The sequence below is a fragment of the Ceratotherium simum genome, chromosome 18, assembly GCF_057802395.1.
Source record: "Ceratotherium simum simum isolate JZ-2026a chromosome 18, ASM5780239v1, whole genome shotgun sequence".
NCBI classification, from domain to species: Eukaryota; Metazoa; Chordata; class Mammalia; order Perissodactyla; family Rhinocerotidae; genus Ceratotherium; species Ceratotherium simum.
This window is the reverse complement of record NC_141917.1, coordinates 46,231,712-46,303,800: the sequence shown is the minus strand read 5'-3', so window position 1 is coordinate 46,303,800 and position 72,089 is coordinate 46,231,712.

Genomic DNA, 72,089 nt, shown 5'->3' with positions numbered 1-72,089 from the left:
ATAGTCAAAGACAAATGTGCTTAAGTGCATCATTTCTTAATTTAACATTTATCACATATTGCTGTTTGTTTCATACTAGGGAAAAAAACTACTGAAAAATAATATAATATTGGAAACAGTGGGATAAAAACTTTAGTACTAGTATTTATAGTGGTAATAGTGACAACACTATCTAATATCTATACATAGACTTTTACAATGTTAAGAGCCCTTTATATATTTCAAGGAAATACCTTAAGCCTGTTTTTTAAAAAAGTTGAAAACCTGGATGAAATCTAAGACTTTGAATGCATCTTTTGTATATTTCTAAATAGGCAGCAGTTTGGTCTTGTGTAAGACAATATCTGATGATGAAAATTTCCAACTTTATGATGACCGTTTGGTCATCCTAACAAGTTGATGCATCCTAACAAATAAAATAATACATGTGCATTCAAGTATACAAAGGATATATGCAAAAATAAAGTTTCATTTAAATCTTCCTCCCATCACCAACTTAGAAATGGACCCTTAGTTGTCATAACTCACCATTTAAATCTCTTCTGGATAGAAATGGTGCTTGCTCTCTCCTAGCTTTTAATTGACACCATTTCTGCCAGAACTCTCCATCGTTATTGACAGGAATGTTCTCCCTGGTTAATTGCCCAGCAGCACACTGAGCAATTGATTGGATCACTCAGGCAGATTTGAAATGCACTGGCAGAAAAGGGTGAAGGTGTATAATCTCTGTCTCATGGTAATGGTACCAACTATCTTCTTATTTAGGTTTTTTCAGGAAAAATACACTGATCATTTACCTGAATTTTTCACTTTTATACAGATGTGCTCATGGTTAGTAGTGAAAGCTTTCAAGAATGCCCCATATTTTTTGTGTGTGTGTGTGAGGAAGATCAGCCCTGAGCTAACATTCATGCTAATCCTCCTCTTTTTGCTGAGGAAGACAGGCTCTGAGCTAACATCTATTGCCAATCCTCCTCCTTTTTTCTCCCCAAAGCCCCAGTAGATAGTTGTATGTCATAGTTGCACATCCTTCTAGTTGCTGTATGTGGGACGTGGCCTCAGCATGGCCAGAGAAGCGGTGCGTCGGTGCGCGCCCGGGATCTGAACCCAGGCCGCCAGCAGCGGAGCGCGCGCACTTAACCGATAAGCTACGGGGCTGGCCCAAAAATGCCCCATATTAAGCCAATAGTTTGTAAAGACCCTCTCAGACTGTGCCCATAAAACTGGGAATGGGAATCAATGGGAAAAATGGATAATTTATTTGACATATAAGCATGGAAAACCAATGGATCAATTAAGTATTTCCATTTTTTTTTTTGGTCATTTTAAATATGAGTAAGCAACCCCTAGATTAATGAAGAGTTTTTAAATGGAAGACTGGGAATGCTCAATTGTTAACAGTATAAGATTTTCTTTTAACATAGAGTCAAGTAGAGTAATAGTTAAAGTATATATTTTCATGAGGTTTGAGCTCTCAAGCTAGTTTTACCAGAAAGTATTTGAGTCACATGGGCAAGTCAACCAAGAGTACCTAGAGTGTTTTTGCAACCATCTAAGGAGAGAGTAGGTCTGGATCAGTAGTTATTGACATATTGAAATCATCTAAGGAGTATTTTTAAATGCTGTTGCCTGGGTCCTCCCCCCAGAAATACTGATTTCACTTATCTAGGCACAGCAATGGTTTTCAAACTTTAGTCTGAATCAGAATCACCTGGCAAACTTGGTAAACATATGAAGCCCAAGCCCTATTCTGCTTCAAGGGGCCTGGACCTCTGTGCGCTTGATTTGCTCTCCAGGTAATTTTGATAACACCACAGTTTGAAATCACTGTCTAGGGTTCAACATCAGAAGTTTTTAAAGCTCTCTAGGTGATACTCCCTAGGTGCACCCAAGGTTGGGAACCACTGATTAAAATGATATTTAGGATTCTTCCAGATCTGGCAGGAATAATCAAAATCGCTAGTTTTTATTAAACATTTATCGTGTATAAGGCATTGTGCTAAGTATTGTATCATTAAATAATCACAAGACTCTGCTAGATAGGTAATAATAGAACTACCTTGCATATAAGAGACATGGAGGGTAAGAAATTTAGCTAAGGTCACATGGATAGGAACTGATGGATTGGAATCCAAGCTGTCTGACGTCAGAGGTTACACAATAAACTACTACCATCAATAATCTTTTGGAATTATAAGAGAAATGGAAAACTCTCAAAGTTGGACACGTTACAAGTTACTTAAATGATTTTCTTATATTTAAAAATGTACCTGACTTAATTATATAATAAAGACAAAGGAATAATTTTTTTTAAATAAATGGAAAATATAGGAAAAATAAAGTGTTCATGAATTAAAAGGAAGTAGAAAACTGAGAATGAGAAGCAGGTTATATTTGAATTATTTTATTTATTCTGGAAAGATCATAAACTGCTTGTATTGTTAGTATTTGAGAAGTAAGAATAAGAGTTTCAGATAGAGGTATTTTGCCATAGTTAAATGGAAGGGAAAGGTGGTAAACATTTAAGAGGAAAGAAGAAATTTGTATACTTCTTTGAGATGGTTCCAAATATTAATAATGCAATGAATTGGAAGAAAAAAGCAATTTATACTGCATAACACTTCCTTTTCTCTCCTTTCATATTTGGAAAGATCCCAGCTCGATGCCTTCCTAGGCATGGAAAATGCTTTGGCCACTGCCATTAGTCATACTTGTGTCTGTAAAGGGGAGAAGAGTCCCTTGGTCAAGTATGTTTTCAATCCTACACAGAGGGAAGTGGTGCTTGGGAGACGGCCTTGTTCCTTTTGAGACACAGCCTGTCTCAGGTTTTGTGCATGGGCCGCATATGGGCAGAGTACCAACACTGAAATGTTAGAATAAGGGACATTTCCTACCATAGAAAAAAAAGAAAGAAAAGAAACACACGAAGAGATGTCAAGGGTCTTTTTGTACAATATTAAATTGAATAGAAGGGGACACTTGCACATTTCTTGGACTTTTCTTACTAATGAGCAAAGTGAGCATTCTATTTTCATAGATGTTACTTCCCCAATGGCATCTATACTGAGCATTCACTGTATGGCAAGCATTGGATTTCCAGCACTCTGGAGAGTCTGAGAGTTGGTTCTCGATTCTGATACTTTAGTATTCATTATACGATATGCATAAAATATACATAATCAATTATGTTAAGATTGAGTGTGTGCAGAGACTAGAATAATTACCTATCAACAAGCTATTGTGAGTTCTAAGTACGTTTATGTTTCAAATAATGGATGGTACAGTGGTAACTCCCACAAAGTCTAATTCTAGACATTTTAATAGTGAGTAAATGACATTTGATCTTTAAGTAATATGGTACTATGCTTAAAAATATGTGTCTATGTACTGCTCTGAAATTTTCTTGGTTTCTCAAAAACATTCAACATTGCAGGAAATACTAATTAAAGGAAGACATAAAAATTGAATTTGGATTTTAGTGTCGAATATGACTCTAATTTCTTTGGAATAATAATGATACAACATGTTTTAAAACACTTTGGTCATAGAGCTATGTTCTTCTGCTGGAAGTGGCAGAAAGGCAAATTGCAGGCAGCACTGATGGTACAGACCACTGAAGATAACCAGAGGTTTGTAATAGAAAAGGTGCCCGACCTTAACTGTGGCCAGCTAGCTCAGCTGTGGCAACAGCTCGTCTTGATTTCCAGCTAGGACCACTCCCTGGGATCTTAATCACAGAAGCAGCAGCAACATGAGATACCAGCTGGAGGAAGATCTTCAAGAGGAAACATTGGGTATTCTCCCTACTATGGGAGAGATTCACTCAATATTTAATTCTATGTCAGGGAAAGAGACTGAATTAATTCTAATACTATTGGATCATCACTCAGATCCAATTTTTCAGCGACGCGCACACACACCATTCCGGGCAACTTTGCCAGGTCATATTCCTTATCTTTGGAAGCCCCAGGATGGGGCTCATCGTCAACAAGCTCTAAGAATCAGCCAGGAATCACCAAACTCCTTTCTCGAAGAGGACTGAAGCAAGCGGAGGTGAAGAGGAAACCTCAGGGGCAGTGGGGGGCAGAGGGAGGAGGGAGGCGGGGGCACTGGGAGGGGAAGGATCAGGAGGACAAGTCTGACTCCTGACTGGCTGGAGTGGTTGTGGAGAAAGTCACAGCTTGGGCTCACCAGTCGGGAGCTGTCCAACTTTTCAGCAGCTCCGGGATCAGGGTTCGGGTGCCCTGAGCAGAGGAGGCGGCAACCGCTGCCGCTGCTGCTGCTTCTGCAGCTCAAGCTGCTAACAATTCCTGCTCTCGCCGCCGGCGCCCAAAGGAAGGAAAGGAAGAAGAAAGGGAGGAAGGAGGCACCGACCGTTGGCGAAGCCGCGCTCCGCGCGCCCTAGTTTTGGTGACTTGGGGAGCCCAGGAGCGTGTCTCTGCCACAACCACTGTGGAGGGAGCCCTGTAGCTTTCTGTGACCCCTCCTGCTGGCAGAGCCCCCTCTCGGTCGCCTCGAGCCTCTGGTGGCTTCAAGTGGGAAGCTGAGCTCAGCCTCTGCTTGGCTCCAGAAGCGGCGGCGGCGGCGGCGGCAGCAGCATCGCGAAGGCGCGCGGGCCAGCGCGGTGAACCCGGGTGGGCAGCAGGGCGCGGAGCCGCGAGCCAGGATGGAGGCAGAGGGCAGCAGCGTGCCGACCCGGGCGGGCAGCGGCGAGGGCAGCGACGGCGCCGGCGGGGCCACGCTCAAAGCCCCCAAGCACCTCTGGAGGCACGAGCAGCACCACCAGTACCCGCTCCGGCAGCCCCAGGTCCGCCTCCTGCACCCCCATCACCACCTGCCCCCGCCGCCGCCGCCCTCGCCCCAGCCCCAGCCCCAGTGCCCGCTGCAGCCCCCGCCGCCGCCCCCCCTGCCGCCCCCGCCGCCGCCCGGGGCCACTCGCGGCCGCTACGCCTCGAGCGGGACCACCGGCCGCGTCCGACATCGCGGCTACTCGGACACCGAGCGCTACCTGTACTGCCGCGCCATGGACCGCACCTCCTACGCCGTGGAGACTGGTCACCGGCCCGGCCTGAAGAAATCCAGGATGTCCTGGCCCTCGTCGTTCCAGGGACTCAGGCGGTGAGTGGAGAGTGCCCCCTCCCCCATTCAGACAAGGGGTCGCCTCCCCAGTTCTCAAATTCTCCTCGTTGATCTATTTATCACCAGCAATCCTGGACCCAGGGCCAAATTCTATTCTGGGAATTGGGGGAGGGCGAACAGGGGCGTGTCTGTCCTTCCTTGAGCGGTTACGATTCAGGTGCGTGCAAGAGACCCTGAAAGTACGGCATAAATGTTAATTGAGTGTGTGTGTGTGTGTGTGAGAGAGAGAGAGAGAGAGAGAGAGAGAGATTGATTCCCAGTTGTCTAACCTCCCACACCCCCCACCCCACCCACCCCGACAAGTGGGACTAAACAGGCGAATTCAGTTTGCTCGGTGTGGGAGGAGAAGGAAGGGTGAAGGAAGGAGGGGTGGGGGTTCCAAGGGAAACACCCAGTAATCTGTCCACTCCTCCCAGAGTGAGTGGTGCTGGCGGGGCAGATATGACAGGGGTGAGGGGATGGAGGGGAATGGGTGAGACAGCTTGGTCCCGGGATTGCAGCTAAAAGCCTGAGAACAACTCCAGTTTCTCTTTGTCAAGTAGGGGAGTAAATTGAACAGCGACAGGGGAGAACAAACACGTGGGTGACTTGGAGAGTTTGGAGCAAAATGTTCAGCAATCCTTACTAGAGGGAAGGAGGGAGGGATGGAAGGAGGGAGCGAGGGAGCGAGGACGCTGTGGGAGTTACATTGTGTCGGTGTGTGGTGTGTGTGAGTGTATGCGTACCGAGTCGTCTCTGCAAAATCCCAGGAAGAAAACACGTCGTTTTAGCAGCAGGCAAAACGGAGAGATTTGATTATAGTGATTTCCTCTTAATGTAAAGTGCTCCGGAAGACGGGGCAAGGAAGCGGCATGTCACCCAGAGTTTTAATGGACGCCGACCACTCCTTTTCCAAGGAAATGAGTAGTGTAAAGGACCAATTACAGCTGTCCTGATTCTTAACTCAGGCATGGAGGTGAAAAGTTGGGCCCGCATTCGGTCCCTTTCCTGGCAACCCAGATACAGCTCCTTTCTTCCCTGTCCCAGGCCATCCAAGCCACAGATCCCCTCCCCCACACAAACGCGCACGAAAATCAGGTTTCAGGAACTGCTGATCCTTGGCACACCTAATGGCAAAGTAGAGCTGTCATCTTCTAACCTTAGATGTGGGCAGGCACTGATGGGCTACACGTCCAAGCCACATATCTAGATAATGAGTAATTGTAAATTGTAAATCAGGGCTGGAAACAGGAAACCCTGGGGCTGGGATTGTTTGTCCAGCTCTGACAGTAGGCTGGATTTATCAGAAAATCTTAATAGTCTTCAAATGCGTGTTTTTCTGAGTTTCTTTCTTTCTTCCTTCCTTTCTTTCTTTTTCTCTCTCTCCTCTCTTTCTCTTTCTTTCTTTTCCTCCTTCCTTCCTTCTTTCCTTTCTTTCTCTCTCTCTCTCTCTCTTTCTGAGCATGTTTCTCTGTGTGTTATTTACACATTGGTCAAAGGGAATCCAGCCAAATAGAATATCTCAACCCTGATGTGCACACATGCTCCTCGCACCCTTTGCCTTCCTCACACCCCTAGGTACCGGACGTTGTTCATGGTGACATCATTGTACCTGTTAGATACAAAGAATGAGAACTGTAGTTAATAATGTCAATTCGGATCAATTTAAACTTTGAAGATGGTGTGACTTGCAGACATTCATAAGTTAATATGCAGGTTTCATTTTTACAGCCTAGATTGTTAGCATTTTACCCTTTATTTGAAGAGGCGGATGTCCTCTACTTGGGTTGAGCATTATGTCTGTGGGTCCCCAACGGTAGAATAAAGGCAAGCATGGCACTTTGTATATTTGACCTATTAATAGACAAATTTTGTGAGACTGAGCCCTTAATAAACATTAAATAAGAACAAGAGTTCTAGCTAAATATGTGGGTTGATTGACTTTGTAGAGTCTCTTAATTAACTTAATTTTTTAATAAAATAGAATATGCCTGAGAGAGTGGAGGGCGAAAATATGCTAGCTGGAATAGAGGTATTGCATCGTTGATTTGGATTTATATTTTGCTGTGCTCCCTACATTGATTAATTGTTCTATTTGATGTTCATTAGTTGAATGGTTCACAGAAAATGAAGATGTATAATATTTATGTATAGCTTCCATTGTGGCTCATATGATAAATCATTATCATTCTATTTAAGGATCCTTGGACTTGAAATTCTTTACATCATTTATGTATTTCCCAAATACTCGTACATTGCATGTCAAGTTTTTTTTTACATTGCATGTCAAGCAAGAGTTGCTTTTGCAAATAAATGTATTTTTCAAGGAGGGCATGGATATTACCTTCATTTTTTAAAGAGAACAGTAGCAATGCTTTAAAATTATCAAAAAAATCACATGTATTAACTTATTTGAACCTATTAACAACACTGAGATGAAATGGTATTATCTCCATTTTATAGAGAAGAACACTGAGTCCTAGAGGATGTGAGTAGCTTGTTCAGTAGCACATTGACTATGAGTGCCACAGCTAAGACTGAAACTCAGGTCTCCTGCCTCAACAAAGGCAATTCGTGCTCCTAAAATAAATGTGCCCAGAACCTGGGCATGTTGACAGCATCAAGAAATATATAAAACTGAACATGAAGTTTATATTGATTGATACCACAGGACCAAATGAACCAAAAATGAGATATGGTTTAAATCCACTTAAAAAAAATGACAGATAGCATAGGCTCTGGAAGCAATGAGAAATTTTAACTTTATTCTAACTTTTGAAATCCTGGCTGTTATACTGGTGTTAATCACAACAGAGGCAAACCAGTGTATTTGCTGACTTTGTACAATGTATATAATATAATAATAAACATGAAACAATATTCAGAGAATTACAGATAATCAGAACACTTCATGTGGTTTTCAATAATCTTCTGAAAGGGAACAAAAGTGTGAGATGAGTGCAAAGTGTGTGTGTGTGTGTGTACATGTGTGTGTGTGCCATCATCCAAATGGAGCACTTAAATTGTCTGTCACGTTAATGTCTCTGAAATAGCCTCATGGATGGATGCATGAATGATTCCCTATGGATTATCAAGAAAAATATGCCTTTTAGAAGGCTATTTTTAGCACATATAGCTATTGTTATTATCTTGACTGAAATTTTGAGAATTAGCTATAGTGTGTGAAGTAATGGGAAAGAGGTATAGTTGGCTTAATGAAGAAATTTGTATAAACAGGAGGGAGGCAATCCTCAGACATTTCATGGTCAGTTCTTTTGATTCCATGAAAGATGTTAGGTATATTAAATAAATTTTGTATTAAATTATATCTAACAAGGTAGATTCATTTTTTAATCTCAACATAGAAGGAATTTCAAATAATAAAATTACCAGAGGAATGAGTCTCTATGTTATCAAGAGAATCAAATGTAATACCAAAAAAAATTTTAAATCCTTTAAAATATATGTATCAGGGGCCAGCCCCATGGACTGGTGGTTAAGTTCAGCACGCTCCGCTTTAGTGGTCAAGGTTCACGGGTTCACATCCTGGCCACAGACCTACACCACTCATCAGCCAGGTTGTAGCAGTGACCCACATACAAAATAGAGGAAGACTGGCACAGATGTTAACTCAGGGTGAATCTTCCTCCAGCAAAAAAAGAAGAAGATTGGCAACAGATGTTAGCTCAGGGCAAATCTTCCTCAGCAAAACAATATATATATGTGTGTGTGTGTGTGTGTGCACACACACACACATATATATCACATTAATCATTTTAATCGATTGTTCCTCAAAATGTAACAACTGTTTAACTGAACTGATAAATGATTTAATTATTTCTTTGACTTCTTTTTACACAACAAAATATTTTCCTTATCAGAAATGTGCTTTTCTAAATCTGCAAGAGCTGTATATTCTCAATAACAAATTAATGCTCAACATCATTAATTATTAGGGAAATGCAAATCAAAACCACAATGAGATATCACTTCACACCTGTTAGAATGGCTATTATCAAAAAGACAAGAAATAACAAGTGTTGGCAAGGTTGTGGAGAAAAGGGCACCCTTGTGCGCTGTTGGTGAGGATACAGATTGGTGCAGCCTCTATGAAAACAGTATGGAGGTTCCTCAAAAAAACTGAAAATAGAACTACCATATGATCCAGCAATCCCACTTCTGGGTATGTATCTGAAAAAAGTGAAAACACTAACTTGAAAAGATATCTGCACTTCCCATGTTCACTGCAGCCTTATTTACAATAGCCAAGATGTGGAAACAACCTAAGCGTCCATGAGTGGGTGAATAGACAAAGAAATTGTGGTATATGTATACAACGGAATATTATTCAGCCATAAAAAGAATGAAATCTTGCCGTTTTTGACAACATGAATGGACCTTGAGGGCATTATGCTAAGTGAAATAAGTCAGACAAGGAAAGGTAAATACCATATGATCTCTCTTATATGTGGAATCTTAAAAAAAAAAAAAAAACCAAGATCATAGATACAAAGAGCAGATTGGTGGTTGCTAGAGGCAGGGAGTTGGGGGTGGGAAAATGGGTGAAGCTGGTTTGTTTTTTGTTTTTTGTTTTTTAGTTTAAGAAATTGAATAAAAGAAAAACAAATTAAGGTTGGAAATTCAAATTGCATAGGTGATTCCTTGGGTAGTATAAAAACATTCTAGATGAGAGAGATGTAAATATCAAGAAGGTGACATTTGATTTAGGTATTTTAGAAGGAAAATAGATAAAAACTATAATCACAGCCAATATAAATTCCATGCATATTATAAAATATTTATTTCACATTAACTTTTTAAATACATTAACACAATATATTAAATGAAAGGAAAGATTTAATATATTGCAATATTTAAATACTAGCCAACTCTGGGGGTCTAGTGGTTAAGGTTCAGTGCTCTCAGCGCCGCTGAGACCTGCGTTCGTTTCCTGGTCAGGGAACCTCACCACCCATCTGTCGATTGTCTAACTGTGTGGCTGCATATGGCTGTGATGCTGAAAGCTATGCCACCGGTATTTCAAATACCAGCAGGGTCACCACTGTGGACAGGTTTCAGCAGAGGTTCCAGACTAAGACACTGGGCAGAAGGACTGGCCTCCTATTTCTGAAAAAATTGGCCATGAAAACCCTAGGAATAGCAGGGGAGCATTGTCTAATATGGTGCCAGAAGGTAAGAGGATGGTGCAAAAAAGACCAGGCAAGGTTCTGCTCTGCTGTACACAGGGTTGCTAGGAGTCAGAATCCACTCTAGGGTACTAACAACAACAAATTTAAATACTAAAAAAAAATTGAAGTTTTTATTTTTCTACTCTCGGTTATAAAAGATATTTCTCCATTGTTTTTATTGATTTTTGTCAAAGTTTTTTGATGTATTTTTTACTTTACTAAAAGCTGTAATGGTAATCAAAGTTTGTAATGCAAAATTTGAGTTTCACATAACCAAAATAACTGACTGAAAACTTGGTCATTTAAACTGTCTACATCAGTGAACCTAAGACTTTGGATTTTAGGAAACAGTTACATTTTTTTAAAATATTGGATAACTCACATAAGGTTGCCTTCTTCAAATTTTAATAAGTAAAGACATTAAAGATATGGAAATCGCAAAAATGTATGGCAAAAATAATATTTTGCACATTTTCTACATGTTGCCAAAACACTGATTTCAACATTTTCGTGTGTTCTGAGACTTTGGTGCATCAGAAGAAAAATATCATGGATCCATCACCTTCTTACATTTTTGGTTCTGAAATTACCTTCCATGTTTCATGGGGGTGGGAAGCGGTGGGAGGGAGGAGGCCATACCGTACATCCCCGAGCGTGGAATATACAGAAACTCTTCTCTCGTTGTGATTGGACGATCTTGGCTCAGTTGCCCACTTCTGGAGCAGCAACAGGGAAACAGATAACCAACAGTGTCCACAAGACACATTTCTCTAAGACTACCCTAACACTCTGGAATGTCAGGAAGGAAAGGCACTTGGATTTAAGCTAACCTAGCCCACCACTGCCCGTCTTTTACGCTTGAAGAAACACGTGGCCTGAGGGGTTAAATTACTTAACACAGCAGTTTACTGGCAGAACTACAGTTTATATCTTCCTTATCTCCTGACCATTACTTTACATTTCTCATTATGGCTATGTTTTAACAGTCACTGTCCCCATTTTCCAGGCTGTAGCCTGAAACCAAAAGTTTGGAAATTGCTTTTAAAAAGCATTTGTGAGTAAATGGGATCTTCAAATATTGCCAAGTGAGAACACTTCAGAAAACAAAACATTCTTTCACTTTCCAACTTGGATACATTCGTACATACACACACACTAATGAATTGGTCACTAATTTCTGTCTCCAAACTTAAATGTGGGTTTGGAAAAGTATCTTAAGGATTCTTAAACATCATATAGAATAATAATCTAAAAAGACTAAACACTGTTAACAACTTTTGGTAGTTATTCAAAGGCCTCAAGTTTAATGTCAGTAAAATTATGTCCCTCTCACAGCTTATTATCCATCTACAAGTTTAAAAATATACAATATGTGAGTCTATAACTTGAATGCTGCTAGTCCTGGCTCTTAGCAGGAATGTTGCTAAGGGATTATACCAAATAGCACTCTATTATATTTCAAAAGATGTTGTGGTTATTTTTACCCTGAGGAACATTTTTCTACATTTAAAAATAGGAAATCTAATTTTTCCCAGAGAAGAGGGCATTTCACATTTTTGTTTAAAACTCATCAGCTAAATTGATTTGACCCCATGCACACACATGCCACCATCACCATGACGTTCACCACACCACTTTAAAGATTAAATGAGAAATAAGGTATGCCTTGTCACCTAAATAAGCATTTATAGTTATTGGTCTATGTCAATGTGTAGTATCACCATTCATCCAATGGTCTCAAGCTGGTGGCATCCTTAGACTCTTCCTCTCCCTTAAATCCTGGATCTCAGAGATAATCAAGATCTTTTAAGTCTACCTCAGAAATATCTCTTGTATTTCCCTAGTGCCACTTCCCCAGTTCAAGCCCTTACCGTGTGTCCCCTAAGCAGTTGCAATAGCCTCCTGAGTGGTCTCCAGCTCCAATCTCTCCTACCTCCAATCTATGTTATGCTCTGAACCACCCAATCTCATCATCCCTTGTCTGAAATCCTTGGATGATATCTTTTTGCCTGCAAGATAAGATCTAAATTTCTTAGTCTGACTCTTCAAAATGTTAGCTCAGTCTGTCTTTCTCTCAGAAAGTCTTTCTATTCATCCTCTTCAGTAAACCCCATGAAACCACCACACTCAACTTCCTGCCATGTGCTGAGCTTTTCATATCTCTTTCTTTCTGATGCTGTTTCTTCCTTCTAGATTGCTTTCCCTATGCCCTACATCACCTCCTCCTTATCTGTTTGGAAAACTCATGAATATCTTTTCAAACTTAGTTCATATGTTACCACTTGTGTGGATATTCCTACATGCAGAGGAGTATTTTTCGTTTCTGGGCTTTCACAGTGCATTTTATGTATATCTGTACTCTCGCAACTACCCATTGCAATTTTACATCTGTCTCCCTCATTAAGTACATTAGGATCTTGCACAGTGTATGGTTTATATAGCTTCTCAATAAATGATGAGCTTTTCAATGTGGAAATAATAATAATGAAATCTTGCTTTTTCAGTTTATGCTCCCTCAGACAGGATGTATCTGATTTCCTTAATAATCTCTGTGAAGTAAACAAAGCTAATGATATTTTGCTCATTTTATAGGTGATCAAGAGGAATATTGGCTCTCAGAGAAATAAACACATATACATGTTCAAAGATAGAACTCAGACTTGAGCCTTAAAACTCCTAGTCTGCTGATCTTTTCATCATACTGTGAGATATATATGGGTTGGTATAGGATGAGATGAAGCCCACCATTTGACTAAGACTATAAAGATGAAGAGAAATTATAATGATTATGAAGAGAGATAGCAGTTTTGATCCCGCTTGTAAGAAAACAACATCAGAATGAAAATAACTTTGATGGAATAAAGTCTCCTTTTTCATTTAGAGAGATTCCTTTGCAGAGTACATTCTTAACTCTGGATTCTTTGGCTCTAGAGGATCCATTACAATTGGGGATAGGTGCACATTTTTGGGAAAACACTCTTCAGATTCTCAATGAGTCCTTGATACACAAAATTTAAGATGCTATGATCTAAAGTGAACTACATCATTGGCTAATTTGCTAAGGGAACAATTATGAGAACATCATATACCAATGGAGTAATATTCTTACTGGAGTGGCTGAAAGTAAGCAATTTGAAATGGGATTTTAGAAAAATGTGACACTTCAGACAGATAAGGTCACAGGCTTATTTAAAAATAACATATTCCCAATGGGATCTTAGGGAATTCATTGACTTAAAATTTGATTAAAAATATGTGTAAGAATAGTAAAGAACATTTTGAAAAAATAAATAAATAAGATGTTTTTCCCTATAAGATATCAGAACATACCATATAGTCTTTTAATTCAAACAGTGTGCTATTAATTTGGGAATAAACCAATAGTTCCTGGAACTGAATAAAGGGTCAAATATGAGACCTGCATATATGTGAAAATTTAGGATTTAGTAAGGGCGGCATTCCAACTCAGTGAGACTAGGATAAATTATTTAAAATATGATTTTTATTAGTTTAATGAAATAAAAAAAGATCCTTACCTCCCACCATAATAAAAAGCACTTAAAATCAATAGTAAAAATATTAAAAACTTTAGATAAAAATAGACAAAGGACATAAAGAGGCGATTCACAAAGGAAGAAAGATTAATGACAATATACATTTGAAAAGATTCTCTACCTGTGAACAGACAAAAATTAAAATTAAAACATCAATGTTATTTAATTTTTCATCTGTTATTTTGGAAAGAGATTAAAAGGTGAATAATTCAAAAGAACTGGAGAAAGTGTGGAGAATTAGTCACTTATTTACACTTTTAGTAGAGAGTGTAAATTAGGAAAACCTTGATGGGTAATCAAATAATATGTCCCAAAATTTTAAAGGTGCATACCTTTGACCCAGTAATTCCATGCTTAGGAACTTAGCTTAAGAATATAATTGAACAAGTGAGCAAAGAAGTACTATATTGCAACACTGCCTATAATAGTAAACATCTGGAAACCACCCAAAAATCTTTCAATAGAGAATTGGTAAAATAAATCATGTTGTATCTACAATCAAGAACTACTAGGTAAAGAATGAGAGATATATATGTATTGAAATGTAATTATAAACCTTATGAGTTGTTAAGTGAAAAAAGTAATTTAGAGACTAGATCACAGAATATGATACCATTTACTTGTGTGTATTCATGCATACTTATATTTACACATATGAGGTTATGTCTATATATGTGTGTGCCCATGTGTATAGATATGTGTATGCATATTATGGTACGAGTGTATATATATTTTTATTTATATGCATATATATACACATGTGTACACACACACACATATACATACTTATATATATATGTATATCTCCCCCCAGGAGAGAAAAAGCACTAAAAGTGTTACAGGTGTGAGAAGAGAGGATATTTAAGAGAGGTCTTTGATATTATGTTTTATGTTCTTTTCTCTTATTTGATTTCCTTGAAAATGAGCATATGTTGCTTTTATAATAATCAAAAATTATATATTTTCTCCTTTTGTAAAAAAAATAATTTTTTTCACTTATTTAGGTTAACATATTTTATTTATACCCCACTTTTTGCTCCTCCCCCAAAGGAAAAGATTGTGTCATAAAACAGTTTAGTACAACAAGGTAAAATGAGGACGTCAAAGAGAAGAGAATATAATGGCATGAAAATAGTATGAAAACGGAAGCAATGCATGCCATTGATTCCTGAGTAATTGCTAGAAATGCGTCACAGATTTGGCTCTGAGCTTCCTACCAGCTAATCCAAGGAAGGAAACACTATCAGTTCAAGATTCATAGTATCAGTAAATTAACAAATAATGAGTTGCTTGGGAGAATGCATTGCCATTAACGCCAAGAATTAAAAGAAATATTTCCCCATGGCTTCTTATAAAAAGTATACTGTGGGATATGGTATGTAGGTTTTCAATATCTTACCTACACTATATAAAGTATGAAATAAATATGAGTTTTTCTTGTAGCTATGGCTGTTCCTTATAAAACTACATATTGATGGCCTGTTGTCAAAGTACAGTTCCTTAAAAGTCCCTCAGCGTTAGAGCTCCCGTTATCATTCTTAACAGCGCTTTCTTTTTAGTGCTGAATACGGTGTGTGCTCTGTTAAAAGTAGCTGCATTCTCCAGCTTGAGGAACTCCTCTAGACTCTATCTCCTATACCTAATATTCAGCCTCTTGTTCTCATTTGGTTACCTGATTTTGATTTGGATGCCTTATATGTTCATTCCCTGGTCCTTAAGATTGATAACTAAGTTTATAGTTCAGTTTCTACCTCAAATATTGCTTTTTGACTTGGTTGTTGACTATAACTGCAGCCCTCAAGCAAGTCTGACTTGACTAACCCTCAAGCTTGGCTCAGAGTTCTGGACACCTTAGCCCGAACTAGATCCCCCTTATTTGTGACATGAGGATGGAGCCAAAGGAGTAAGATAATTCGGTCTTGGTACCCAGGTCTCTGATTTTCTGGCATGATCACCTACTTCTCCAGATTTTTATAGAATATCCACATCCAATTGAATGCTCCAAGATAAGCTAGTAACAAAATGTAGCCCTGGTAAATACATGGATTGGCCCGCTTAAATATAGACCAGTTAAATGTTAGAAGTTACTTACCCAAAATGAGGTTGGTGTTTTAGAGTAATTTACTTGCAACTTTTCTTCCTGAAAGTAATTAGAGAGGCACACTTCTCTATTGAGATTGCTCCAAATTCATAACAATACTGTATTTGTTTTCCTGTTGTTATTGTTATTGTTATTTATCTAGCAGGCAGGTATGCTTTCAGCTCATCTGGAAGCAATTTAAAATCATTAGAATATAAAGTAAAAGTTTGGTGTCCTCTATACACATTTTTGTTTTCCACCACCCAGAATCATTCCCTCCACCTGGGGTCTTTCAATTGTATTGAGGACGAGGTTCTTGTCTAATGACAAGACCCCTAGCCAGGAGTCTCTACTGAAATCCATAGCTACTCCTCATGGGAATGTCTACTACAGATACTGAAGAAAGATCTTCAAACACTGAGAAATACTCTATGTTGCCATTATCAGATTTTTTTAGAAGCAGTAGAGTGTGAAGATGATCTTCATATGGAATATGGGTCTAAGAATCCTGTACTTATACTAATAACTCAGAAGCTGCCATATACATTAACTGAAACATCCCATAAGTCAATAGATCCACAGTTTGTGGGAAATAGAAAGTTCTTGATGGTTTCAATGGACTAGACCAATCTTTATGTCTAACCATGTGTCTTCCCACACAAGGGCATCTGTGTGTGTTGTTTGCTCTGCTTGAGATACTCTTTCCTCCCCACACATTAGCTTTGATAACAACTATTTACACTTCAGATCTTAACTCAAACACCACTTTTTCTGTGAAGACTTCTCAGGTCTCTCAAACATGTCATAATACCTTACAGTTCTTCTTTATCACATTCATCATATTTTAAAATTACATGTTTAATTGTGTAATTATTTGATTAATGCCAATCTATTCCACTAAACTATAACCCCCTGCAAAAGCAAGGACCCTGTCGTTTTGTTCACATCCAAACACAGTACTTGTACACTGTTGCACTTAAAGATTTATTAAATGAATAAATGAACCTCAGAGTTAATATGGTTATCAAATTTATAAAGTTAGGGATCTGCTATTAAAAGAGAACAGAAACAATTCCAATTCAGAGAGTCTTCAACACTTGTTTCATTTTAGCTAAAGCATTAAGAAATTACTATATACTTTATTTGATGTAAAAGACACTTGAGTGTTAGCAAGTGTAAGTATCTCTTCCAAAAAGAAGCCTGTAGGACAGGAAGTCAGTAAAGAAATAGCTTTATGGACTGTCAAGATTATGATGTTGTAGAAGAGTTATATTCAAGGGGCTAGCAAATGAAAATGATAAAAAAACAAAGGCATTAGATACTAATGTTAATGCTATTTTGTGATTTGTTTTCATAGTTAATTTATTTTAGTGTTGATGGTTTATACATTATTTAACCTTTATTAATAAATTATAAGTATTCTGCCTAAAATTCATTATGTTCTGTTAATCTGGCTCAAACAAATATAAAGTGTCCATAACTTCTCAGCATCTGATAGTTCTTTGTCACAGTAAAACCCAAGAGTAAAAATAAATAAATTTCTTGCCCAAGAATATAAGAGCTAATTCAAAGTGCTCTAAGAACTTTAGCAATTGTACGAAAAAGTCAGAGTATACACCATGATTCTGGCAAAATGACACTTATAATTTCATAAATCTTGTCCTTTTACTTTGTATATTAATTTTACTTTTGGTGTAGCAAGGCGTGGAAGCTGTTAGACAAGACATTATTTCTGTCAACATGAAATATCTTGTAAGCCAAAGTCACAAAGGAGTGTAATAAAAAATAATTAATGGGGCTGGCCCGGTGGCGCAAGCGGTTGGGTGCGCGCTCCGCTGCGGCGGCCCGGGGTTCGCTGGTTCGGACCCCGGGCGCGCACCGACGCACTGCTTTGGCAAGCCATGCTGTGGCAGCGTCCCATATAAAGTGGAGGAGGATGGGCACGGATGTTAGCCCAGGGCCGTCTTCCTCGGCAAAAAAAGAGGAGGATTGGCAGATGTTAGCACAGGGCTGATCTCCTCACACACACACAAAAAATAATAATAATTAATAATAGGTCACATAAACACTTAATAACACTACTGTAATATTTCCAAAAAAAATACCTACTTAGGGACAACAATTTTGTATTTGTTTGTTTTTAATAGCAGCCATGACATGGGGATCTGAGACTCAAGTGCGTTACCACTTACTCTATGGTGGTGTGCTATTCAATTTTCAGTGAGTTCAAATATAGTGATTACATATCTCATTAATTAGACACAAGATGAAGAAAAAGTAGTATGCTTTCTGGTATATCATATATCAAAAGTACTTTTCTTTAAACGTTTCTACTTCCTTAGCTAGCTCTGTGACATGACTAGATGAACAACTGAGGTAACTAGACTGTTGAACTGGTTGATCAACTTTGCCGAACAAGTTCAATATAATGTTTCCCCAGAAATTTTTTTTAAACTGATTTGACCAAATTAGATTATTGACTCAACAGTATTAGATCAGATACTCCTTTGAATCTTGGTCACAACATCTGTTGGAACTCATGAAAAATTTCAGACATGTTTGAACCCATCAAGAATCTATTGAGAAAGTAGTGCGAGTCTGCAGAAAAGCAATAACTAGACCAGCATTGGCCCTCAACCAGCCTGTTTATTGCTTTGGATGCTGCTTGTGTCTAAGCATTTCCTTTAAATATTTGATGTAGTTAATTAATGAGTATTTTGGATCTTCTGTCTATTATAAAAATCTGCTTATAAAAAATAAATGCAAGCAAATTACAAATGATAGCAGACCAAACTGAAGTACAGTAATTGTCTCCTCAAATGCCCACTACAAGTTTGTTTACCAGAATATCACTGTCATCTGATTTTTATTAAATAATAGGAACTGTTAGGTAGAAAGCTAAAGAATAGAGTATCTAACGGTTAGTATTTTCCAAGGCACCAGTCTGGGGGTAGTTCAGTGTATGTGGAGTTCTGGCTGTGTGGGGTGGAGCTGGCAGGGAGAATGGGACAAGGGGAAGATAAGGCTTTGCTAAATGTTTCTCAACTTTCCTCTAAAGATGTTGGAGAGGCCCTGATAGATTTTCAGCAGGGAAATTATATGTTTGGCTTTGAATTTTTTAAAGCTTATTCTGGCAGATACGTGGAGCATGGAGTGGGAAGAAATTGGAGGTGCGATTTAGGTGTTTACTGCAGCAAACCAGATGAGGAATAATCATGATAGTCTGAAACTAAGGCTCTGGCAGTAAGAATGGAAAGGAAGAGATGCATTTAAGTGAGATTTTATAAATAGATATGATGTGACTTGTTGACTGACTTAATTCTATAGATAAAATGATTTTTAAATTGAATATATTTCTGAAAAAATATAATTAAAGAATCCATCATTATCTGGACACTTAAGGCAAATTTAAAATCTTACATTTTTGCTTCCCTGCAGTCGTTCTAATTTTTCGCTTGTTTAGGTGGGGGAAAGATTGAAATATTTGTCAAGACAGTTTTAAAATACTTGTCAGCAGATGAAATTTGCAGTGTTGTTTTAGATAGATCACTTGTCCCCTTATTTTAAACATAACAAATACTTTTTGATGGTGAATACATAGGTAATATATTCCATTCCAGGCCACAACTAATTAATTGTATTAACTTGGTTTTCTCAACTCATTTGAAAAAGGTGAAAAATAACACTTCAAACTATTTCCTCTTAGGAGACATCATAAAGCTAATGAACTTTCTTTTTCCAGAGTTCTCTTTCTTCAACTAGGAATAAGCCACAACAGTCTTTCCAGATTTGGTTTTCTAATTTCAATTATTTCTGTACCCATCCATTCCAGAAAATCCTTCAAACACACTGGTGTGGGTGTGGGTGTGTGTGTGGGTGCATGTGTGTGTGTGTTTGAAAAATTACCACTCTTTTGCTTCATGTTTAAAATCTCTTGAAAACTTGCCTAAGCTTTTTCTTGCTTTTTGTCAATTATATTTTCAATAGCTACCGTGAGCTTTTACCTCTGGTTAAGTCTATTTGCATCTAATCTGCTAACTCACACTGCCAAGCCTTTGCAACTGATATGCCTCTTAAAACCAACCAACTGGCAACAACAGTAAACACTCTCTACTCTTCCTTTTGCTTGTTTCTCTTTGTAAAAGTTCATTTTCTCTAGGAAATGAACTATTTCTCTATTCCTATGAACCATACCTGATAAGAATAATTTCTTAACTTTTCATTTTGTTAGAATTTAGGTACTTTGTTACCATATTGAGTTGTAAATATGGTATCTACAAAGAGATTTGCTTTCAAACCTGTTTTTTATTATTATATTTTCATATATTTTGGTTCTATGTATATATTTCTTGGTTCTATATGTATTTTCATACCACCACTAATGTATAAAACAATTAGTATGTATTTACTTTCTTCTTTGTTGTCTGATCTTTCTCCTTTCCCCTTATCCTAGCACTTAGTATGAGGATAAGTACACAACAATTATTTTCCCTTTCCAAGGTACAAAAACATTTACCTTTCTAAGATCACATTAACAGCAGCTGTGTATAAAGTTTAAGTGACTTTTTCATAGTGCTTTAACATATCCCATCCCAATTGACCCTCATATAGAAGAGCTTAAGCTGAAGAAAAACAATGTATTCTAGAAAGAGTCCTCTGGTGGTATCACAGAGGAGGAAGAAGAATAGAGCTAGACTGGAAGTGAGAAGTCCAGTTGAGACATTACGACAACAAACCAGGAGGAAAGCTGCGAAAGAAGACTAGAGTGGCAGAAGAAATAAGGAAGATATTAATAGGCTAGGTTTGTCCATTGTTAGTAGTCAATTAGAAAAACGTGGGTGGGTGAAGAATGAAGCAGAGATGGAAAGCTTAGCCTATGTACTTGGCCAGGTAGGTGGATGATGGTACCACTGACCAGGTCAGGTGAAGAAAGTTAACAAATTCAGTTTGAGTTTGTCCGTGAACATCAAATAAAAATGTCTAGTAGATAAATGTTATCACCATCATCATCATCATTACCATCATCGTCATTATCATCATCTTCTCAGCACAACCATTTATTGGTTAATTCTTTAGGCCTGCTACTCCTGGGAGCTGTACATAGATCACATCTCATTTAATCCTTACAACAGTCCATAAAGTAGATACTATTATCCATACATGGAAAATGATACTTAGCAAGGTTACAGAACTTGTAAATTTACCTAGCTCAAAGCCAGAGTCCTCTGACTCCAATGTTCTGATTCTTTCAATATTTCAGATTTCAGAGATCAGAAGAATGGGAAAATGGTGGAGATTATTTTGGGAGTTACTGGCAGAATATAATAGGTATCACAAGAGCACACAAAGAAGGGATGTTAGTGGAGAAGACGCTCAAGGATGGAAGCCATGGGGACACCAACATTTAAAGTACAAGTGGGAGAAGCAGAGGAGTGATGGAACCTCAGGAGGAATCCTAACCTTGTGCTTTTTCAAGCAAAACACAGATTCCTCACTGTGTTCATTTGAAACATGAACTCTGGACAAAGGACAGTTTGTTACCTCGGATGTACAAGAAAAAAAGCCTTCTGCCATGATTTGTACATCAGGAGAAGAGCAGAGGATCTGCAGACCTTTCATCGAGCTATGCATGTGGGCTCCTTAATCATTAATACATGGAAAGAGAAGGTTTCCAGATACCAGGAGCTTTCTTTATTACCTGGCAAGACAGGATATTTGTGGCTTTTTATATCCTGTGTACTTATCAGATTGGACCTCAAATGCTGCCCCATAGAGTTGCTTTTTAAAGAATCTGATTGCATACTGGCCTAAGAAGAAAAAGAATCCTAGCTTCAGGTTAAAAAAATTAAAGTTGTAGTTTATTCACTTCACAGTCAGGTAAATGTGCCATTTCCTTCACATTAGTTCTGTCTGTATAAAGAAGGGAGGAAGGGGGGCCGGCCCCGTGGCTTAGCGGTTAAGTGCGTGCGCTTCGCTGCCGGCGGCCCGGGTTCGGATCCCGGGTGCGCACTGAGGCACCACTCCTCCAGCCATGCTGAGGCCGCGTCCCACATACAGCAACTAGAAGGATGTGCAGCTATGACAGACAACTATGTACTGGGGCTTTGGGGGAAAAATAAATAAATAAAATCTTTAAAAAAAAAAAAAAAAAAAAAAAAAAAAAGGGAGGAAGGGGCCACCAAGTCAGGTTGGAAAGTCCTGGGAATGATTGGAGGTTGGGGGGATAAATTGTGAAACTTGACATAGTCTGGGCAAGAACCCCCTCCTGACATCACATTTTCTTTGTGTGAGAAAACAAAGTAGTATTGCTGGTTATCTTTTACATAAAATATTACTTTGGATTCTCTGAATACTTTTACTTTCAGAAATGGGTAAGAAATAACCAGTGAGAGAGAGAAAAGAAACAGTTTGATCTATTTCCTCCTATAAATATTATCACTCTTGGGTTATACCTCTATTATCCACGGTCTTTCTAATCATGTTAAGTGAAGATCGTCTCTGTAATAAGAACACTTTTTTGGCAACTGAGATTCCCTTCTGGTGCATATTAGAATTCTCCAGTCTTCATATTTCAATTTTCTTCAAGGTGTGGGAAAGGAATTGATGTGATAAAATTTCCCGTAGTTCGATGGGAATAGACATGTTTGTGCAAAGAACCCGGAGATGAGAAGAGGTAGACTGAAGGTGCATTTTCTGAAAACGAACATTTCACTGGAGTCACCAACTCTGAATCTCACTTCTCATAAATGCAATTGTGAACAAAGGATCGAGGCTGTTTTCTATTAGATTACTTGATTTTTTTTTTATTCCAACAAATCTTTTTTACTTATTTAGGAACATTTTGTTAGGATGAAAGTATTGGCATAAGTAACTAGTTTTCAAAAACATACGAGGCAGGGTTTGAAAGGAATGTAAAAGCTATGGCTTCTTGATTATATCATCAAATATACTTTTATGTTCTCTTATTAAGTTGGTTTAGAGATGTATATCAAACCAATATTTTAAAGCCGATTCTCTCCTGTTCACTTCTGTAATATATTGGGTTGAACAATCTTTGTAGGTAAAAGTCAAATATTGCTAATTTCACATGGTTCAATCTAATAGAATTTCATGCCCTTTTAGGCCTTGGAAAAGAGAACCCTCTTCATATTTTCTCCTTTCAGATTTTTGGCTCAATCCAGGCTTCAGCATGGTTGGAGTGGCAAATCCCACTCCTGCATCTGGTGAGCTGTGCAGTTAGCAGCTCTTGACACTTTTTTACACGACGCAAACAACCACATCCCAAAAATGCGAGTGTGGCCTTAAAAAAGGCTGTTCCCATGTGACCACCAGATTGTTTCATGATCTGCCCAGTCATCCTCTTGACTGTGTCATCCGTTAAAAATCTGTGTCATCTGGGTATAGAGAATGAGAAGAATGTTCTCTTGCTCTCTGCCTAAATTCTCAGAATTTTTCCTTCCAAGCCACAAACTAGAGAATTGGAATTAGACTTTTTTATGACTTGGGTCCATGTAGGATGTTTTTTCCCCAAGAATATATGCTCTGTAGGCATGAGAAGGGACGAGAAATGAAGGAGGGGAACAAGTTTAGTGTTTCAGCCCCAGAAATGTACCTTTGGCAATTAATATGCAGAGCGGCTGTATTTGGTTTCCAAGAATATTTGGGGATGGACAGGCACAGTCTCTAAATGTTTCTTTGCATCTAAGAGTTGTGGAAATAGAGGTGGCATATGAAAAATCCTTCCATTTTCATTGAGGGGACCCAGATTCTTGTCATTTCATATAAGTCAGTGGGAGTTATTTGTACTGATCTGTACTTACTCAATTATCCAAATATAGAAATATTCCATATTGACAGCATAGCGTTTTTCTCCCAACTTTGTTCACTAGCTGTTAGTTAGACGTTAACTTTGCTGCTGTTTAAATGTGCAGTGCACTCAATATTAATGGACAGAATGAATACTGTTTAATGTCTTACCGTTTAGTAAATTGTAGGAGAAGGAACCAGAACTGAGTTTTATTGAAACACTACTATGCCAGGCCCTGACAATAATTATGATTTCAGCTTCCAAATTCTGTTTGCCAAAAATTATGATTTTAACTAATCTATCCAAGGCTACAGAATTACTAAGCAGATTTTCCCCTCAAGTAAGTTGCTGATTCATGATAGAACTTTCATTTCCAAATTAAGAATGATTTCCTACAAGGGGAGAATATGCTGTGCTTTTTTTTTTTTTTTTTTTAATCACTCTTCTGTTGTAAATCCTTCAATGGTTTCTCATTGCTTTTAGGATAATGTTCACTCCATAACAAGGTCTGTAAATGTATCCATGATCTCCTATGCACATCTGGTGTCTCATCTCTACCCTTTCTCCCCCTGTCACCTCACCATCTGCTTCTACTCTATTTCCTTGACTTCCTTCCCACTGACTTTTCTGGGAAGCATATCTACTATTGGAAGGGAGTATGGGCTTGGGGGAGGGTGAGGAAATTATGGATGGGAAGGTCTGTTAGAAGGTTTGTTTGGTCCAAAGAAGAGCTCATGAGTGGCAGGAGAGATAGAGCTAATGAATGTGATGAAAAAGAGTTAAAAGGCAGAGGTAGGACTTGGTGATAATTTGTTAGAAGGGATCTGGGGCAGTGAATAGTCAATGATGATTCTGAGGTTTCTCGTTGGACTGCTAAATGAATGTATTTGCCTTTAACTAAGATGAGTAGGACAAAAGGTAGAGCAAATTTTGCAGTGAAGGTAAGGAGAGCAAGTTTGCTTTTTCTCCTTTGCCATCAAATTTAAGGGTGCATGGATGTGTATGTGCATTTGTTCATACCTGTGGATTTTCCTTCCAATTATATTCAAATACTGAAGTTGTACTAATTAAGCAACATATATGCTTTCAGCATGGTACCTTTTACGTGGCACCAAACATCATTTTATTAATTTTATATTGCAACATAACAAATTACCACAAATTTAGCAGCTTAAGACAACATACATTTATCTCACAGTTTCCATGGTCAGGAGACTGGAGTTGGCCTAGCTAGGTCCTCTGCTCAGTGTCTCAAAAGGCTTCAGTGAAGGGGTTGGCCAGGACTGGAATCCCATCAGAGGCTTAGGCCTCCCTTTCAGGCTCACGTGGTTGCCGGTGGAATTTGTTTCCTTACAGTTGTAAAATTCATGAATTTCTTCAAGGCCAGCAGGACAAAGTGTCTCTGATTCCTAGGCCCTCGTTTGAAGGGCTTACCTGCTTAGCGCAGTCCCACCCCGGATAATCTTCTTTTGGATTAAAGTCAACTGATTGAGGACCTTAATTACACCTGAAAAATCCTCCACCTTTGCCGTACATATTCCACTGGTTAAAAGCAAGTTACAGATTTTAACCATTCTCAGGGGGAGAGAGAGTATAAGAGCATGGGTCATTGAGGGTCATCTTAGAATTCTACCCAGCACAATCATGTTCTATGTTTATGCATGTACGTGTGAGTGTGTGTCGGTGTGTGGAGATAATGAGTTACATGTACCAAAGTCAGGTTGCAACTACACACCTCTTGCCTTATTATTTGGGATTTTTTTTCCCTGAAGTTTCTCTAGAGTCTTCTACTCCCATTGTTAGATCTCTCTTCTGCTGTACTGTCCTGGCATCACCTTTCTTAGATAAGAAAGCATTAAATTTGGCTCAGAAGTGTACAGATTGATACACTCTCCCTGCCTTGGCAGCAATGGTGAGCGAGCCTTTAGTAAATCATTAGTGATCCAGGATGAGCTTCAGCTGTTTGGAATGAGGCCATGGCCCATATATTTGATGCCACCAGCCTGATTTTTATAATGGAAACTATATCAATAAGGTAAATATGTAGTCTCTGCTTCAGCATCCGCTGTTATTTTTATTTTATGTAATGTTCAGTCATTCTTGCAGGGATGCAGATAGATATTAACCCTTCTTTGTCCCACCTACCCCAGCAAGGTTAAAAGAAAAGGGGTCTGTAATTAAATGGCCACATCGGACTTATTTTTTGAACTCCTATCAATATATTGGGTGAACTTCTTGGAACTGAAGGCAAAAGTTTGTTATATGTGTATATATGTGTTCCACATGTCACTCCATAAAAGGATTAGAGATGGCTTATAAGATGAATTTTAGGTTGAGGGAATATAAGCAAAATATAATTGGAATGAAGCAAAGAAGAGACAGCACAAGAGTCATCATAATTGATGCCATTGAGCTTAAATTTTAATTCTGACAGTCAGAGTTGGGCCAATGTGGCAATTTAATTTGTTCTCATTAAAGCAAAAGAAGAAATGTACCCATTCCTTGGGGAAAACAACGTGTTTTCAGACACTAAATTCTAACAAGGTTTTTTTCCATGTGGGACTTTTTGGGAAACTTTAGATAATATAACATCTCATTTTAATAGCATGTTGGCAACAAATCCAGATGCAACTATCACAGAACATATTCTTAAGATAAATTTGTTAGGAGCTGAGGCTGGAACATTGATGCTGAACTCAGGGCAGGTGATTCATGTGCTACACTACTATGGTCTCGATGTGGACAGTTCTGGTTAACTGATTCTTGGGTAAACCTCTTAGAATCAGAGGATTGGAGGGACATTAACTCATTTCTTAGACAATCATCCTGAAAATTCACTTCTCCCTGAAGCTTTTAATAGCAATTGGGAAGGCAATGTCAAGTAAAACTCTCTGTGAAGACCGGGGATGTTATATTGCACATTGCTGATTGAGCTCAGGGAGAATTCTTTGAGCTCAGGGAGAATTCTTTGAACCTCAAACAAGCAGGTGCTAAGGTGCATTTTAAACTGGGCATTACGAGGAAACTAACATTAGGCAGGATGCAAGGCCACCTCCCCTTGCACCCAGTAAAGATGCCAGTAAAACTCTAACAAGTACCTATAATACCTTTCAACAGCTCCCTGTTGCTCTCAGCATAAATACCAAAATCCTTACCATGGCATTCAAGAATCTGCGTGACTTGACCTCTGCCTATGTTGACAGCTTCATCTTGCCTCATTCTTGACATTGCTCTCTGTGATTGGGCCACAGTGACCTAACTTAAGCATCTAGAACCTACCACACTCCCTGCTGCCTCTGGGTCTTGGTGCGTGCTGGAACCCCTCCAACCCTCACCCTCACTGTCTATTAATTCCTACACTTCCTTCAGATCTCAGCTGTTCATGTTCCTGATTCCCCAAACTTTGGCCAGTGGCAGGCCCTGTAATGTGCTCTCAGAGTTTACTTTAGTTTTACTTCATCAACATTAGTAATTTATGAGACTTTCTTAATAATGTCTACCAGCCAGACAGTCAGCTCCATGAGGACAGGTTGTAGGCTTATTTTGCTCACTTGTATCGCCAGCCCAGAGCACAATAAATGAGCATAATGCACATTCAATAAAAAATTTTCTGAAAGGATAAATTACTGTTGTTTTTTTCCACATTAATTACAACTTTTGTTAACCTCTTACAGGCTTCCTCTCTTCCCCTCTTAGAGAAAGCGTGTAAGAATATGAGGAAATAGTTTGGTATTTCTTTTTTCTTTTCTTTTTTTTTTTTTTTGCTGAGGAAGATTTGCCCTGAGCTAACATCTGTTGCCAGTCTTCCTCATTTTTTGCCTGAGGAAGATTAACCCTGAGCTAACGTGTGTGCCAATCTTCCTCTACTTTCTATGGGGTTGCCACCACAGTATGGCTGACAAGTGATGTAGGTGTGTGCCCAGGATCCGAAGCTGTGAACCCAGGCCACCGAAGCAGAATGTGCTGAACTACCCACTGTTCCACAGTGCCAGCCAGATAGTTTGGTATTTCTTAAATTAAAATATTAATATGTTGTAGCTGATTTTTTATTTCCAGAAAAGATAATCTTGTTTGGCCGGTGTTGGAAACTATGGAGCACAAAGAAGAATATTTTGCTAGGATTACTCCACTGGAAAACTGGACTTGGTAGGCTGCTGTTCCTAGAATATTGCTTTTATCAGGCACTGTTGCCTTCTTTGAGCTTCATGAACCTGAGGTAGGATAGGCAAATATTACTAATGGAGTCAGAGAATTCTGGAAAGTCCACTGCAGCTAAAGAAGGTGATTTTTTTTTTCCTATCATGGCAAGTCAGTTGTAACATTCTATTTTTATTCTGACCAGTGGATCTCAAAGCACGGTCCCCAGGACCCTTTTAGGAGTTCCATGAAACCATAAGTGTTTTCGTAATAATGCCACCACGTCATTTGCCCTATTCACCCTACATTTTCTCGATGAAGTTCTCCAGAAGCTACATAATGTGCCACGTGTCACGTCCCAACAGACTGAGTACAGAAGCAGATATGAGAATCCAGCTGTCTTCTATTAAGCTGGACATTGCAAAAATGGAAAACATCACTCTTCTCACTAATTTTTTTTGAAAAAATTATTTTTTGTAAAAATGTGTCTGTTATTGTTTTAAAAAGGAATTAGTAAGTAAATATTTTAAATGTCTCAGTTTAAAGTTTTAATATGGTAAAAATTTCACATAAACAAAAAATCTTTGAGTTTTCAATAATTTTTAAGACTGTAAAAAGATGCTGAGACCAAGATGTTTGAGAACCACTTCTCTGAGCCATCTTAATGACACAATGTACCCACATTTACCTGACTTTGCCACCTGACTTTTTTTTAGATAGCTTTTCCTTTTGAAGTCTTTTCTAAAAGGTCGATTGATAAATTGGTTTTGATAGGTTATACAAGCACATGAATAAAAATCTCTTCAGTATCAAAAGATATTCGTGACAGTAAGCCCCTTGCCTCCTCAGTCTCTCGGTTCTCCAATACCCTTTCCAGGTGGCAACTGCTATTTGTGAATTTCCTGATGGAGCGCTTTGATGTGCTTATCCAAATGCTAGGATCTAATAGACCCCATTCTGCTTCTTGCTTATTTCCCTTAATGATGTAGAAGGAGATTGATTCCTAACTGTGCGTGTAGATCTGCCACATTGCTTTTAACAGTTGCAGTGTAGTCCTTCATATGGATGATATATAATTGATTTCCTCAGTCTCCTATTGGTGGATGTTTAGGTTGTTTCCATCTTTTGCCATTACCCACAATTGTTGCTATGACTATCCTTTAACTTACTTATTTGTTCATATAAAGTAAATATATCTGTAGAATTAATATTTGGCAATGGAATTTCTAAGTCAGAGGAAATCTATATTTTTAAATTTGATAGGTATCACCAAATTGTCCTCCAAAAAATTTACACCAAATTTACCTTCCCATGACTATCTTACTTATTCTCAGTGTATTTTATAATATAGCATACTATAAAAATTGTAATATTTACCATCAGATAAGTGAAAAATAGTCTCTAATTGTAGTTTTAATTTTTATTTTTATTTTTATGATTGAGGTCGATCTTTTTATTTCTAGCCGAAGGGAAATGGAAAAATATGTTCATTTCTTCTTTTTCCTTGAAGCCCATTAGCTTCCAAAAATGTATACTCATTTCACGTACGATGTCTCTGAACCGTTGCCAGGTCACAGCAGTGCACTCTTGAAGACCTTCTTCCCCTTCAAGGGCCTCCTCTCATGCTCCTCACCTCAGACTCTTCTCTCTCTGCACACCTCGATTAAGTCAGCTTCCTGTCTTATCCTCTGAAACCAGAAGAGTCCTTAGGATTCCAGATATAAGTGACCCGTGCTGTCTAGTTTGATTTTAGTTTGCAAGTTATCTTCAAGGAGTGGAGGCAACCGTTACTTTCTACTTTATGAATTCGTATGTACTCAGGAGGAATATTTTTTAAGATGGGGAAAAACTGCCTAGTTAGTCTCTGGGGGGGAATCATAATTAATGAAAAAGTCTGTGTCTGATGGAAACCTTAGTCTAACAAATCATCCTAAAACCTCATTAGACATTGTGTACTCCCCATGGACACTGTTGAAGAGACACTTGATTAAGTGGATCATGACAACTTCAGTTTCATCTGTCATCCACGCTCCAGAGACTCCTCAAAATCAAGAACGACTTTCAGAAGGAAGGAATGGCTATTTGTGTTTTAGAAATATCACTGATACTAGAGCTTTGCTGTATTTTCATGTACTTTCTTATGTAAATTTACATAAATGTTTGATACCTCCTTTATTCTGGGTTTTATCTGTGATGGAATAAGAAATTTCTCCTTTGTTTCTGTTGATCCTAAGACATTTTGGGAATTTGGAATGGATAAGAAAAAGCATTTCTTATCTTTGATAGAAACACCATTATTTCTTTTACTTGAGTGTAAAATTTTGGATTCAACAATTATGCTTCCGCACCAAGGTGAAAATATTGCTTTAGATAAAGCAGGTGCTGGTGAAACGTTAAAATATAATCATAGAGAATTCAGACAAGGTTTTAAGTAAACAAACAAACAAAAAAGAAGTAATAAATATAAGTCATGCCTGCTGCAAATTTTTAGAATCGTTGTCTGGCAAAATATAGGCAACTGTCATTGCTTAACTTTTTCAACTGCCCTAAACAAATGGCACAAATGATCAAGAAGACAGTGGAGACTGAAAGCAGAATTGTTGATTTAATATGCTTTCTTACTCATAAACTCACTCCACAGTAAATTATTAGTGAATTACATATTCATGATTTCTTAGAGTAAAAGATATAAGGACTTGAAGGAATCCAGGTGACCTAATGTGCCAGAGGCTAAAAGCTCCAGCAGCAATCACATGTCTGAATGACTTAGGTTGGATTCTCTGCACCACACATTTACTAGTTATGTGACTTTAGTGTCCTTTTGTTTCTCTGATTCTCGGTTTCCTCATCTGTGATAATATCAGAGTTTAGCTTGCAGTGGGAGAATAATGCATGTGAAATCACGTCGGCGCTCAATAAATAATAGTTTGAATTGGCAGTCAATAAATAATAGTTTATCATCATTATTACTATAGTAAGCGGCCACCATCTGAAATGGGATATGAAAAGAAAGTCAAATTACTAAATTCATATAAGACTATAAAGACCTGACAACTTAGATATAATTAATTCACTCTGTTCCAAAATAAAGAGTGATGTATGAAGCTTGAGTCAGAATGATGTGGTGATTTGGATTTGGCATTTAGCTGCCGGGCACGGGGGAGGAACCCAGGTAACATGTTCCTCCTGGCTCCACAAAGCCTGCAGCAACGGCCCTGATAAACCGCAGGAAGAAACCCCAGTGGCCCCTCTGTCTTGCAGTTAACAGGTTTTAGCTTAACTGGGATTTAACCCCTGGAGTCTTAATTGCATTTAGAGACTTTAAATTATTGTGATTATTTACACTACAAAGAAGAATCATCAAAATATATTTGTCGTTTATAAATAATATAAAGATAATTTTTTAAAGAGGAAACCAACATCTTCTAGTTAAATTCAGCTTGCTCTTATGTTTTATCTACTGAAGAATTCTAAAAAATGTTTTATACGTAAATTGCTCCCTTAAGTTTTAAAAGCCACCTGGTTTGGGCATCGAGCATTCACCTTCATTTCTGAATCCATCTTACAAATTCACCCCCAAAAAGACATGCAGAGAATACGAGGCTTTTTCACAGAAAGCCTTAGCTCACTGCCCTTTCCTGATAACAAGGTAGCTATTATTCCTTGCTGAACCTATCCCAGGGAAAGAGTGTTAGGTGACCTGGAGGGGGACTTGCTAACTCCCAGGCCACTCAGTGACAATGTTCACTGCTGTGCTGGACACTGCGGCCTTCCCCAGCAGCCTGTCAACAACCTGCCCGGCTCTGAGTAGGGTCTATTGGAGAACTTAGTGGGGGTGAGGTCATGTACCAGGCTGTACCAGCAGATCCTCTCTGCAGCCCCACATCTTTCCAGCCATACAAAGGAACAAGCCCCGCAGGGTGTGGCTGTAATCATTATCCAAAGGGCACGCTCCACAGGCATCTAAGAGGGAAAGGTACTGCCAGTCTGTTGAGTTTGTTATTCCCATAGAGCTACACAGGAAATAACACCACCAGAAATAATGCATTCAAACCCGGAGGGCAAGCTTCTGTAGGCATTCAGAGACACACGTCACACATTCTATACATATGCACAGCTGTTTAGGAAGCACACTGAAATACCCCTTTGCGTTACCATTAATTATTAGCCGACATTGAATAGTCATTGGTGAGAGAGTAGAAGGGTAAGTGAAATATGAAGTAAAGCTGGTTTATTTTTAGAAAGGTACTACTTTAAAGTGCCGATTCATCAGACAGGTGTTTAAAAGCATTTGTCAGAACAATTCACAGGAAATCTCTTTCACATTCAGGTTACAGCCAAAGAAGAAAAAATAGCCTACACATTTTACAATTTCAATGGCAAAAAGTCATATTTTTGGACTCATATGGATATTTGAAAATATTAAAGATTCTACCAGGTCTGATTAAAGCTTTTAATTCTGTAAGGTTTCAGACTCCCAGCTGACCATTGCTTAGCATATTCTGGACTCCATGGGCTTCATCTAAGACATAGGAGGAGAACGTTCCATATGCACATCCCACAGAAGCTCACGACTGCCCTGCTTGAACCATGAGGTTACTGAACAGAAAGCAAATCCTTTGCTGAAGAGCCTCCAAGAGGAGGATATTTTGGTTAATTTCAGCTCCCTGCCAGCTCAAAAGAATGTTGCTGCTCTGTGTGTTCTTCTCGTGAATGCTGCACACGGAGCACTGCTCGGTGACTCACCCTTCCAAGGAACCAGTCGGGGTTTTCAAACTGCATCATCCCTTTCATCCTTGAAGCTCTTTTGGATTTCATCAATGACATGGAGGGATATTTTTAAAACAATGAAGATTTTTCAGGAGGGCAGAAGGCCTCCCCTAGTCACAATGCCGACACTGTCACAAACATAGGTTATGTTGAAAAAAAAAAGAATCCTAAGCTAACAAATTTGGTACTTAGGGAACTAAAAGATACCTAACATTTGTTAGCGTTCCTGTCAGAGCTCAGGTCAATGGACAGAGATCAGTATCAAAATAACATGCATACTTAGAGGACAAATTCAGATAAATCATGGCGAATGAACAATTATCCTAAAGTAACATAATGCCTACAACAAAAAACTGGTCCAATGGTAGTTTCAATGAATTGATTGGCCTTGACTGAGGCAAGTTTATTCTTATCAAACTGAAGCCAAAAGATATTAGACTCCTTAGTTAAAAGTTGCTATTTAGTGATATTTGGAGTAGTGGTTTATAAAACTTTAAGCCTAAGGAATATTTTCTATACTGAACACATAAAAAATCTCTTCTAAGATATGATTTTAGGCCTAAATTAGAAAAATAGCAAGATATTAGCAAAACAAAATGATATAGTATTATTCAGATATATAAATGATGGGCCAGCATTATATCTGGCTTGATAAAAGAAAATATACTTCTAGGATAATTTTTCCAAACTCTGGCAGTCCATTTGCGAGCATCTGACCAAACACTAGAATCTCATGGAATTTAGTATTAGAAACACCAATTTGGAGTATGTTTGATGTCATTCTAGTGGAAAAATTAAAACAGAGAGTAGATTTCCAAAGTAGGTAATATAAAACTTAAACTTATTGAATTTTGGAGCAAGCAGATCATCTAATACTTGAGGAATTCTTAACATTGCTTGGCTCCTGGATCCCTTTGAGAACCTGATAAGCGTTTAGCCTCTCTTGCCCTAGAAAAAACTAGACTTAAAATTTTCTTCTGTAATTAAAACAGTGATATGGAAGTTGACCTTAGTGTAGAAAAGCATAGTAGCCTAAGAACAGAAATGCTAAATTTATCTAAAATGATGAATTCATAATTTTCCCTTGCCCTCTTCAGGTCCAACAGCACACAAGCTGTAAAACAACATATCATTTGACCTTTTATTTGTTTTTATCCCATGAGTCCCTTATGTTACAAATAAGGAAACTGAGGCACAGAGAGGCTAAGAAGCTTTTCCATGGTATTAAATCTGCTAAGGTGGAGCTGGGATTCACATCCAGGCAGCCGACTCTACACATGTGTCCCTAACCACAGCACATACTGTGGCTAAGAGCACTCACATTTGTGCTCATAACTACCCCATGAGGCAGTCTTGTTAATATCTTCATTTTATAGATATGGAGACTGAGATATAGACAGGTCAAGTAATTTGCCCATGGTGGCAGAGCCAGGATTCAAACTCAGCAAATCTGACTCCAGAGGCAGGAGCTTAACCAACACACTATACTGTAGACACACACACACACACACACACACACACACACACAAAATACATGACTACACATTATACATATTATAGTAGTCAGGATAAGCTGGGATGCTCACGACTAGTCAGATTATGTATGACTTGCTTCTTCATTTTTTTCCAAGTTTTCAAATTATTCTGTTTTATCAAGTATTACTTTTGTATGAAAGATTTAAATGTTATTGAAACTTAATGAACCCATTGATAGCTTAAAATATGTTAGCCGGTCAAAACTGCTAGCCTTATAGAATAGGGTCCTGAAGTAAAGCAACAAGAGAGAAAAGATTTTGATGGCCTGAGGACATAAAGTCTTGGGAACGTCCTGGGAGACAAGGCATGACCAGGTGAGGATTGCTCTCAGGGGTGTGGGGATTGCATTCAGGGATGCTCAGCTGCTTGTAGAATCGAGTGGTCCTCTGGGCAGTGAGAAGAGAGGCCACCAGCACTGTGCTGCCCAGATCACAAGAGGGCAAGCAAGATGCTCTAAGTAAAAAACTCTAAGATGAACTGAGAGAGAATCTCTAAGTTTGGACTACTTCACAATTTTGCTAAGGCTGGCCCTAGTCAGGCCTTTGTCAGCTGTTCTCTTACTTTTTTAAAGCCCCTCATCGGCAGGAAAACAACCCTGATGTCATCAAGCTTTAACAGAATTTTTTAAAGTGCAGATTCAGAGCCCCACACACAGTTTCCAAGTGTGAGAACTTGCGTTTTTAACCAGGATCTTTCCCAGGGAACCGCAGTGCAGTGGTACAAGGACAACCCTTTGCAACATATGTCTTCACAGGGTGACGTTAGTGCCCAATGGTGTAAGATGAGAGCTGAGACTAAGAAGAACTTTAGCCATAGAATGAAAATGCAGATATTCTTAAAAATGGAATGTTTAGTTACTCCTCCCCTCCCTTTGTCTCCATGCATTTGAAGAGCCACTCAAATTGATTCTTTTCCCACTAGTTTGAGTGGTTGCTTTATTTAATTTAGTGAATTGAACTGGTATTTTGGCAGATGGGGGAGATTCAGTAATCCTACTGAAGAATAGAAGTCTACTTACCATTTCAGCATTTTTATCTATTAACTGGCTAACAACCTGGTTTGGTAACTCTTCTACTCTAGGCTTTGTTTAAAAAAAATTGAGTAACTCAGTAAATTGTTGCTGAGGTTAAAAAAATGAATTGGGCTTCTGGATTCCCACATTTCCTCTAAAAATGTTACTAAATTAAATGTAGGTTGTTGTCTGAATTTAACATAAATTTAGAATGAAAAAGAATAGTTTGGATTCTTTAGAGGACCTTGAGTGTTGTTTTATTAGCAATTATGTTTACACTTGTTTATGGTTACTTTGTTACTAAAAGCTATTTAAATGTGATTCTCAGATTTCATTTTCAGTTTCTGATTAGAACGTGGTCTTTTAGGATTTAAATCTATTTTTATTATGCAATTATATACTTTAAAATTGATTCATTTGAATGCTCTGTTCAGCAATTAGCACAAATGTCAATAAATTAATTATTAACTATTAGTACAATGGTAACTATTAACTTCAATATGTAGAATAATTTTTCTTTATTGTCTAACACATTTAGTAAAAAATCATACTCAATGGAGTGTGTATATATGAAATAAGATGAAAATTGCCTACCTCGTAGAATTTCTACTAAGAAGAAAGTGCTCTTAATTAAATCTCATTGCAACATTCACATGAAGACAAATAATAACAAGTGAGTTACTTCAAGGTCTCACGTTTTCAACCTTATGCATCCATAGACTTCACAATATCCCTCTCCATGGGCCCCAAGTTCATCCCCATTAATATGTTCTATGCACGGGATCTGTTCTTACCGTAAAAAACCACTATAGCCTTCTTTACTTTTTTGGAAAAGTGACCCATTGTCCCCAAATCACTGAAACATCACAGGCCCCTCTTACTCTACAGGTCCCTATAACTATCTCTAATATCTCATTGGTTTCTCCTTTACTCTTCTTATCTTCATTTTGCCTATCAATTTGGAGCAACGTATGACTCAATAAGCTCCAATTCAACCTCTCAAACATCCCATCCTTCCCAGATGCTGTTGGGCGCGAGATTCTGAAGGCCTCTCCCAACTACAATTTCTGCATACCCATCTTTAACAGTAGTCCTCATACTTTTAGAGGACAAATTTGTAAACTTATCGGGCTCAAAACTTAATCCATGTTGAAGTCTTCTAGGAAGTCAGACCCAACCCGACAAGCTCTTATATCCACTATCAGAACCTCATCTCTGTGACCACCTTGGGCTGTAAGTGCTGTCTCCACTAGTGCCTCCCTTGTGTGGAATCTCACCATGATACTGCTAATCACACCATCTTATAGTCCAGCAGTGGAAACACAAATTCATATCCTTTTAGCACATACTAAAGAAGTTGATTTCAGCTCATTTTTAGGAAATTTGGTTAAAACTTAGCTGGTTATTTATCATCCTATTCTTTAAAAAAAACTTCATTAGACATACTTTTTAAAAATCAGAATAGTCTTGCCTTATAAAGACAAATGACTTACATTCTTAGTATTTTTTTTTTGTTTTGGAGAGTTACTAAAACAAGAATACCTGCTATCATTTGAACTGCTTGGAATTACTTTTGAACCCCTCTTAACATGGATTTCTGTCTGAGAGCTTGTGAGACAGAAGAGAGTGGAGATGGTAGAAATAATACGAATGGATGCAACGCGTCCATTAGAAATTGCCTCCTCTTTATTCCTGCACTGCCTACTTTGACATCAAACATAAAACTGTCCTTTATGAAGCAGAAAAGGCAAAGTGGCGAAAATGAGAGACACCTCTCATGCCTTTATAAAAAAGATCTAAGTGGCAATTACTGGCAAATAGGTTCATGCTTGTCATGTATTAGCCTGAAATTTTCTTGAATCAGTTCTCCCCAGGAAATGAAAGATGTGCACTTCTTACCTGTTTGGGAAAGAGAAGCACTTACTAAAGATTATAATGGCTATCAATTTAAGCAAATACATGGTTTCAGCTGCCTTCACGGGTAACAATACTAATGAATTTGTAACAGTTATTGCTTATCATCAAGGCATAAATTCCAACATTGCTTTAGTACTTGTATAATGTTTGTTTTGGAGCCTCCATTCAGTATCAACCAGCATATAGTAGTCCCTCAGCCAGACCCTTGTAAAAAGATTTACCCTTTCTTCTCGTTGTTTCACCTGAGTGAGTATTTGGCAACGAGCGATGAGGTCCCATTGAGACTGATACCCATAGAGAACTTGAATAATTTTGTTAGATTCCCCCATGAAGGCACCAAGAGAGAATATCAGTTAGCTGTTACTGTGGCTTAAAACAACAATTATTTATTATTTTTAACAAGTCTGAGGGTCAACTGGTGTTGAGTTGGTCTATGTTGAACTTGTAGATAGTTCTGTGAGTGTCAGCTAGACTCAACATCTATGCAGGCTGGGAGTGGCTCTATTCCACCTATCTCTCACCTTCTCCTGGGACCATGGGCTTGCTGGGAATGTTCTTCTCATGGAGGTAAAAAAGGTAGAAGGGAATAAGCCCAATACACAAGCACTCTTTCAAGCCTCTTTCCTTACATTTGCTAACAACTCATGGCTGAGGGCAAAGTCAAGGAGTGGGGCAGGTTCTCCCACTCTTGTTGGGAGGACTTAGCAAAGTTACATGGCAAAGAATGTGGATATAAGGAGTGGGGAATTGAGACCAAATAATGCATCCTACCACAGAGAGGTGGGACAGAGGGAAACTGTAGGCTTTCCAGGTCCCTTTGTTTCAAATAACCATCATAGTTCAGAGTTCAACTATGAGGGTATCCAGAAGGAATGCCACGGTCAGTCTTAGCAGCTTCACAAGTGTATAAGGAGAGCATTCACCTCTCAGACATCCATCTATCTATGAAATGTACCTATTTCGTATCATGGGCCAAAGTAAAACTCAAAACCATTGAGATATTTGTCTTTGTACAGAAAAAGAGTTCCAAATAGAACCCACCTTCCTCCCTGCCTCCCTTCCTTCCATCTTTCTTAAATTCTGATCTTTTGGGTATCTAGTTAATGAGATATCATTTGATGCTTATAGATCATCAATGTCCATTAGCATACGTGTTAGGAGTCTTAGAAACAGAGTCTGGCTGATGGATTTATTGGTGCATCAAACCCACTGAGAGATGGCTTCAAGAGTTCCATCTCTCGAAATATTACTAGTTCTAAAGTTAGTAGTTGATAGTTCACAAAAATAATTATTGATTGAGAAATGGACTTGCTCAAGTCCATCAGGGAAATAAACCTGGTAGCTTTTCATCATAATTTATTTATAATCCCTCCCATGTTATATTCAGAGATAAAGTTTGAATTGAAGGAAAATTCAGGTATTCTTTTTCATATATTTTGAAAATATAACAGCCTTTGATGTATTTTGAGAGCTAGAATCTTTAAAAGCAGAATAAAGAGTGACTTCTCTGGAGTTTTTTTTAAATAAATGACTATATTTCATAGTGCATGTTTTTTTCCCTCAGTTACTTGTAAATCCTTGGGGTTTGGTAAGCAGCTTCATGTATTTTTTTTGGTACTTGCCAGAGTCAACAAGCACAATGTTCAGGACTATCAGTAAGTCACCCAAAAACCAGTTAAAGAGACAAATGTGACTTACCAGAAAGCACAAGAATAATAGTAACAACAGGTTTTGTTCTTCATACCAGGCAGGGTGTGGGTATTCCCTGCTCTAAGAAAAAGCATGACATGTAAATCTCGGTTGACCAAGAGCATAAGGGCAGATGCAGTCATTTAGAGGGCAGTCCGGTTTTTGTTGGCTCTCAACTGATCACTGACTTTGCACCCTTGTTGGGCATTTCTGGGTTCTGAATTCTGGAATAAGATTTATAATCTGACAGGTGACAAGGAGATTGTCTGGGCAACCAGGGCTCTTGTATGTGACAGGAACAATGCCGAACTTTAGTACATCGTCCCATTCCTCATATTTCTGAATCTGTGATGCTAAGGAGCTATTATGTAAAATGAAGTACTCCTGCCTTTTACAAATTGGGTGGGTTGTAGAAAAAAGAAATCTTATTAAGACTCATTTTCTTTGATATCTACTTTTATGAAGAATATTTTCAAAAGAGGACTAAGCATTCAAGATTTCTTACGGAAATCTGGAAATAATGCAATGCCAGTACTTGAAAATGAACTTGGAAATGACACTTCACGTTGACTTTCTCTGTATTGTAATATATTTCTAGGGAGATGCCTGCCTCTGCATTTTTTCCCCCTGATTTACCTCAGTTGAAATTTCAGCCAGATCCATTATTTTTCTTCTTTGGCACATCATGCAAATTAAATGCGAAATTCAGTGACGAGAGGAAAAGGACTCAGTGTGTTGAGCAGGTGCCACATCAGTAATAGAGTGAGGTAATTACAAAATTACCTGCAGCTACTATGACTGTATTCTCCACTATTCAGAGGAAAATCTTTCATGTACTCATCACTACAAGATTTATTCTTCCATTGACGCGTGGGAGATTTATGCATTTAACTGTCCCACTCATTGATGGGAGAAACACGCTCCTACAGAAATACATTTTTTTTACATTAATGTGACATTTAATCCTGACTTTATTTTTCTTCCACTAAAATAATCTCTTGTAGACAGTCTTCTCTTCGTCCATATTATGAGTATGAACGTCAGGATGGCTCAGTAGGCTGGAAGTGCAAAGACAAGTCTGTGTGTAGAATTCCAATGCCAAAAGAAAATATTATTTATTATTTTCCAGTTTTGAGAAATAAAAGCAATAACAAAGTCATTGTCAAAAGGAAAGGGTAAATTAAATGATCTCTAAGGATTCTTTCAGCTAAGAATGCTGTGATTCTCTTATTACTAGGAAATAGTGGTATTGAACTGGAATTATGAGCTCTGTGTTCAATCAAGTTCCCTCACTGGATTGTGGTCTCATTTTGGAGGGATAATTCCCATCTGATCCTTTATTCGTAAGCTATAACGTGTCTTACAGTTGTCATAATTTAGAGAACAAACCAGAAAAAAGTCTCCTGAATCGTTTAACTTTTGTTCAATCCAAGGGCAATAGCCTAGAATACTTGACTCATAGTTTAAAATAATTATTTTTGTCAAGTTCAAATGAAGTCTTTTGTAGATACCATAATTATGTGAACCAAAAAAATATATTTGTGTGAAAAAAATGCCCTTCCTTTCCAGACTTGCTATTAAAAGATGTTAGTCTCCTGCTGAATGGCAATAATTTCTTCTTCCTGTTGCCTAAGAATACATTGAGAATGAAAGATTATAGGAATAGAAGGTTCTCATTTCAAAGACATCCACAATAGGCATTGATCCTATCAATAATTGTGAATGTTCCACATTTAAAGAATGGGTAGATTATGAAATATAAACTGAATATTTCAGCCCTTCTGATTTTTCTTTGGAATATAATTCTCCGGTCTTCTGTAAAAATTAATTTTCATTATGGGACTTTCACAAGTTCTCTCAGCAAGTGTGCTTGAAACTTTTTCTGTGGTATACATGTGTGGGTTTTTTCCTTCTAAATTTCTTTTCATCACTCATTTTGACTTTCAGATTTTTAAAGTATTTGTTACTATGTTTATTCTTGTAAATAAAGGTGGAGCTTGAGAGACCTGACTGTGTTTCAGGTGGGGCCCTTGCTAAAAGGACAAGCACGCACGGGTCCTGACAGTAGCCAAAGGAAGTATGGAAGAGTGGAAAGAAACAGGTGTCTGAAGACCTAGATATAGATCAAGTTTCACTCTTTAATTGTCACTTTTATTCTTCCTTCTCAAAGTGTGATCCACAGACCATCAGCATTAACATCACATGGGAGCTTGTTAGAAGGGACAATCTCAGGCCCCTCCTAGACTTCCTGAGTAGGAATCTGCATTTTAACAACATTCCCAGGAACTCATATAAACATTCAAATTTGTCAGGCACTCATCTTTATAGTCTCTAGCACCCTGATCTCGCTAGGTCCATCTTGCCTCATCTTTGAAATAGAGTGAATAGTTTCTACTTCACAAGTCCATTTTGAGGATTAAATACGTGTATATGTAAAAATGCTGTGTTTGGTGCCTGGCATACGTGGCGCTCCATACAGACTCACACACACACACACACAAACAGATGCATGAAGTAAGACAGCAAGAGAGAAGGATTGAGTTGGGAGAGAGGGTAAATAAAATGTTAATAGCTGGGATTATAGCTGGCGTATTTTTATTGGTCTCCATTATCTATGATGATTGTGTATTAATTGTGCAGTACATTTACTTTTTCAAAAACACTGCTAAGACAAAAGGTAGATTCTAATCTCACATATTACTTCAAAATAAGGTTCAGATGTAGAGTTTTAGAGAACTATAAAAAAAGGAATCCACAGGGGCCAGCCTGGTGGCGTAGTGGTTAAGCTCGCATGCTCTGCTTTGGCGGCCCGGGGTTCACCAGTTCAGATCCCGAGCCTGGACCTACACACCACTTATCAAAGCCAAGCTGTGGTGGCATCCCATATAAAGTAGAGGAAGATGGGCATGGATGTTAGCGCAGGGCCAATCTTCCTCCGCAAAAAGGAGGATTGGCAACAGATGTTAGCTCAAGGCTAATCTTCCTCCAAAAAAAAAAAAAAAAAAAAGGAATCCACAGAAATTCAGAAGAAAATATCCTGACTACTTATATAATCTTGGATGTTTGGGGTAATTCCCTCCAAGCACTACTTCAAAGGCAGAAATCATAAAGGAAAATATTGATGTGTTTAACTACATAAATGCTTTAAAATTTAATTTACTAGAAAGAGAATAAAGATAACTAAAAAAGAAATCACAAATTGAAAAAAATTATTTGCATAGACAAAAGGTTGATACCTTTACTATATAACAGCTTTTACAAGACAATGAAGGATGAACATAGTGATTTTAAATGAGTACAAGACATTGATAGGTGGACATTCACAAAAATAAATATGTCAAATAAACATAAAAAAACTAACTTCACTATTCACAAAAGAAATGTAAATGAATCAAGATACCATTTTTCACCTATCAGATTGCTATAAAAAAAAGAAAGTGCTCATAACCTGTGTTGTCATGGTGGAGGAAAAAAGGGTCTCCTTTTTGCTCTCGGTCAACATATAAATAGCTACAATATTTATTAAAAACTTTTTGACTATATCTATCAAATACTTTAAATTTATTTATAAAATTTTCACCCAATAATTATACTTTTGGGAATTTATCCTAATGAAATAATCTAAATTTAAAATGATATGTGTTGGAAATTTTCATCAAAGAAAACAGCCTAAATGCACCATAATGACAGCTATTCATAAATACGTAAATTATGTCCATATGATAGTATACTTTGCACCCACTAACTCATGTTATAAGGCAAATTTTTATTGAGATATATTCTCATTATTTTGCTAACCAAAAAAGAGCAAAAAAAACATAATATGCATAATGTATCATCTTTGTAAATACATAGACATACATATAATATGTATATTTTTAAGATTGAAAGGTAGTTCAGTAAAAGTGAACATTAATTCCTGAATAACAGGGTTTTTTTTCCCCCAAGTTTTTCCTGTTTCTGCCTTGCCTCCTAGATATGAGCATTGAACATACTGTTGTAGTTTAAAAACTATTAAAAGAAGCAGTTAGATACAGCTTAAAAATAATTTTAATAGCACAGGGAAATTATTTTATGAATGCTAGTTAAATGTAGATGAAAAATACAATGTTTTAATGGCAGGAATATTTCCATTTTATAACACATGTATAAAAAGCTGTTAAGATTGTTTAGCTCAAAACGTGGGTGTTATGGATAAATTTTATATTCTTTACTTCTTATTTCAAAATGTTCATAGGCAGCATTTATGATTTTTATAATCAGAAATAAATTACTTTTAAGACTCCCTTCTAAACCTATTTGCTTATTTTTATTCTCAAATTTTGCATTCAATATGGCCTGAAAATTTCCAGCTAAATATATTCTAAACATCAAATTTGTCCTGAAATTCAATGAAAAATTAGCAATGAGTTGTTACACTCCTGTGTGGCATTTAAATTCCTCATCCTAGAACACAGTCACTGTTCCCCAGCACAAAAGTGTCTTTCATCTCATGACTTCCACTGTGTCTAAGAGGCATGTGTTGTCGCTTTGTCATCATTTGGTCCAGAAGGATTTTTCTTCTATTTTGCTGCTCTTTTTGTACAAGACATAAAGAAAGGTGTTAAGGGAGCATTCAAGATAATGCAAGGTGTTAGGAGAAGAGCCGGGGGAAGGAAGAACACTTAACCTTTTCATCTGGTCCAGTTGTCAAAGTCTTTTGTCTTTAGTTATCATTTTTTTACTCAGTGATACGTCATTCATTAACCATAGGAACAAGGACCACAGGTTTAGCCTGTGCTTGTCTGGAAACCTCCCCTTAAATACTACTGAACTCCTCTTCTCTCTCTCTCTCTTTTTCTTCTGTTGTGGACTGATTGTTCACTATGGCCTAGACAGAGGCTCAATCTTTAGAAACCATCCTGTACACCTCTTAATTAGTTATTTATTGCTGCATATGCCCAAAACTTAGCAGTTTAAAACAACAATAAAATTTTATTATGCCCACAGTTTCTATGGGTCAGTAATTAGACAGATGTTTAACTGGGTGGTTCTAGCTCAGAATTTCTCATGATACTGCAGTCAAGATATCCATCCAAACTGCATTCATCTGAAGACTTGACTGGAGCTGGAAGATCCACTTCCCAGATGGCTCACCCACATGGCTGGCACATTGGTGCTGGCTCTTGGCAAGAGCTTCGGTTCTTTGTCAGGTGGTCTTCTCTATAGGGCTGCTTAAGTATTCTCATAGCATGCGGGCTGTTTCACAAAGTGTGAGTGGTCCACAAGAGATTAAGGTGGAAGCTGCAGTGTCTTTTATGATGGAACCTCAAAAGTCACACACTGTCACCTGCCAAATATCCTTTTGTTCACACAGATCAGCCCTATTCAGTGTGGGAGGGAAATACACAAGAGAGTGAATCCCAGGAGGCAAGGATCATCAGGTGTTATTTTGGAGGCTGGCTACTAGTGAAGGAGTCTGCCCTCTGGCCTCAATGACTCACATTCCTCTCACATGCAAAAGACACTCACCACCTTTTGTGGTCTCCCAAAGTCTCATTCTGTTATAACATCAGCTCAAAGTCCAAGATCTCATCATGTAAACTGTGTGTATTAGTTTTCTATTGTTGTGTAACAAATTACACAATTCTAGCAGCTTAAAATAACACCTATTTATGATCTACACAGTTCTGTAGGTCAGAAGCCCGGATACAGAGCAGCTGCATTCTTAGCTCAGGAACTCACAAGATCCAAGTGTTAGCCAGGGCTGCAGTCCTCCCCTGGAGCTTGCGGTTTTCTTTCAAGCTCATTTAGGTTGCTGGCGGAATTCAGTTACTTGTGGTTGATGAACTGAGGTTCCTAGAGGCCACCTGCCATTCTGGGCCATGTGGATCTCTCCACAAGATAACAGTTTGCTCCTTCAAGGCCAGCAGAAGAATGTCCCTGCTGCTTGGAATCTCTCACTTCCTTCGACTCTGACCTCTAGACTCAGATTTAAAGGTTTGGTGTGATCAGATCAGGCCCACCAGCATAATTGCCCTTTTAATTAACTCAAAATCAACTGGCTAGTAATCTTAATTATATCTGCAGAATTCTTTTTGCCATGTAAAGTAACAGAATCAAGGGAGTGGTATCCCATCATATTCACAGATTCCATCCCTACTTATGGGGTAGAAATTATACAAGGCCTGTACACAAAGAGATGGGGATCTTAGACTCGGTGTAACATGCCAGGTCTAGGTGTAGATGAGATAAATCTCTGTTAGTTTTCTGTTATTGTATAATAAGTTACCCCAAAACTTAGCAGGGTAAACAATAAGCATGATTAACAAGAATATAACAATAAGCATGATTAACTTCTCACAGTTTCTATGGATCAGGAATTCAGAAGGATCTTAGTTGAGTGGTTCTCGGTTGGGGTCACTCATGAAGTTGCAGTCAAGAAATCAGCCCAGGGTTACAGACATCTAAAGGCTTGATTGGGGCTGGAGGATGTGCTTCTTAGGTGATTCACTCACACGATTGTCAAGTTGGTATTGGCTGTTAGCGGGAGGTCTCATTTCCTCTGCAGAAGGCTGCTCCCCAGGCTGCATGAAGGTCTTCAGGATGTGATGGCTGACTTCCACTGGAGTCAGTGATCAAAGAGAACAAGGCAAAAGCAGCAATGTCTTTTATGACCAAGCTTTAAGAGTTACGCACAATCACTTCTGTCACGTTCTGTTGGTCACACAGACCAATCCTGATACAATGTAGGAGGGGCCATGAATACCAGGAGGCAGTTATCATTAGAGCCATCTTTGAGGCCGGCTACTACAACCTCAGTTAGCAACAACAAAATAACCAATTTTTTTTTAAATAGAGGAAAGAGATTTGTGGAATCTGTCCATTCTCTGCCATGCCCACCACCATAGTCTATTCACGTTCTCATCTCTCTATTGGGCCTCTGCAGTAGCCTTATGATTGCTGTCATTGTTTCCAATTGTCATCCTTTTAAAACTCTTCAAAATGGTCTAGCTAAAAGGCAAGGCACCTCCTACTTTTAGAACCCTATAGGTAAAGTTCTTAACAAGGCACTCTAGGCCGTAATCTGTGCCTACATCTCTTGCTTCATCGTTTTTGCTCCTCTCACCCAATTATTTTTATGTTTCTGTCATGCTGAACCTCTTACTGTTTCCCAAAACATACTAGGCTCTGTCATGTCTTTATTTGCCTTTGCTTTTCCTGTTCTCTCTGCCTGAAATAAGAGTGACAAGTAATAATGACACTGCATTTCCTAACAGCTAGGCATCTTTTGTGCTAAATCAGAAATTGGATGGTCCAATTTCATTCTTACCACAGCCATATGTGGTAACTATTGTTTTCCTCCTCATTCTACAAATGGACATTCCTAACCCTGTATACATAATGGTTAAAAACATAGACTCTAGAGAGGAGTTTGGAGGTTCTACCATAACCTTCTTTGTTCCTCTCCATGCAAATAGCTTGAAAATATCAAGCTTTGTTATTCTAATTTACTAACCAATTTTAAGTGTGCCTGACCAAATCACATTGAATTTTATTTTTTAAATGTGTGTGTGTGTTGTGGGGTGAGGGGGTGTATGTATTGCAGATGGAGAGTAGAGGGAGGAAGTTGATAATCTGACCTTTGATTTTTTTTTCCTGTGACAAAGGAGGTTTGGGTATATCAAATTGTTAAGTGATGAATGCATTAATCAATTTAGATCTGCAGTATGGATATAGGTATATTTTGCCCACTTCTTTCTTTCCACACTTCTTCCCCCCGTTTCATGAGCAGTTTATTTACTTTATCTTGCCAAGTAAATGTATCAATTCCACATGTAAATAACCAAGATTATTACAACACTGCCTAAATATTGTGTTTTCAATATTGCTTGCTTTTAGCAATAATTCATAGCACCTAGCCTAACTTAAAGAATTCAACGTCATTCAACTCAAATCATAACAAAAATCGAAATTTATGAAAGAGTTTTTAAACATTTTTTATGCACTAGACATTTCAGAAATGCTATCTTAAAAACAAAACAAAGTAAATAATTGACGAAAACACCATGAAACTTCAGGGACCACAGTGTGAACTCTCTTTTGTCTGTGCACGGTTTAGAGTTCTCACAGAAAATTGAAAAACACATTTATTTCTGTTTCCCTTAGCATTGGTAAAACCTCACTGATTGTAATTCAAGAAATTTGACATTTAGAAAATTAGGCTGAAGCTCATTTTTGTTCCATCTAAAACAAGTAAATTAATAATATAAATAAGAGAGAGGCGTGCAGCTTGCAGGGGAAGCTCATGCTTTCTAGTGGCCAATGTATACACACAATGAGCTTAATGAACACAGAGCACATTCCTACATGAACTCCTTTTCTTTACAAGATGTTTGTATTTTACTGGTAATATTAAACTTCATGTCTCTGCCGCTCAAGTGTTTTTTTTTAATTTTTATTTTTATTATCAAAGTCACACCTCAATAGCTTAAAGTTGTATGAAACAAAACATTTGGGGGCCGGCCCAGTGGCGCAAGCAGTTAAGTGCGCGCGCTCCGCTGCAGCAGCCCAGGGTTCGCCAGTTCAGATCCCAGGCGCGCACCGACACACCGCTTGTTAAGCCATGCTGTGGGGCATCCCATATAAAGTAGAGGAAGATGGGCACGGATATTAGCCCAGGGCCAGTCTTCCTCAGGAAAAAAGAGGAGGATTGGCATGGGATGTTAGCTCAGGGCTGGTCTTCCTCACAAAAAAAAAAATGTTTAAGCCCCTGGTCCACTCCATCCAATGCTCTAGAGATAATCTCTATAAAATAAAGATCTGTTTCTTGAGAAAGCAATCTACACTCTAATTATTTTAGTCTTCCAGATGACCATTTACTAGAGTAGGTTTACATTAGTGAGTCTTTGACTTTTATCTTACTCCTCTCACCTGCCTTCTGTCAAAAGGTATGAATTTAACACATTCTAGATCTTAAACAGTTATGTGTCTTCTGCTTTATAGGTGATATTTTCATTCATCCATTATCTTCTTTTAAAAATACTTTTGATAATAGCCATCCTAATGGATGTGAAGTAGTATCTCATTGCAGTTTTGATTTTCTTTATTTCCTCTTAATTCCATCATTGAAGGTTATTTATTGTTAACACTGGGATATATTTTCCTCTTTTTCCATTTATCATCTTTTTTAATTGAATTTAAAAAATGGGAGTCATAGGGTATATGTAGTTGTAGCTTGGAGATCTGCATTTAAGAGCTTTAGAAGAGTACTTTCCTAGGCCAATAAAAATTCTTTGTGAACGTCATTTTTAGTGGATGCAAAAACTTACATAAAGAAAGACATATTCGGGGGCTGGCCCTGTGGCTTAGAGGTTAAGTGTGCGCCCTCCGCTACTGGCGGCCCGGGTTCGGATCCCAGGCACACACCGAAGCACCACTTGTCCAGCCATGCTGAGGTGGCATCCCACATACAGCAGCTAGAAGGATGTGCAACTATGACATACAACTATGTACTGGGGCTTTGCGGAGAAAAAGGGGAAAAAAGGAGGAGGATTGGCAATAGATGTTAGCTCAGGGCCGGTCTTCCTCAGCAAAAAGAGGAGGATTAGCACGGATGTTAGCTCAGGGCTGATCTTCCTCACAAAAAAATAAATAAATAAAGACATATTCTAATGTACATATTTGTCCATTTTAATTGAATATTGGCATACCTAAAATAATGGGTTTTAACGGAACTAGCAATCTTGATACAAAGCAGGTTCTAGTCTCAAACTATAGGAGTGCTATGGAAACAAGGAAACAGGTGAGTTTTCATAACACCCTGTGTCATTGCATTAACTTCTTTTCTTTTTTTTTTTTGTGAGGAAGATCAGCCCTGAGCTAACATCCCTGCTAATCCTCCTCTTTTTGCTGAGGAAGACCGGCTCTGAGCTAACATCTATTGCCAATCCTCCTCCTTTTTTTTCTTCCCCCAAAGCCCCAGTAGATAGTTGTATGTCATAGTTGCACATCCTTCTAGTTGCTGTATGTGGGACGCGGCCTCAGCATGGCCGGGGAAGTGGTGCGTCCGTGCGCGCCCAGGATCCGAACCCGGGCCGCCAGTATCGGAGCACGCGCACTTAACCACTAAGCCACATGGCCGGCCCGCATTAACTTCTTTAAGCACTAAATTCACTTGAAATTGCGATAACCAAAATTAAGACAAGCATTAGGTAATTTAAGCTATCAAATATCCCAAATCAACAATTTATGACAGGAGGTTTTCTCTTTGTGTAATTAGATGACCAGTGTCTCTTATTTTTTAAATAAATGTTTTAAAACGGGAAATATCTTTAGGAATTAAACCAACCAGATTTTATCATTGAAAATGTGTTCACAGTTCACTTAAGCCTGGCTTTCCTCTGGATAATCACTTTATAATGCTCACCAAAGCATCTTAAAACATCCTGTTGAGATCATTATCAAGATCCCAATTATATATTGTGAAATAAAAGACTTATAATGGAATACTTGAGCCTTCCTGCCCCATACACGAGATATATTTTGTATTTATTGTATTCACACTAAGAAGCAGTGATGAAAAGCTCAAAATATTATTTGATCATAGTGGTTTTTGGGGCAGACAAACTGGCACTGCCTTGATTTTTGTATATCTTGGCACAAGCCAATGCTTTCAAGAGGGACTTTCAGAGAAGACTTCTGTCAAATTTGCCATATGGAGTTATTGGGCTCAGATTATAGAGGTTTTCCTGGTTGTTTGCCTGATTTAGGAATTATCAGTGCTCTCCAGGATTTTCTCCAAACACAGAGAATGTGTTTGGTAGAAATGGACACCACAGGGAAAAAGTAAAGTTTGGGAGGTTTAGATGGCTCCCAACAGTTCTGAGAGGTACCATGATTCATGAAGAACTTCACTGACAACAGCAAAGACAGTTCCTGTTAGCCCTCAAGCACAGCCAGTAGTCTGACACTTAACCTCACTTGAACGGTACTAGCTGGCCACTTCCCCATGCACCTCACTCCTAGCACTCCCTGAAGCCCAAGACAACATCAGCTACAGGCTAGCCTGAGGAATAATGATGAGTCCAGGGAAGACACAGAAATCCGCTTTACTCTATAGAATCTTGATATGTTATAGATCCAACCTGGAGTTTACCTACTCCAGAGGATTGTGAGTGATTAAGTATGGGATATTATGGGACTGAAGATCTGAAAACCTTTTTTACTGGAAGAAGAAGAGTGGGGGGGAAGGGGGAAGAGGAGGGGAAAATCCAATTTTGAGAGTTTTCATATTCTGAACACTAGAAAACACCTCCTCACAGCGCTGAGTTCTCTGTGAGAAGGCGGCCCCTTGCTCAGTTGTCACCTTGAGGAGCATCATGTGAGTGGGTATTTCTTCCTGTTTCTCACCTGTGAAGTTCTTGTTCATGTTCTCACAACACCACCACTGTCAATGATTTCTTAATGTTGTGGAGAATCATCCTGATGGATCAAGGCAGAGGTTGAAAACTGGCCCCCATAGCCCAATTATGGATTTTATTTTAAAAACCCAATGTTTAAAAAAAATGAGAGGAACTTACATAAAAATCAGATTTTCTGTTTCTCTTGAAAGCATAGCGGGTCTGGCAATGTTCGGCTCACATTCCCACCTGCCAAGAGCGCTGTACACTGAGCAGTGACTTTTCCTAAGGGCTCACTCTCTCCAGTCCAATGGACTCCCCGCCTGATTGCTTTATGCATTTGCATCCCTGCTTAACCCCTGAAGGCATGTGAGCTTTCTACCCCTCATCTGGATTAGAAGATTTACCAGAAAAGGGACCCCCATACACCTTGAAGGGTCTTTCTCATGCAGAGCACAGAGAACACCAAACCCCTTCTGGTCTTAGGAGCAAGTCCTCTGAGAAGCAAGGATGACAAATATCCTAGTGATCTACTCAATAACTCTGAAAGTGTGCGAGTTCATCCACTTGTATCATAATCATCTCTGGGGCTTGTTTAAAACACACATGCAGGGCCCCACTTCAAAGCTAAGGGAATCAGGCTTTCTGGGGGAAGGGCCTGGGCATCTGAACATTCAAGAAGCATCCCAGGTGATTCGTATGAAACATAAAGCTTGAGAATTATTGAATTCTTTCTGGATCTGACAGCTCTTCTGCCTGACAGATCCAATTAGAGGGAACTAATGGGCCTTAGGAAATAACCCTAACTCACTGGTCCAGCAATGCTGAAGATGCAGAATTTTGTCCTTATCCAAAGCCAATCAATGCTGACCTTTTTCAGTGAGTGTCCAGCATTAGATCAGGTACGGCAGGAGATAAGGTAGATAAATTTGCAGTTTTGTATATAACAGAAAGAGGGTTATTATTTTTTTTCCTAGTCATCATAGAAAGGCAGAGAATCACTGGTCCTTTATTTTAGCTGCATTGTTATTTTAACCTCTGTCTTTAATGTGACATTAAAATATCACACATCTATTTGCTTTCATTTCTAATATCTGGAAGGATTTCAGCTTGACGTAATTAGCATGTCGAGCGTGTTCGCCTCCTGTAATCTCACGGATGAGTCACTCCACAACCCCAGCACCGAACTGCTTATGGGATCCTGTCAGCTAACCAGGCTTTGAAACTCAGTGGAAGGAACTGTGTGTTTTCTTCAGAGGTAATCAATAAATGATAAACTGCCATAAATATGCAGTTTTATTCATTCCTATTTTTACATAAAAACAGACAAAGCTGTGTAAAAAATTATATATAGATACAGGTTCTGTATCCACACGGCTAATGCACATGTGAATTATTCAATGACATTTGCTTCAATGGGTTTTTCTGAGTCATCTCGATGTGTGGCCAGTTTCAGATAATGCATTAAATGTTATACATTATGTTCACTTCACTGTATGTTGGTTCAAACTATATCCTGTGTTGGTAAATCTGTTAAAATTCAAGTTTGCATTATGGTTCACATATGTTGCTTTCCCTCAGATGTCCCTATGTATTATTTTGGCCATCAAACAAATACATCTTCACCTCTCTGAGCCTCTGTATTCACTCTTTATTGTGTTAGGGACACGTAGGTGAAAAACTAGGCTACTGCTATCCTGCTTGTGATTGCTGTTGATGGGGAAAGTAAAAAGGAGCCAGAACAATAAGGGTTGCAGGAGGCTCCTTGAAGAAGGGACCTCAAAGCTCAGACCTAAAAGATGAGTGGAAGTTGCCAAAGGAAGAGAGAAAAGGAATGCATTCATTTTCTATTGCTGACTATCACACAACCACTGACTCAGTGGCTTAAAACAACGTGTATGATCTCACAGTTCACCTGGGTCAGGAGTTTGGCCCAGTCTTACCCGGGTTCTGTGCACAGAGCCTCGAAAGGCTGCATCAGGTGGTGATCGGGGTGCATTCATTGCTGGGGCTGGGGGCTTCTTTTCAAGCTCTTTCAGGTTGTTGGGAGAATTTAGTTCTTTGCAGTTTTAGGACTGAGATTCCTGCTTTCTTGCTGGCTATCAGCCCAGGACTACTCTCAGGAGCCACAGGCCATCTGCACTTCCTTACCCTCTCACAGCCCCTCCCACAACATGGCAGCTTACTTCTTCAAGACCAGCAGGAGAATGGCTCTCTTCAGGAAGGGCCCACTTCCTCTTTTAGGAACTTTCTCCCAATGAAGTCATGTCCACCTTAGATAATCGCCCTTTTGATTGACTCAAAAATCAACTGATTTGGGACCCCTAATTACATCTGCAAATTCCCTTCACTTTCTCCAAATACCATAACCCAACCATGAGAGTGACAGCTCATGCTCATAGGTCCAGCCCACACGTAAGACAAGAGGATTATATAGGATGCGGACACAAAGGCATGGGAATCTTGGGGGCCATCTTAAAATTGTGCCTACCACAGGGAAAGATATTCTAGGCAGACAGAACCAGGTAGATGAAAGAGGCCTAAATGAAAGTGTGGCGATATCTACTGTCTCAGGATGAGGCTGGAATGGTGACCAGACCAGACCTTGCAGGTCAAGTTAAGAAACGTGGTCTTTATCCTTAGAGAATACAGAAGCCACTGCTGGGTTTAATGACTGTGTGTACAATATTAAGCAACTTCACTAAAAACAAGTGAAGTACTTGTTTTTAAAGAGTATTTGAGAAATATAAAACGTCATACAATAAAATATTAAATGTGAAAAGTCAGGATACGTGTTTATGTTACACAGTATCAGTTTGGGAAATATATATGCATATTTTTAAAGACTAGAGGTAAATACATTCATTTGTCAGCCATGGATCTGGGTGGGGAATTATGGATGTTAGCTGTCTCTGGGTGGGGAATTATGGATGATTTGGAGATTCTTTGTCCTTTTTCTTATTTCTAAAACTCTCTATGATAAATATATATTTCTTTTATAATAATAGTTAATTCAAAACCTATTTGTGGTACCTGCAAAAACAAATGAATCCGAGCACAGTTCTCTTTGAAGTCCATTGAAAATTTGGCTCTCCAGATGTTTTGACAGGTGGAAAAGCAAGATCAGGAATTAGCTGCACAAGAGTTGTACAAAGAGGAGGACAGGTCAGTGGAAATCAAGTCCAGGTTCAGCCGAGGGCAACAAGTATACCAGACCTACCCAGGTTTGTCTTGTTACTAAACAGTGGGCAGGAAGCTCTGTCATTAAATTCTGGGGGTAGCAAAGCAACCTCCCTCTACCTCAGTTTCCCTATATTAAAAATGCAGGAGAGGGAAATTCTATTCTCGTCACGGGACTCAATTTCGAGTAATATGTAAGTGGCCTGAACCTCACCTGTCCATCAAGCCCCCTCCTTCTGGGGGTGGTTATTTAATCAATTCCACTTACCAAGCACCCACTGGACACCAAACTCACAGTTAGGGAGGGACGGCTGGAGGTGCTGAGTGTGAGTTCATCGGTGGCATCGCCTGTGTCATATTGCCAGCTCCATTACAACTTTCAGAGGTGTTCATTTGGGAAGAGGAGGGAAGAGGCCTTTGAGAGCCAGATGGGAATTTGGAAATAAGTAACATTGCCATCCAAATCCTTCAGATGCATCTTCAAGTTTCAAGAGAGCAGTTAACAGAAAAGAAAAACCTATTTTTAGAAGTTGTTTGGGAGGTGAAAGGATTTTTCTGGGGGGGAGGAGGGCAGAGAATGGGTGGAAGAGATTTTTTTTTTTGGCACTGCAACATTTCAGGGATCTTTGAGTTGAAATATAATGAAATGAGGCTTTTCATCTCTCTTGCTTCAAGAAAAGAAAAGCAAGTACACTAGAAAATGTCTGAGTTGGTCACTGGACAGACCACATTTCTAATACATGGGAAGATGACTAAAATAAAAACTCTTAAAATACATATTTTAAAATTAGATTTTTGACCTTCGATAGGACTTATCATGCTATTTATACTGTAGCAGAAGGAGCTGATTTTTTGGTAGTTGCCTCATCAAACACATGACTCACATTTCCTTAAGCATTTACACCATATGTTTCCCGAGGTAAAAAAAAAAAATTATGTTTTTTAAGGTTTTTCTTTTTTCTATACAATTAGTGAGTTGTGAACAAAAAATTATAAGAAATCATTTAAAAGAATACTTTTTGGGTGCATGTAGTTTACAGATGTTGATTTCTAGAAATTGAAATTATGTTAACTATTTGGCCGGTGTAAACATTAGGTATACTTATGAATATAAATTAGAAGTAATCATTGTGATGCTAGTCTCGCCATTAACAAAAAAGGCACAATTCAAAAAGAGTTTAGCCGTGAAACACAGATGCTAATGAAACTCACTTTATATTTGGAAATGTGAATTTGAGGTAAGAAGGCTTTTGTTAAACTAGCTGAAAAGAATCATTTTACCATTTAAAAAGAAAAATATTACTTTACTTGACATTTAGTGACATTCTTTGGTGTGTACAAGCTGTGACTGTAAGATAATGGGACAAATTATTTTGTGGCCAGTGGAAATTAAAATGAACTTATTTTTATGATTGTTAGAAACAGGGACTATTTTAATTCAAATATCTTTTCATAGTACAAAAGTATTGTTGTAAAATTCCTAGGAAATGTATATTCCATTTAAGAGATGGGGAAGTGCATATAGAGAAAATTATTAATATATGAAAATCAGGGTCCTGACTAAGGAATCCCTAGTTTCCCACTTGGTGCTCAAATCACTTGACATGTATTCTGTTACTATTATTTTAGGGCAGTAGATTTAGGAATAGAAATAGACTATATGCATGTAACAAATTTACATCTTAAGGAGGGGCAGTGTTAGGCTGTTCCTACCTTTCATGTTACCTAGCTTTGGAAAGGTATCGCCATCCTTCCAGTTGCTTAGGTCAGAAACCTGGCCATCACCCCTAACTCTTCCCTATACTCTCTATCTAATCATCCTCAAGTCCTATTGCACAGATATCCTCCTCTCTCCTTCCCTCTCCATCTCCCTCTCCCTCTTTCTCTCTCTCTCTCTCTCTCTCTCTCTCTCTCTCTCTCTCTCTCTCCATAGACTTTATTATATTTTAGAGCAGTTTTAGGTTCATAGTAAAATTGAGCAGAAGGTACAGAGTTTTCTCATATACCCCCTGCCCTCACATATACCTAACCTCCCCCATTATCAACATCCCCCACCCGAATGGTACATTTGTTACAATTGATGAACCTACATTGACACATCATCACCCAGAGTCCATAGTTTACATCAGGGTTCACTCTTGGTATTGTACATCCTTCGAGTTTGTACAAATGTATGATGACATGTATCTACCATTACAGTATCACACAGAGTAGTTTCGCTGCCCTAAAAATCCTCTGTGCTCCACGCATTCATCCCTCTCTTCCCCTTAACCCCCGGCAGCCACTGATCTTTTTACTGTCTCCATAGTTTTCCTTTTACAAAATGTCATATATTTGGAATCATACAATATGTAGCCTTTTCAGATTGGTGTCTTTCACTTAATAATATGCATTTACGTTCCCTCCATGTCTTTTCGTGGCTTGTTTGCTCGTTTCTTTTTAGCCCTGAATAATATTCCATCATCTGGATGTACTACAGTGTATTTACCCATTCATCTATTGAAGGACATCTTGATTGCTTCCAAGTTTTGGCAGTTATGAGTAAAGCTGCTATAAACACCTGTGTGCAGGTCTTTGTATGGACATAAGTTTCCAACTTCTTTGGGTAATTGTAGATATTCTCTCAAATTTTGACCCCATCACCTCTGCCTCCTAACTCACCTGCCTGACTCCCAGTCTTGAACCACCCTTACACATCTTCCCACCAGTTTATACTCCACCTTGCAACTAGGGTGATCTCTCTAAAATGCAAATCTGATTGGTCACTGCCCTACTTTTGAACCTTCAATAGCTTCCTACAACCTGTTCCTAGATATATTCCCAACATAACGCTTTGGCAAATAAGACTCTTTCCTTATCTGGCTCCTGTTCATCCCTCCAGACTCACCTTTTGGCATCTCGCCTACATCTCTCTGCAGCCCCCTTCCCACCATGCACACACTGAGTTTTAGTCTTGCCAAACTACTTGCATCTTCTTGAGTGTGCCTCCCTCTCTGCTCTGCAATCTCCTTCTGCCTAGAGACTCCTTTACCTTCCACCCCTACTCCATCTGGTTAACCTCTACCTTTCATTTAAGTCTCGGCTCTGAGCTGATGGCTTCTCCTTGATGATGCACTGTTTCTTTTTTTTTTTTTTTGTGAGGAAGATCAACCCTGAGCTAACATCAATGCTAATCCTCCTCTTTTTGCTGAGGAAGACCGGCTCTGAGCTAACATCTATTGCCAATCTTCCTCCTTTTTTTTCCCCAAAGCCCCAGTAGGTACTTGTATGTCATAGTTGCACATCCTTCTGGTTGCTGTATGTGGGACACGGCCTCAGCATGGCGGGAGAAGCAGTGCATCGGTGCGCCCCCAGGATCCGAACCCGGGCCGCCAGTAGCAAAGCACACATACTTAATCGCTAAGCCACAGGGCCGGCCCAATGCACTGTTTCTTTTGCATCTTGGAACTAGGGCTTCTCTGTTGTTCTGGTATCCTCTGTCATAGCTCTTATCTCATTAAATTGTAATCATGTAGTCGCTAGTTTTTCTTTTCTAGCAGAGTAGTGTTTTGTTTTGTTTTGTTTTGTTTAATTTTTTGTTTATTGCAGTAACATTGGTTTATAACATTGTAAAAATTTCAGGTGTACATCATTATACTTCTATTTCTGCATACATTAGTAGTTTTTTTGTATGACTAGAGACCTCAACATTCTCCCCAGTCCTAGCACTGTGTCTGAAACACAATAGGCATTTCATAATAGTTGACAATTGAGTATATATAATAAAAAAGCCACCTGCCTGAGCATTTGGAAATATAAAATTAATATATTATTATGTAATATAGTATATGATATATATATCATATATTATACATATATAATATATGTATATACTATGCTATATACTATAACTATATATAATAAACTATATATAGTATATATAACATATATAATATAATAAACATATACTATAACATATAGAATAAATATATATAATTATATAATATAAAATAAATGTTATAATAAAATTAAACTTAACTCTGACACTTTCTGTAATATTTGCATGTCAGTTAGAAATGCTTTTAGCCGTAAGAAAACCCTACTAACAGTCTTCTAAACAAATAAAGAAGTCTTAAAAGAGTTAACTGCTTGCCTTGGTTCAATACAATGTTAGAGCTAGCATCTCTGTGCTTCTCTTGGCTTTTCTCTAATGGTCACAAAATGGCTACTGTAGCTCCAGCTATCACATCCACTTTCAATTCAAGAAGAAGGAAAACAGCAGCAATAGCCATTTCTGTCTCCTTTATCAGGAAAGCAAAACTATTCTGGAAGTATGTACCATCCTTTCATTTACTTCTCATTAGCTAGAATTATGTCAAGTGTTCACCCCAACTGCAAGAGAAGCTGGGGAAATCAGTGCTTAGTGTTCTCAGCCTCTATATTGGAAATGGGTAATACACAGTAAGTTTGGGAACAGGGATGGGATTAGCCAGCCAACAGTGTCAACTACACCTTGGGACAAACCATGTTACTTCTCTTACCCTTAGATTTCTCTTTTCAAAGTGAAGAATTGGAATAAATGATCTTTCCCCCGGAATCAACTTTCTCTAATTCCACAATTCCCACGTACTGTCTTGTCCGTAGTGGAATTAGCTTCGACACCAGATTAGTCCGAGACTTTCCCTGGTACTTCCCGTTTAGAGAAAGCCTGTCTAATGAGGAAGTCCATCCTTTTTCAAGAGCTCTCCTTGTCATAACATTCTCCTGACAAGGGCTGAAGAATATGCACCCAGATCTCCTGCCTCTGCCATCACCAGTCCCTCTTCTGTGTGCCAGTCCCTTAGATCGTTTATGACAACTGTCGTGGCTGCTCTAAATCTCCTCTATCCCAGGATAAAATTCCACTTGTTTCAAGAGTTTTTCAGATCACCCCTTTCTGTACTCTCACCACCCTGTTCCGCTGATACCAGACCTACTTTCTTCATTTATTTATGATTCATTTACAGATACTAACTAAGTATCTGCCATGTGCCTTCCCTGTTCTGGGGACTGGTGATACAGCAGACAACAAAGCAAATAAGGCCTCTTCTTTCATGGAGCTTACAGAGGAGCAGTGGAGGTGGGCAGATGATAAACCACTGCACACCCACACATATACACACACACATGCGAGCGTCTCAGATAGTGATCAGTGCCAAGATGAAAACGACACAGGGAGAGTGACAAGGCGTGTGTGTGTTGTGTGTGTGTGTGTGTATGCGCGTTCTTTAGATTTGGTGGTCAGGGAAGGTGTCCCCAAGACCTGAATGAGAAGTAACCTCCATGAAAGATGACGAGCTTTTGAAGCAGGGGGAATTGTAAGTGAAAGGCTCTGGCAGAATGAGCCAGGCCTGATCGAGAAACAAAAAGACACTCAGAGGAGGAGAGTTTGGGGGGATGGGCCTGACAAAATACATAGGGAGCCCATCACACAAGATCGTGGAGGCCAGGGCAAGAATTCAGATCATATTCTAAATGATTCGTATTTAAATATCATCTCAAAATGTGTCTGGACAAAACTGAACGCACAGCTGCCCATATAGTCTGACCGTAGCAGTCAGAGTTATAACCTCTCCTTGCAATGCGCGTTGCGTTTCTGTTCAGGCGGGCCACAATTGCATGGCTTTTATAGAAGCCGTGTTATACCTCCAGTCCCCACGTGATTTCCTGTACCTCCTGATGCGCAATGCTCACATGCCTGAATATTACTTGCACAAGAGACAGAGTAGGTGGCTGTGATGCAAGAAATTATTAAAATGATTCATATCACACTTCCACCGTATGAAAAATAATATATGGTCCAAAGCAACCCAGCTTGGGAAAACCTAAATTACATACTTGAAATTCAGTCAGTTGTTGAAATGAGATAATCTGGATGGTCCTGAAAATGCATTTCTTGAGAGCTTTCCTCCCAAAGCAAAATTGAATAGTAAGAACAAAATGAAGTTTAATCAAAAAAGCAAAAAAGATTAAGAAAATCAATAACTCTAACTAACCAGGCAGGAGTTGGAGGAGAAAAGGAGTTGTTGGTATTTAACTTGTTATGAGCCAATTAAACGTTGGTTTTCTAGTTTCTGGGGACACTAATTGCCTTTCCTCCAGCAGCCGCGGGTTTTTCTCTGGACTGTGGAAGTCAGGCCTCAGAACTGACAGCTCAAGTGACTACTGCGCTCCATTTTAGTGCCGAGCCGCGAGCACAGATGCTCTCCAAGGCAGCGTGAGCCCCTTCCCTCAGCTGGCTCAGTGTTCCCCTGCACGCTGCGTCTGCTATTCTGTCACTCAGGCAGCGGGGATCCTGAGGACTCTCCTCTCCCATATGGCACTGAGTTTTGTTTCATCTTTTTCCTCTTCCCTATCAGTAGGTATGCTGGAAGACAGTTTTATGATGACATTCTCAACTAGCATTAAAACCAGATAAAAATAAAACAGGATGTCAATAAAGAACTAATGATGTGTGTCTGTGTAAATGTATAATAATAATAAAAAGAATAGATATCCGTTTGCAAAGGTACCATTTTAAAGTCATGGGGCTTTAAATGAGGCCGCTTTACAAATGGACCAACATATGTGAATGTTTGCCTACATCTTCCAGCCATGAAAATCGCCCTGTAGACAGTGACCCCTGAAGCGAAAGGCACTCTATAGGCACTAAATAGTTTACCACAACACCTTCTCTAAGTGCTAAGCTAGCTATTTTCATGACAGAAGTTTCAGGAGGACAGCTGGAAACAATTTAGCGGTCATGGAAAGAAGATGTTAAACAGGCTGGTAATCTGACATTTCCAAAAAACTGAATTCAAAAATCAAGGGCAACTAGAGAGAGGGCCAATGCCAGCCTTGTAGGAGGGAAGTAGACGCCCAGCATGGAGATGGGAAAATGCCTGGAAGGATTTCGGTGAGAATGGCAATTGTCAATAATGGCTTTGGTACAGTGTGGTGGCAACACCCCTGGACTGGAGGCCAGGAATCCCTCATGGCTCCACTACTGCCCAGCTGAATGATATTTGGTAGGTCTCTAACCCTCTTTCAGTCTCCTTTCTTCTATGTTAAGTAAGGGACTGGTCCAGGTCAGGTGTAAATCAAACTGTGTCCTGCATAATTTATGGATTCTGCAGTGGGGGGGGGGGTTGGCGAAGGTGGGTGGCGAAGGGAAGGGTGAGCATGTGGGGCTCTGGACTCTCTCCAGCTCTCCTTTCCCTGTGTCAACCAGAACAACTCTACTTTTATGTCTCTATACATTGAGTTCCTTGTAAAATCCTAGTTAAAAAAAAAAACTTTCACTACTTAAAAAAAAATAAAGCTTGTAGACTTCTAGATATTGAGTAAGATTCCTTCCAACTCTAAAATATTATGGTTCTAGCATTCTAATTAAAGTATGTAAATGATATACAACTATCTTTAGAGGTTATCAAATTGTCACTATTACTGAGCAGTGATAGGAACACCAAAGTAATAGAATCAACTGAATCCTAGCAAGCAGAAAATATCAACGAGCAATGCATACTGCTGATAAGCTGTGGATAATGTATAGTACAAATAATGAGTTCGTTTTGTTAATTATTTTCATTTTTCAAAAGATTGGTGAATGCTCATTTGTAAGGAGCTGTGGTGTTCTATCTGTTCTTGTCACAACTACATGGGAACTCTAGAATCTGCTAGTATGTCCTTGAGTGCAAAAGCTATTTCTTTTTGAACACTTCAAAAGTTGTTTAGTTTTTTTGGGTGTTCTGGAAGGATCTCATAACTAATGTTAAACACTCAATTATTTAGGTATTGATTTCAAGCACATAATAAATATGTGCTCAGCCTCTTACCAAGTGCAGAGGGAGATTTGTTCATCATTAAGCAAAGGTTTCCTGAGTCCCTACCCTGTGACAGGCACATTCCAGCACGTGGATTCCTCATGAATGAAGACAACACACACCCCAGCCCTAGTAGAGCATACATTCTAGGCAGTAGATTGAAGACTTAGACACGGGGATATATCTCCTTCTTGCAAGGAGCTTAGAGTTCAGTTGGGAAAATAAAATGTCAACACATACAACATTTAGAGGGGGAAATAGGTGGTGTGGACCCAGATGCTACAGCAGTTTCAGAAGAGGCAAATAGTTAGACTTGGATAGACCTTGGGTGCGGAGTAGAAGTAGATAGATAGCCCTGGCTTAGTGCCTGGCACATAGTAGTTGTTCAATAGATATTTGTTTAGTAAATAAAACACCAGGACTGACTGGACAGGCAATTCACACATTGGAGTAGTAGGAAAGTAATTTGGGGGCTTTAGAAGGAGCCTAGGTAAAGGAAGACTTGCATTCAAGGTAAAGGATTTGGAGTCAGGGTGGGAGGGTGAGCATAACACAGAGAAGCAGGAGTGTGAATTTGTCCCAAGATAGCTTGTTGCAGAAAAGGGGTCTGGAAGCAGGGAGACCACTCAGGAGCTTTTCCCATACTGCATCTGTGAAGACATGATGGCCTTGGCTTAGCAGAGGCCGAATGCAGAAAAACGGGCAGATGTGAGAAACCGTCTTATCTGGACATAGGGTATACTGAGAGGGAAGAGGAAGAAACAAGGCAAGAGTTTCAAGTTTGCGGAGTGAAAAAGCTACTTTCTATTTGAGAGGCCACGTAGAATGGCAATGATGCTCACGGGCCCTGGGACCAGACTGCCAGGTGTGAGTCCTGGGGCTTCTGCTAATAGCGTACTATAATAATAGCGAGCTATTTAACTTCTCAGTACCTCAGTCTCCTCATCTGTAAGATGGGGATAATAGCATAGCATCTGCTTTAAAGCATGGGAGTTTGTGAGAAGCGAATGGGGTTAACACATCTAAATGGTTAGGAGAGTGCCCAGCAGAGGCCCAGAAGGGAAAAGAGACAAAGACGGAGAGCTGGGAGGGGGGCACCTTTCTGTGCCACGCCACTCCCCACTCTGCATTGAGAACGCATGCAAGGTCACTGAGTCACATCTGCCACCCTGAGGTCAGGGGCAAGCTTCCTCTGGAGACTCCTGATTTTATAGTTGAGTGCATGGGAGGACAGGGGTCTTGCTGTTCCCCAACCAACTTGGTGCAGTGCCTTGCACACAACAGGTGCTAAGAAGTATGGCAGAGCCAGGATTCAAACAGTTGTGTAGAGAATGTTCCAACAGACTGGTGGTGCCGTTGACAGATGTGAGGGCATGGAGCTAGTGTCCTGAGGACACCCTGGAGTTGGTCGAGTTGGGGACTGGAGTTTGAACTGAAGCTCTGGTATTCTGGATTCTAAGATCCTGCTGGGTTTCACATGGCTCTGTGTTCTGTGACAGATTTACGAAATATTGAGATGGTCGCTTGACTTGGGAGAGGAGTAGGAGTGGTGAAGCTCTCCCTTGTGAGGAGACACTGTGGATCTGGTAGTGCTGTGCCCGGACAGCGCTTGCTCCGCGCATCTCCGTCCACTCTGACCTGGCTGGCCTGGGCCCTCCTTCCAAGGACAGGCCAAGTAGGCATGGCCAGTTCTTCCAACGGTCTCTGCTGCACCAGAAGCGGCTGGTGACAGCAATGGGTTCTCTTGGAACATGGCTAGCGCCCTGCTTCAGAGTCCAGGAAACATGACCCGGCTTCCGGACTCTGTTCAAGACTAATTTTTGTAGGTGTTGTGCAAGGAATATGATGTGTGCATTCCTGACTACTTTCTATCCTTGCCACTTTTCATCTAAAGTACCTAACACTGCCTGCTCCCAGCTGTCTCTCCCTTTCTGATTACGAAAACCCCTGGGTGCTAATTTGGCACCTACACACTAATACATCTTAAAATGGACGGTGAGGTGCTTTTGTGAAGAGCATTTCATTTGGTTCTCACAACAACCCTTCTAATTAGTTAGGATTATTATTCAATACTCATTTTGCATATTAAGAAGCTAGACCCCACACAAGGGAATTTCTAGAGTGATGGAAATGTTCTGTGTCCTGCTAGGGGTATATGTATATACCATATGTATATGGTATATACATATACACTTATATGTATATTTGTCAAAGTTGATCAAACTATACCCTTAAGACCTGTGCATTTTGGGCCGGCCCTGTGGCTTGGTGGTTAAGTGCACGCGCTGTGATGCTGGTGGCCCGGGTTCGGATCCCGGGTGCGCATCGAGGCACCACTTCTCCGTCCATCCTGAGGCCGAGTCCCACATACAGCAACTAGAAGGATGTGCAGCTATGACATACAACTATCTACTGGGGCTTTGGGGGGAAAAAAATAAAATAAATAAAATCTTTAAAAAAAAAGACCTGTGCATTTCACTACGTGTAAATTACATCTCAGTTTTTTTAAAGAAGTAAGGAAGATATGCCCAGAAGGATTAATTGAATTGCCAAATGTCACAAAGCTAGGAATCAAGTTGAAAGAGACTTTATTTGCCCAGCCAACATCTGCCCAGCCTTCTAAGAACACTTCTGTTTGCCTCTTGGAATGCCTTCTTAGTGCAAGAGGAGAAATAATAGACTATAGATGATAGATGAGTCCTTGAGAGTCTGTGTAGGGGGAAAAGCCAAGGTGCCTCTGAATGGAAGAGGAACTAAAGAGCAACTAGGGTGTACAATGGGAATTTTACCATGGATCTGTCCAATGTCGCTCCTTTTCCCCATATCAACACAAAACACTTAGCAAAATCTGGTTATTCAACCTGTTTTGGGTGCATCTCTCTCTTTCTCTCTCTTTCTCTCTCTCTCTCTCTCTCTCTGTCCCAAGTAGTAGGGCTGTGACAAAGTACTGAGTGTGACCTCAAGATGGATGCAGGGCACAGTAAGAGGCAGAGTTAAGACTTAAAAACCAATTCCCCTATTGACACTCTGCCTTTTAATTTGTTTACAATATGCTCTGACAATTTGTTTATAATATGCCCCATCCACATATTCACATCCTTGGTAGAAGAGATTATTTCTTATACCCCTTTGTATTTCTTTCTTAGCACCAAAATAATTTAAACCATTATTTTCTAATTATAACCTCATATTCATTGCCTAAAATTTAGGAGATACAAATTAGCTAGGAAAACAATAATATCAGAAAGAAGGGCTATCATTTAGAACACAGGCGCATAAATAATAAATAATGTGCTAAGTGTTCTAACAATGCTGCTGCTGATTGTTGTGTGGCAGTGATGATGATGATGATGATGGGTATGATTAACACAACTGTGTATAAGGCACTAAGCATTTATATATACTCACTTGTGATCTTCACAACAACTCCAAGAGGTATTATTATTCCCCTTTCCCTTTTATTTTATATTATTTTATAGATGAGGACTCTAAGGCAGAGATGTTAAGTGACCTGGTCATGATCTCACAACAGAAAGTGCCAGAGGTGGGATATGACCCTGGGAGTCTGGCTTCTAGCTTTACAGATACAACTGAATTTCGACTCTGTAGCAGTCCTAGGCAATGGATACCATTTTCTTCCCTGTTTTCCATTTCTAGCTTGCTTTCTAGAATAACTCACCCACATAATTAGTGGCAAAACAGAGTTTGAACCCAGGGCTGTCTCCCCTGAGCAGGAGCTCCTAACCACAAGGCTCAGAAACAGATTCAAGCAGATAAGCACTATTGACCTTTATATAAGATAAGCAACCTGCCTCTGTGGCCACCCCCCTGAGAAAGGTGGTGACCAGCTCCGTGCACCGTGGCATTGCTGCAGAGTGTTCTTGCTGCCGAGTGTTCTTGCTGCCAAGCTTGCCTCTCCCATGGGGGATACAGCCCCTCAGCAGAGGGTGATGGGGAGGGACAGCCCAGAACAGGGGAGGGAGAAGGATTTATTTTGGTAACATTTAAACCCCTGCTGTGTCTGCTGCCTTAAAGCAGCTGATGAATTGTGTATATTTAAAAGCAAGTGGACTAAGGAGCTTTTTGTGTCAAAGAACAGGCCGGTTGTCTCCTTTGCAATGAGAAAGAATCTCTTTTAATTTGCGAGATTGCAAGGCACTGTGGGACCTATGAAAATTCATAACTAGGTGACTTATAATGTCAGTTAAGGAATGACTAAATAACCTTTTTACATGTCTTGAACATTATCAAAAGTTATTCGAAGACCCAGCATTATTATCAGATCCTATGGAGAGTGTTACTTATGTAGTTTCTGAAATTTTAGTTAAAAATCAAACCCTTCAGTTGTTTAGAAAAAAATGAAAGAATGCCTCCGTGCAGCACCAGATGGAACATTTTGTGGTAAACAAACAGTTTAGCCATTGTCTGCTGAGCTAGTAGACTTCTAGAGAACAGGCCAGCCCAGGAGGAAATCTACAGACCAGGTAACCTCCTTCTTTCTGTCCACACATCACTGTTTGTCCTCTTATCCTTTGCCATGGCCAGTTGGAACAGAGATGGACATAAAGTAAAAATCTGTAAAGTCTTTTTACAGATGCTGAAGATATAAAATAGCTCTGATAAATGAATTGAGCCCCATTTCAGATCCATGACTGGAAAAGAGACAGGCATTATCATGCTTGGAAAAGTGGAACAGAGTTTGCAATTTAAATGTTACTAATGCATTTGCTAAAGCTTTCAACAAAGGGTCATTCATTGTGATTCCGGCGTTTGAATTCAGAAAAACCAATTATCCAAACAAATGACTAGAGGAAACAATAGTACAAATGCATTTTAGAGGAATATTCCTCTCCCACGATCCTTCTTATTTGAAATATAATGTTTTATTTCCACGAGTTGAGCTGAGGAGAAGGTATGGCGACATTATTCACCTCTGCAAGGTTAATTTTCCCAAGGTTTCCTCTCCAAACTCTGACATTCAACTGGTCATTTGGTTGACAGAAAACTGACAGAGCCAGCTGAGATAATAATTTCCCATTTACCACATGTAAATGGAATCCGAATTCAAATGCTATTACATGAGTGCCATCATTTCTCAACCTAATATTTTTCTTGTCATTAAAAACACTTTACTTTTACATCTGATTTATATGGCGTAGGGCATTATATTTTTAAAATATTAATAGTAGTGTCGAGGAGCTTGCTTGGAGAAAGAAAAATAACACACAGGTCTTGATTTTCATCCTGTGAAGCCCTCAGAGAATTTCTCCGTGTTATTCTCTCAGAGTTCAGTAGGATACAAACTACAGGAATCTATATGACTTCAAATTAGTCTTAGAATTGTTTTCAGCTGCTTCAAACTTCCTGGAGTTGTAACAATCTTGAGTTTCCTAAAATTGGTAAGTTTTACCTTGAAATCCTTAAAGTCTCCATTCCACTGAACTAATCACAGTTGTGTTTGTGTGTGTGTGTGTGTTAGTATTCTTGGCAGGTAGCTAAAATTCTTTGATTTTCTCCTTTGTAGTGATGACACAAATAATCCATAATCAATCTATAAATCAAAATTGGGGTGAGTTTATTATATTAGCCAGTTTGAGGACAGTAGTCCAGAGAACTTTTCCACCAAGGAAGGAAGTTCTCTGAAGAAGCGGGATGTACAGAGTTGTTATATACCATCCTGGAACAAAAAATATGCGTCACATATGACAGGAATATCTCTTTGACTACAGTCACGAGATGCTTTGCTGGCACAGTAGGTCAGTGGGCGCAAGGTGAGCACTGCAGGTCAGTGGTCAGGAGATGAGTTAAAGCAGGCCGGTAATTAATCCTTAGTTTCTGGGAAGAAATGCTTATCCTTAGAGAAATGCTGATATAGGGGAGGCAGCATCTCTATCTTTAAGGACATCATTCTCGGCTTTGGGACATTGTAAATGTTTAAAGCAGATATACAACGCATGCTCAACAGGCCACATCAGGCATTTCTGGAAAAACAAGATCAGGCCAAATTAGTATTAAACCAAATGGCTTCCTCATATACTCCAGTGTACCCTATTGCTTTTTATTAGTTCATCAGTAGTATGCTGTAAAATAAAGGTATTCATGTTCTCCCAGGAAGCAACACTTATCCATGCCTGACAGCGCGTGGTACAAAGAATGCAAGTGGGTTTGCTATTCAGAGTCTTCTCCCTCACTCTAATGTCAGCACAGTCACTGCCAAATCTGCACCACACTCAGGGAAAATGAGTCAAGAGCAAGGTAGATACTGGTCTCCACCTGGAAGAGCCCATAGCATTTCACGGCATCCTGCCCACAGGCAGGACTATGTATGTTCCACTTTTCTCCATGAAGATAAGTCTTTCGTCACATTGTGGCCTCAAACTGAGCTAACTATATTCTTTTTTTTGTGTGTGTGAAGAAGATCAGCCCTGAGCTAACATCCATGCCAATCCTCCCATTTTACAGAGGAAAACTGGCCCTGAGCTAACATCTGTGCCTATCTTCCTCCACTTTATATGGCACACCACCACAGCATGGCCTGACAAGCGATGCCTCAGTGCGTGCCCGGGATCTGAACCCAGGCCGCCAGCAGCAGAACGTGCGCACTTAACCACTACGCCACTGGCCGGCCCAATAACTATGTTCTATAGGGAGAGAGCAATACACCAACTCACTCTAGCGATATTTATTACATTGTAAGCCTAGCTGGGACAGACAGACAATTCCCAGCCTGTTAAATTCATAAGCTTGATTTATTGCTTTTCCTTCTATTCATAAACACAGAGTGATAGGGAAGTCACTGTGTTATTTGTTCCTCACGGAATTTCCTACCAAGTTTATTCTTTTTTTTTTTTTTTTCGTGGTGAGAAAGATTAGCCCTGAGCTAATATCTGTTGTCAATCCTCCTCTTTTTGCTGAGGAAGGTTGGTCCTGGACTAACATCCACGCCCATCTTCCTCTACTTTATAGGTCGGATGCCTGCCACAGCATGTCTTGATAAGTAGTGCATAGGTCTGCCCCCAGGATCCGAATCTGCGAATCCCGGGCCACCAAAACAGAGTGCGCAAACTTAACCACTACGCCATCAGGCCAGCCCCACCAAGTTTATTCTTAAGCATGCTAGGCAAGACTATATCTGTGTTCTCTGGTTTTACACACATCAAATACATGCAAAATTATCCTGATGATTTAAGTTGGAAATAACTTGCCCCACAGAGTATCAATATGTCAAGTAATTTATTATTATTTACTATTAATTATTAATATAAATTTATTATTATTTATTATCCAACCTATTCACTGGGTGTATGTGCGTGTATTCTTGCATGTGTGTGCAGTGATGAAACACAAGCTGAAGGACTATCAGAAAATAGCTTTGGAAAGGTTGGAATGACTGGGCCGTAAGCCCTGTGGTAAGTTATGTTCATGCATACTATTTCGTTTAATCATAATAGCCCAGCAAGGCAACTACCCCAGCACTTCTGCTTAAATTTCAAAGCGGCCTATTTACCTAACAGGCTGTTCATTGATTACAAGCTATTAGTGACTATTAACCTATGAAATTGTATTTACAGTTCACAAATGTATTTGATTTTCACGTGCCTTACTGGGGAACAACGCTCAGTCAACACTTTCTTTGCCTAAAAGGCGTGATCAAAGACCATGAAGCATGACAAATGAATAGTTAACCTTTGAATTTGGAGCTTACAGAGGATAATGTTTCACAGGTTGGCACATTGATCTTCCTCGCTACTCCACACAGCCTCTGAATTCCATTTACAATTTTGCACCATCAGATGTCAAATTAAAATATAATCATTCCATTTCAAATAGTTTCCTATACAATAATCTCATTTTCAAGTTTTCACTAACGTGGTTTTTCTGGTGCAGCTATTATCATCAATTTATGTATGTAAAAGCGTCAACGCTGTCCAGCCAATAATATTCTCTAATAGTACGTAACAAGGTGCCTCACACTTTCAGTGGGTGGGTGGAAAGTGGAGGTGGGGGACCAAAGCATTCACTGTTGATAATCAAGCAAGGTAAGTACAATAGGCATTCAATAAAGTCGTCATTTTTTAGTCTGTGTGATGTAGTTTTGTTGTTCTTTTGGTTCCTTTTGTAGTGGGTGGATTGTTTATACAGAGAAAGGTGTATTTGTTTATACAGAGGGAGGTGGAGTGGGTATTTGGTTATTTTTGAGAAATGCAACTTGGTATTACGAGTGTTGAATTCTGTAGGACAGTCTCCAGATCATTTTAATGTGGAACTTTGTCATGATGAATTGTTGATTTTGTCCCCCCCATTCTAAACACTTGCTGGTTTCTTGTCAGTTAAGAACCAACATAAAGTTATTTTAGACCTGCCCCCTTAGAGCTCTGTTGCTTGTTTCTCTTGACTGAAATGATTGAGTTGGCATATCAATTGGCACATAAAAGGGAAAAATCAGATTGTCTGTATTTAGCATTTGTACTATTCAATATCTATATGTAAGGCTGGGGCAGAGTAGTTCTTGCAATCTTTAAGTCCTTAGGTGACTTTTCCGGAAGACTGCTTCTGACTTCCTCTCCCACACCCCTGCCCACCACACACACACACACACACACACACGCACACCACCATCACCGTCATCACTATTATCACCACCATCATCACCACCACCACCGCTGCCACCACCACGCCTGTATGGGCCAAGACTTCTGAACAGTGGAGTCTGAACCGACTATAAATCTCAAATTTGATACGGGACAGTGACTGAAGCAGAGACACTGCCACTGTTCAAAAATCCCAGGGGAAATTTCTTCTTCAAAATTAGTAAACTTCTCTCTATGTCCCCATTGGCTTCTCAGAAAGTCCTCTCTGAACTTTCTTATTTGAAAGTGGAAACATTTTTGAAATTTGACTTAACTAAAACTACGAGTCCCCCTCTAGTTCTCTGTAGTGACTGCTGCTTACTCTTTCAAATCCCACTCACTTCAGGGAGATTGAATGGGAGTCCTCTTTTTCCTCCATTGTCATTTCCACATTATTCTTCGCTCTCTTCCTTGGAGGCTGACACTAAGTTGACCGCCCTTTCTCACTCCTTGTGCTGTCATTCACTGCCTTTCCAGAATCTTCCATATCAGTCAGTCTCCCTTACCACCTTAATTCATTCTACATGCCAACCCATCCATTATGTGAGCTACTTGGTTTCCTGAGCCCCTTACAGGAAGCACCTTTCTCCACCACAGCAGCCAGCACACTCTCACCCTTACTGTAACTGTCGTAATGCAAAGCTGCTCCACTTCCAAAATTGCTAATTCAGACAGCCCCCTCTCCAGTGGCCACCTCTATCGTCCAGTTACCTATGCTGCCTCTCACTGAGACTTCTCCTCTGCTGGCCAAAACCTTCACTACCCACTCTGGTCCATCAACCTCATCCTTACCTTCCTTCAGCCTCCCTCCTCTCCCTCAGGTAGAATGGAGCTATTTTTATCTGTTCTATATGTTGGAATTCTAGTCAGATTTACTTCGAATTAAGAGTTCCTTTAATAAAAATACTCAGTCCATCTGTCTCATTTTAGAAATGAAGAAACAGAGGTAGAGAGAAGTAAGGTGATCTTTTTCCGATATTAGCTAGTGACAGAAGTCCCCTGACAGCCATTCCATGTCTCTTTCACAGTAATACAAACTACCAAACTTTAAAAATGAGGTAAGAAGCTATCTTTACGTGAATATTTAGGTTTTTGATATTTCAGGCCTGCTTTTGTGATATCCTAATTTTAAGAATTATTGTTAAGTTGTTGAAATCTCATTAATTACATGTGTAGGTATATCTCCCACATATATAGTCTGCACACATTTTGTAGAGGCAATAAGGATTCACGACTATGAAAGGCATAACAATTGCTGGTTTAGGCAGTATACAAACCTAGAGGCAGGGAGCTGAAGCTGCTGTCATCTTAAGACGCTTTTGATTCTTATGTCCTGGTATCATAAAAGAGCTTTTTAAAAAAGAGCATTTTAATCATGACTCATTTTCCAATTCTTTCCTCCATGATCCCAACATCTTTCTAAGAAGCACGCACTGTGCCTGGGTTCCATGTGAACCCGGGGCGGCGATGTCAGTGAGTTGGGCGTCTGGCAGAATCAAGCAGGATCCTCGCCGAGGCACTAAAACATAGCCCTTTGGGTCTACGAGGGTTCAGGATTTTCTCTTTGTGCAATAGCCACGGATAGCCGGAGCTGACCTCGGGCTTTGTCGTGGAACTTCTAAATGTTGTTTGATCTTCAGATCCCACATTTTCCCTGCCAGACCAATGATCTTTCCTAGCAGTAAAATCTCTAGAGTAGGTAGGCAACCATCACTCTTTGAGCTGCCGCAGTGTTTACTTAAGTTGAAATTCAGGTACATGGGTCTTGCTCTGTGAACGGCTGCTCTTGGTGTCATTTTGCTGCACCCACCTTTCTGTTTGTCATCGATCTCTCGTTTGTCTTGCTTGTGCCCTTTCCTGTGCTGGCTTACGTTGCAGAGTCAAAAGCCTTCATAATCAAGGACCTTCTTTTTATCTGATCTACTTTGCGGTTTGCTGCACTGCGCCAGCTCAACTGGGATCACTTTTCCCTTGAGACTAACTGCTAGGCATCCTGTGTTTTCTTCTTGCACGGCTTCTTAAGATTTCACTTTCATTTTAAGACAATATATAGCTCAGAGAATGTGGAACCTTGAGAAGACAATATATAAAACAGATCCAAGAGCTTGAGAGTCAAAGGCGAGTTCAAATTCAGGCTCTGACACTTAGGATATGACCAAGGTCAAGCTACAAAACCTCTCTAAGCCTCAATTTTCTCACTTAAAAGGGGGATTGTAAGATTTATCATTCTCGAACTGCCTCAGATTGGTGTGGTGATTACCTGAGATAA